Source organism: Humulus lupulus, chromosome 8, assembly GCF_963169125.1.
Source record: "Humulus lupulus chromosome 8, drHumLupu1.1, whole genome shotgun sequence".
Classification (NCBI taxonomy): Eukaryota; Viridiplantae; Streptophyta; class Magnoliopsida; order Rosales; family Cannabaceae; genus Humulus; species Humulus lupulus.
Window position 1 is genome coordinate 43732897 of NC_084800.1, and position 72089 is coordinate 43804985.

General features: G+C 39.4%; 1 protein-coding gene and 1 non-coding gene across 5 annotated transcripts; one reads left to right on the forward strand and one right to left on the reverse strand.

Moving 5' to 3' along the window:
• Positions 1-28840: 28840 nt before the first annotated feature.
• Positions 28841-33526, reverse strand: LOC133797002 (VIN3-like protein 1). 4 transcript variants are annotated; one of them, XM_062234742.1, is made up of 6 exons: positions 33350-33496; positions 32653-32681; positions 32233-32300; positions 31078-31717; positions 30608-30918; positions 28841-30515 (listed from the first exon to the last, which is right to left on the reverse strand). In XM_062234742.1, exons 3-6 carry the CDS (start codon positions 32261-32263, stop codon positions 29326-29328), a joined length of 2172 nt encoding a protein of 723 aa, XP_062090726.1. In that variant the 5' UTR covers positions 32264-32300; positions 32653-32681; positions 33350-33496; the 3' UTR covers positions 28841-29325. The 4 variants fall into 4 exon arrangements, with proteins under 4 accessions (XP_062090726.1, XP_062090725.1, XP_062090727.1 ...); XM_062234741.1 differs by lacking the exon at positions 32653-32681 and having other exon boundaries at positions 33350-33506; XM_062234743.1 differs by lacking the exon at positions 33350-33496 and having other exon boundaries at positions 32653-32698.
• Positions 33527-52092: 18566 nt separating this feature from the next.
• Positions 52093-52199, forward strand: LOC133798930 (small nucleolar RNA R71). The gene has a single exon (XR_009876146.1). It is a non-coding gene; the product is annotated as a small nucleolar RNA R71 (small nucleolar RNA).
• The last annotated feature ends 19890 nt before the right edge of the window (positions 52200-72089 follow it).

The window sequence follows — 72089 nt, forward strand, 5'->3', positions numbered from 1 at the left end:
CATGAAGACGCACTACCTTTTTCACATAGAGATCTGATTACTAAACAACTGAATTATTCATCCTTGCTGACAAAAATAAACTCACTTGAAACACTGGTCCATAATGACCCAATGCCAACTCATGCTGACCCACTATCCTGGGCAATCCCACCGCGAAACCCATCGCGATGCTTTCTTATTTCCATTATAAAATACTCAAAGGCTGCAATGGCCTTCCTGATTTCTGATACTCTGTCTTGACCTGGTAACAGATTAAGAACTTTACCATGCATTCCATTATGCCCCTCTCCATCTCAGGCCACCACTATGAAGCTTTCATATCCTGTCACATTCCCATGATGCCTGGATGAAGAAATTAAAAGAGTAGCATGACATTCATCCAGAATCTCCCAATTAATCTTAGTGTCCATCGGATCCCAAGTCCGATCCTTATACCATAATAAATTCATACCTGACACTGCAAAACCCTTAGCTAATCCAGCTAAGACTTTCCACTCAATCTTTCTTATCTGTGGTTCACTTAATTATCTTTCCTTTTTATTTTCTCTGAGATAGTAATATCAAGCATAAAATTGGCCACCCGGCCCACCAAAAACTCTACTCTAGTTCTGGTCAAATCCTCTAACCAACCTGATGCATAAGCAATCACTTCTTCTATCACTGAGGTGTCATAACCACCTACTAACTGATTCTGATCTGCAAGAAGACTCATAACTATTTCCCAAGGCACCTGTAATATTCTTACCACCTAAGGAAACTTGTAATGCCCCGGATTCCCTAATATGGTTTAATGGCTGGATTAGTAGGCCGAGAGGGTCGTAACTGTTTAATTATGCCATTAAATGAATTCATGCATGTTTATGAGAATTATATTATAATATGATGTTAAATGTATGCATATGGGTCCACATTTGTTTACAGGGGTGTTTTGGTAATTTGGCCCGTTGAGGGGATAATTGTAAATATTTGTTTGCATGTCAATGATATATTGTGAGGCCACATTATAATGTGGATTGGATTGAGTTATTCGGCATGAGACGATCTTTAAGTATAATTTATCGGTTTGGTCATAACAGGTTTAAGCTCGGGGCTCGGGGTGAGTCTCGGGGAGTTCTTAACGATTAGAGCGTTACCGTGAATTATAGGGTAACGGGATATGAATTATTGGTGTTTGAGAATATTGAGATTAGTGGGAATTGGGAAGCGTTAATTATGATTAACGGGATAAGTAGAAAGTACCAATTTTACCCTTGGAATGATTTTAGAAACCTTAAGTGACCTAGGGGTATTTAGGTCATTTGGGTTTGGATTTATATGACTTTAGATGGCTGTAGAAAAAAATAGAGCAAAACAGGTTTTTACTTCTCCTTCCTGTACATCATTCTCCACCATTTCTCCTTTGGAGTTTTTGAGCTCAAAGTGAGGTTTCAAGCTAGGAAATCAAGGGCCTGGGTTTGTAGACTTGGTTCAGCCATTGAAGGAGGTTTAATCTCGGATTTGAGGTGAGTTTTAGCCATTGGTTTCTGGTTTTACTCTGTTTTCTTTTAGTTTTTCAGCCTATGGTTTTGTTGATGATAGTTTGGATTTATGGAGGTTTTGATTGATGTTTAGCTTGGGTTTTGATGAGGGTGAGTTGTAGATGAAGTTTAGGGGTTGAATTGAGTGTTTGGAGGAGGTTTGGAGCTGGTTTGAAGGTTTGGTTCCAAAGGAAAATGTTGGGGAAGTCGAGCTGGTGCGTGTTGGATTTTTGGCTGATCTGGGTAATGAACCGCGGCATGGCTGTGGTGTGCCGCAGCCCATGGTGTTTGACAGAGAGGGCCGCCTCTGTTTGAGGGGCGCGGCGCGGCGCAGCTGGGGAGGGCCGTGGCCCTTAGTGGATTTTTGGCCAGAATTGTGTTTTTAGCTTGGGGATTCAAGCCTTAGGCCTCGGGGTCGAACCTATTACCCGGTTGAGTAGTGTTTGATGTCTTGGAGGCTAGGTTTTGGTTTGGGAACCCTTTGTTATCGTTTTCATTGATGAATCCTATATTTTGTTTATGACCAGGTAACCGTCAAGGAATTAAAAGATTGATTGTTCTCAGGGATCGTTCCTATAATAACTTTCACTCGAACCAGAGGTAAGAAAACAGTGTATGGGTACAGTTGCACCCTGTATATGTATATGACATGCGTGGTTTGTTATTGAAGCATGTTGGTCGATATATGTGGACATGGATTGCATATTAAATGCTAGTGAATGTGGATTACTTGTGTATGGCACTGATTAGTCAGGGACACTGACCTAAAGGTCAGAAACGGCATAAGCACTCTAAACGCAGGGCCGAATAAAGATTAGATCTAATCAATATCAGCATTGAATGGCTCTATGGCATTAATGCTGGACCGACCCTAAGGTCGATGAACTTATAAGCGCTTGGATAGTCTAAGACTAGTACTCAGAGTCAGGGCATAGGGCCCCGGTGACTGTTGTCACATGGCTAGGGAACGATGTTCCGAGGTTATGACTCTATGGTCATGAGGAAGGTTATGTTGGTGACCATTCACCATACACCTATCTTGATCAAACTTGTGAAAGGATAACTTATTAGTTAAGCCCTGGTGACCCTATCGTCACATGGCTAAAGGGGGATGTACCCACTTTTGTGACTTTTGCTACTGTCACCTATCTGTTTTGGGCTGTTAGTCCTGGATGATTATTATGATCATTGTTGATATCATATCATGCTTTATTGTGTTTTCTTGCTGGGCCTTGGCTCATGGGTGCTATGTGGTGCAGGTAAAGGGAAAGAGAAGCTCACCCAACCATGAGTGGAGAGCTTAGGCGGTGTTGTGTACATATTTGGCCGCTTGACCACCACGGTCAGGGAGTTCTCAGAGGGACTAGGGGGTTTACCCTATTTTTGCCGCTTAGGTCGGCGGGGATTGTAAATTTGAAACAGTAGCGACCATTTTGTGTTATAAACAACTTGTAAACGTTTTGAATGGCTCATGAGCAGTTTATTTACTTAATGAGATGTATCATTTCCTTCTTACTGGTTTTACACCTTAAACTGATAATAACTCTTAGATCACATTTTTAACCAAAGGACTTGGGTAGCGAGTAAAATTTCCGGTTCACTGTTCACCGTAACTGTTCTGGGGTAGCCAGGGCATTACAAAACTTCTGCCCCTAAGGCGTTCCTTGACCTTGGCAATTTTCCTTCGAGAATAAACCACAAAACCATCGTCCAAGACGATCACAAATCTCATTCAAATAATCCTTTGAATGCTCTATCCATCTGACTCAACAAGATAACTCAACATTAATTACCCTTTCAAATAACTCAGCACTCCCAGTGCTCTTATCTGTTATAAAATAATCTTCTGATTAATCTTCTCCCTGGTACTAACCAGATTAAAAATCCATTTTTGAGAATTCTATCTCACTCAATATCTAAGCCTCGAGTTCTTACAACCCTGTTGAGCCATTCAATACAATGCCCTCAATTCGATTCCATCCCTGACACTAATCAAATCACCATTCTATCTCTTCATATAAAAGAAACCCTGACAAATCCCCTGAAACATATCCAGAAACTCACAGACTACCCAGTCTGTCCTGACCCCGCTAGCATAATCTAAGTGGTATCCACCACACTAGCTAAAAGTTCTATGCATCTCTCTACCATAAAACTTTAGCTCTCAATACAGATGTCATCAGCATACCAAATCCATGCACATTGCCAACTGCCACAAGGCTTTCCGCTCTCAAGCCCAATAGATGTTATTCTTTCCTTGCCATTTAAAATTGCCCCACACTTACTTAACTAATCCATATCCCATATTAAACCAAAGCCAGTCATAACCAGCTTTATCAAAACCACTGAGGAGTCCTTTTCATCATAACATAACTGTAATGCCCTGAAATCCCTAATACGGTTTAATGGCTGGATTAGTAGGCCGGGAGGGCCATAACTGTTTAATTATGTCATTAAATGATAATATGCATTTTTATGTCAATTATATTATAATTTGATGCTAAATACATGCATGTGGGTCCACATTTCATTTCAGGGGTGTTTTGGTAATTTGGCTCGTTGAGGGCATAATTGTATATTTGTATGCATGTCGGTGACATATTGTTGAGACCACATTATAATGTGGGTTTGTTCGAGCTATTCGGCATGAGACGGTCTTGGAATATTGATTAGCGGTCTAGTCATAACAGGTTTAAGTTCGGGGCTCGGGGTGATTTTAATTATTAGAGTGTTGCCAGGAATTTAAGGGTAACAGGATATGAATTATTGGTGTTTGAGAGTATCAAGAATAGCGAGAATTGGAGAGCGTTAATTATGATTAACGAGATAGGTGAGAAATGTCAAATTTTCCCTTGGGAGCCTTTAGAAACCCTTATTAGACCTAGGGGTATTTTGGTCTTTTCACCCCTAGGATAGATATAAGCCATTGAAGGCTGTAGAAAGAAGAGAAAAACTGAGTAATTTCAAAGCTTCTCCCATACCTATTTTTCCTTCCTGATTTCTTTGGATTTTTTAGCCTAACTTGGGGATTCAAGCTTGGGAAGTAAGTCTTGAGAGTTTGGGAATGTGTTCCACCATTCAAGAGCATCATAATCTGAGCTTGAGGTAAGTTTCTAGCCATTAAAATCCCTGGTTTCTCTGTTTTAGCTTTGGTTTTCAGTTGAGATTTCTAGGTTGGATGATTGGTTTTGTTGGGAGTTTTTGCTAGGGTTCTTGTGGTTGTGATGCTTGGGGTATGTGAGGATGGTTTTTGGGTTCATTTGGCACCAAAAATGAGGTTTGGAAGCATTGGAATTGAGTTGGAATTGAAGGAGTTGAAGGAAGAGATTTCAGGGGAGTTCCTGGCTAAGGGTAGGAGTTCTTGGCTGAGGGTAGTGCTACAGCGCCCATCAGAGGGCGCTATAGCGCTACACAAGGTTATTGATGGGCGATTTGGGGTTCTGAGTATAGCAATAGAGCGCTATTGAGCAGCGCTGTAGCGCTACTTTGTGCCTCCATAATCCCGTTTTGAGTGTTTTTAAGGGTTTTTGGCTCGGGGTTTCATTCCTTCAGGCCCGGGATCGAATTTACTCACAGTGTGGGCATGTTTCAAGGTCCTGAGAGTGGGGTTTAGGTTAAGACCCTTTCATTGTTGATTTTCATTAATGGAGGTTATAATTGGTTATGATTAGGTAACCGCTAAGGAATCAAAAGGTCGATCGTTCTCAGGAGTCGTTCTTGTTTTATGTCTTGCTTGAACCAGAGGTAAGAAAACTGCACCATTTGTATATGACATGCATGATTGTTGTTGAGGCATGTTGGTTGATAAATGTGGACATTGATTGCATATTAAATGCTTAGCAGAGCTTGCTTACTTGTGTATGGCACTGATTAATCAGGGACGGCACTGGTCGCATATTACTGACTTGAGAGTCAGAAACGGCATAAGCATCCTGAATGTAAGGTCGATTAAAGATTAGATCTAATCGATATCAGCGTTGAATGACCCTAAGGCATTAATGTTAGACCGACCCTAAGGTCGATGATACTTATAAGTGCTTGACTAGTCTAAGCTAGTTACTCAGAGCCAGAGCCTAAGGCCTAGGTGACAGCTTGTCACATGGCTAGGGAGCGGAATCCCACGGTTATGACTCTATGGTCATGCGATAGGTTATATTGGTGACTTGTTCATCGAGCACCTATCTTGATAAGCTAGTGAAAGGTTCACTTATTTGTTAAGCCCCGGTGACCCTATCGTCTCATGGCTAAAGGGACCTAAACCCACTTTAGTGGCTTTTCTAATTGTCACTCATGTGTTTTGGACTGAAACTCCTTAATGATTATTATGATCATTGTTGATATTATATTCATGATATATTGTGTTTTCTTGTTGGGCTTTTGCTCATGGGTGCTATGTGGTGCAGGTAAAGGGAAAGAAAAGCTCACCTAGCCTTGAGTGGAGAGCTTAGGTGGTGCTGTGTACATATGCGGCCGCTTGACCACCACGACCAAGAAGTTCTCAGAGGAACTAGGGGGTTTACCCTATTTTTGCCGCTTAGGTCGGAGGGTTGTAAATTTGAAACAGTAATGACCATTTTGAGTTGTAAATAACTTGTAAATGCTTTTTTATGGGCCCATGAACAGTTTTATGTATTTAATCAAATATATCCTTTCCTTTTCATTGGTTTTCCACCTTAGCCTGATAATGATACCTAGAAGCACGTTTTTAACCAAAGGACTCGGGTAGTGAGTTAAATTTCTGGTTCACTGTAACTGTTCTGGGGTAACCAGGGCGTTACAATAACCATGTGATTTGCATAACATCTTTATGCTTCTATATATGCAACAAACAAAGGAACAGCATGGCACCAAAACAAATAAGCATAACTTAGAAATCAGAACTAGAAAACTGACCTGCCACCCCTGAGGAACTAGTCTCAGTCTCAAACTCTGACTGCCTTGGAATAAACACTCAAGCTGGAGTCAAGATGTCCATCCCTGTGACAGTCATAATCCCGTGATCCGTAAGGGGAAAGACCGGGTAAGCAGTGCAATCCCACACCGCCTTGGGAAGGTCAAGTGTGATGATTCTAAGACTGTGTAGGTATGGGACTACACAGTTGAAGAGGGCTTAAATGGGTTGATGGTACTACCTATTATATTATTTTATAATATAATGTAAAATTATATTATATTATAATATAATGTTTTAGATTAAATAAATGTGACAAAGTGTGTCACATATTGTAACATATAATAGAGAGTTACAATATTTAGATATATGAGATATATCCAAATAATGTAACATATTTGGTGTTATAAATTTGTAACTTCCAAATATTACTTTTTATTGTGTAAAATTGTTGTTACACAATATTGAGATGAATTTCATAAAGCCATATGTGATATGGATGTTAGAGATATGATTTTAACCCCAATAATGTGTTTTGGGAGTTACAAAATCATTTGGGAGGGTTTGGAACCGTTTGGAAAAACAGCACAATTTTTTGTGCTGAAATTGGTCAGTGGCCGTGGCCACCAACATTCAGTGGCCGCGGCCTGTGGGACAGAGACCAGTGGCCGCGGCCACAGGCCAAAAAACTAACCAATTTTCAATTTTTTTCAATATTTGTTGAACGGCTCAAAAAACCCAAATAACTCCCAAATCTCTTTTTTAATTCCATATTAATCCAATTAAACATTGGTAACAGCCATGGGGGTTGTTGGAATTTGAAATTCAAATGCTGTCTCTAAACTCTATAAATAGGAGCCTATAGCTCACTTGTAAGACACAACATTTTCTATCCACTAAAACACTTGGCTAGAAACACCTTGAGGCTTGGTAATTCCAGAAAGCTTTTCCAATATCTGAGAGAGATCCCTTAGTGCTTGAGTTAGGGGGAAATAAGCTTTTGGACAAAGGTTTTAAACCTTGTTTAAGTTGGTGATCCCCAATCCTAGGTTGTGTAAGTGAGAGTTTGATTGTGTTTCTGTTCTTCTTTTTATTCTATTGCTTTTCTTCTTATTCTCTTGTTCTATTTACTTGTATATTTTGTTTAAGAGTTGTAATCTTTTCATTTGGTCTAAACACTTTATTTTACTTGTAATATTTTGCTTAGAGTTGTATTCTCACTATTCTCTTCTTCATCATCATCTTCTTCCTTTTCTTTGTTTATTTGTAATTTTCAGTTATAGAGTTGTAACCTTATTTAATCAATCTATTTTTTTTGTAATATTATTGCTTAGAGTTGTAATATTATTATCATTCCCATTGAAGCAAAACAATATTTTCCTAACATTCAAAAGCTTAGCTCTTTTTGTTTCAATGGAAGGGGAGACAATCAAGATCATGAACCAATACCTAGTGAGATTGGATAGGTTTGATGGATCCAATTTTACTAGGTGGCAAGACAAGGGAAGGTTTCTTTTAACCACTCTCAAAATTGCCTACATCCTTGAGTCTTCCTTGGTTCCTCTAGCCGAGCCATCCGACAAAGACACTCCCAAGGAGGTGGAGAAGAGAAGGAAAAGGGAGGAGGACAATCTTCTTTGCAGGGGTCATATCCTCAACACCTTATCCGATAGGCTTTATGACCTCTACACCGAGACCAAATCGGCTAAGGAGATTTGGGATGCATTTGAGAAAAAGTTCAAGGCGGAAGAGGAAGGTACCAAAATTTTTTGATATCTCAATACTTTGATTTCAAATTTTTTGGTGATAAACCTATTCTTCCTCAAATACATGAATTGCAAATTATTGTTAATAAATTGAAAGTGTTAAAGATTGAGCCTCCCGAGGTCTTTCAAGTTGGTGCTATTGTGGCTAAATTACCACCAACTTGGAAGAGCTATAGGAAAAGAATCCTTTATAAAAATGAGGATTATTCTCTGGAGGAGATCCAAAAGCATATTCGAATCAAAGATGAATCGATATGTAGAGATAAACTTGTGGAGGGGTCTAATGGAGAGACTTCCAAAGCAAATGCGGTGTCACAACCAAAACATCCCAAAAACAAAGGGAAAAAGGGTAATGAGAAACCTTTGGGAACAAAAACCAACCCAAACAAGTTTAAGGGCGAGAAAGGTCCTTGCTTTGTGTGTGGGAAAAAGGGTCACTATGCTAGAGAGTGTAGGCATAGAAAAGACCAACAATGACCTAAGGTGAATGCAACTCAAGAGGAAAACAAAGTTCCTACCCTTAGTGAGGTGAATGCGGTCCAAGGCAAGGTGAAAGGGTGGTGGTATGATACATGTGCCACCGTCCATGTCACCTATGACAAATCATTGTTCAAGACCTTTGAAGAGTCAAAGGGCAACCATGAGATACAAATGGGCAATGAGGGCAAATCCAAGGTACTTGGCAAAGGTACTATTGATGTCTACTTCACCTCCGACAAGAAATTTACATTAGTGAATGTGCTTTATGTTCCCGAAATGAGTAGAAACTTGGTAAATGGTGATTTGCTTGGAAAGCCCAGTATTAAAGCCGTTTTTGAGTCCAGTAAACTTATAATTACCAAATCAAATGTATTTTTGGGAAAGGGGTACTCTTGTGAGGTTATGGTTAAACTGTGCACCAATGATGTAACTTTCAATGTTATCAATAAAAATGTTGATTCTGCCTATATTGTTGAGTATGATTCCTTATTTTTGTGGCATCTTAGACTATCGCACATAGGTTTTTCTACCATGAAAAGAGTAGTAAAATGTGGTATGATTGCATGCAATATTAAAAACTATGGTAAATGTGAAACATGTGTTAAGGCGAAAATGATTAAGAAATCATTTCCTAGTGTAGAAAGATCATCTAATTTACTAGATTTAATCTATAGTGATCTTTGTGAATTAAATTGTGTTTTAACTAGAGGTGGTGAAATGTATTTTCTTACTTTTATAGATGATTTTAGTAGATATACCTATGTGTTTCTTTTAAAGCATAAAGATGAAACTTTTGATGCTTTTAAATTATATAAGTTAGAAGTTGAAAATCAACTAAATAAAAAGATTAAGGTGCTAAGAAGTGATAGAGGAGGAGAATACTTCTCTAATGAATTCAATACATTTTGTGAAGAAAATGGTATAATTCATGAGTGCACTGCACCTTATACTCCACAACACAATGGTGTTGCCGAAAGGAAAATAGGACTTATCTAGAGATGATAAATTCTATGTTGGTGTTTTATAAGTTGAACTTCAACTTATGGGGTGAAGCGCTTTTAACCGCTTGTCACATTCTTAATCGAATACCGATGAATAAAAATGAGATATCTCCATATGAGTTATGGAAAGGAAGAAAACCCAACATAGGGTACTTCAAAGTGTGGGGGTGTCTTGCATATTGCAAGAAAAACGAACCTAATAGAACAAAGTTAGGTTCAAGAGCCATAAAGTGTGCTTTTGTTGGTTATGCCAACAATAGTAAAGCTTATAGGCTATTAGACTTAGAGTCTAATATTATGATTGAATCTAGAGAAGTTAAATTCTTTGAGAATATGTTATGTGACAACAATTCTCAAGCTTCAACATCTCTAAAGGAGAATTTGTTATATGAGAACAATTCTCAAGCTTCTACATCCAAAGTTGATTCTCAAGAGGAGAATTCTCAAAATGATGTAAAGCAACCCTTTGAACCTAGAAGAAGTCAAAGGCTTAAAAATCATAAAAGTCTAGTAGTGGATGAGATAGATTCTCAACGAATTTCATTCTACATGGTAGAAGGAAATAGAGAGGAAGTTATTAGGAAAATTCCTATTGTACTTCTCGTTGAGGATGATCCTAAGACTTATAGAGAAGCTATGCAATCGAGAGATAGTGCATTTTGGAAAGAAGCCATCAATGATTAGATGGATTCCATTCTTTCCAATAACACTTGGGAATTGTTAGACCTCCCACCGGGGTCTAAGCCAATTGGGTGTAAGTGGGTATTTAGGAGAAAATACCACACTGACGGCACTATCCAAACCTTTAAAGCTAGATTAGTAGCTAAAGGGTGTAGGCAGAAAGAGGGTATCGATTATTTCGATACCTACGCTCCTGTTGCAAGAACAACTTCTATAAGAATTTTGTTCGCTTTAGCTTCTATACACAACTTGTATGTTCATCAAATGGATGTCAAAACAACATTCCTTAATGGTGACCTTAATGAGGAGGTCTATGTGGAACAACCCGAAGGGTTTGTCCTACCAAAATATGAAAATAAAGTTTGTAGACTTGTAAAATCCTTATATGGATTGAAACAAGCTCCTAAGCAATGGCATGAGAAATTTGATCGAGCCATCATGTCTAATGGATTTAGACATAACAATGGAGACAAGTGTTTGTATTCTAAAACTTGTAAGGGATATGTGATCATTGTTTGCTTATATGTGGATGACATGCTTATTCTAAGTAATAGCATGAAAGGGATAGAAGAAACGAAGAGGTTTCTATCATCAACCTTCAAGATGAAAGATCTTGGAGAAGTTGATACCATACTCGGTATCAAAGTGAAGAAACATAGTGGGGGTTTTGCATTAGGGCAAGCCCACTATGTTGAGAAAGTATTGAACAAATTTAACCATCTCAAGGTTAAAGATGCCAATACTCCACTCGATCATAGTGTAAAACTAGAGAAGAATGAAGGAAGAGCGGTGGCTCAATTGGAGTACGCTAGTGCTATAGGGAGTCTAATGTACGCTGCACAGTGTACTAGACCTGATATAGCATTTGCGGTAAGTAAACTTAGTAGGTTTACAAGTAATCCAAGTGTGGATCACTGTAAGGAAATTGGAAGAGTCCTAGGTTATCTCAAGAAAACCAAAGGACTAAGTCTTCACTACTCCAAATTTCCTTCGATATTAGAAGGATATACAGATGCAAGTTGGATATCCAATCTTGGGGACAACTTGTCCACAACTGGTTGGGTATTTACACTTGGTGGAGGTGCAATTTCTTGGGGTTCCAAGAAACAAACCTGTATATCTCATTCCACTATGGAAGCAGAGTTCATAGCTCTAGCTGCTACAGGCAAAGAGGCCGAATGGTTAAGGGATCTGTTGATAGAGATTCCCCTAATCAAAGATAATGTATCTACTATATCGATACATTGTGATAGCCAAGCGACATTGGATAGAGCATACAGCGGAGTGTATAATGGGAAGTCTAGACATATCAGTCTAAGACATGGATATGTGAGAGAATTGATTCAAAGAGGAGTCATCTCAATATCCTATGTGAGAACAAGTGAAAATCTGGCGGTTCCTTTCACTAAGCCACTAACGAGGGATTTAGTGGCTGCATCATCTCGAGGGATGGGACTTAAACTTCCTAAAGAGATTCACGATTGATGGTAACCTATCTTAACACTGGTTATTCAACTAGTGTTAGGTTCAATAGGTAATAACAAGTCAATCAAGTGAATATTAGTTGTACTCAAAACAAGTCTCATCTGAGATATTGAGTACTTGTGTGTTACCAAATGGAGGGTTAAAACCGAAAGGTCTTTTAATAGAGTTCAGTCTTGTAAAGACAAGTATATTTGGTAACAAAATATTGTAAGAATTCTACCTATATGGACCTAAGGGTGGTGCCACCTCCCATGAGAATTGGGGGTATTCTGAAGAACGTCCATGAATGGAAAGTGCACATGGCAATTAACGGTGCAAAGCGAGACATAGAGGTCTCAAGTGAACATCGCAAAGGTGTGTGTGTTATCACTGATTTGTCATCATGAAAAGATTGTTCAATGCCTAGTGCAACCTAATTTTCGACAAATTTTGTGATAATTACACTATAGTAAAGTTCAAGATGAAAAACACTTAACTTTATGCACTAATGCAATGACTCCTATAAGAGAGAGTTCTTATTTAATCAAGTGGGGGATATGTTATATTTCAAAATATAATGATTGATTAAATAAGTGTTACAATAGATAACTATTTAATCTTGTGAGGGAATGTTATATTATTTTATAATCTAATGTAAAATTATATTTTATTATAATATAATGTTTTAGAGTAAATAAATGTGACAAAGTGTGTCACATATTGTAACATATAATAGAGAGTTACAATATTTAGATATATGAGATATATCCAAATAATGTAACATATTTGGTGTTACAAATTTGTAACTTCCAAATATTACCCTTTATTGTGTAAAATTGTTGTTATGCAATATTGAGATGAATTTCATAAAGCCATATGTGATATGGCTGTTAGAGATATGATTTTAACCCCAATAATGTGTTTTGGGAGTTACAAAATCATTTGGGAGGGTTTGGAACTGTTTGGAAAAACAGCACAATTTTTTGTGTTGAAATTGGTCAGTGGCCGCGGCCACCAACATTCAGTGGCCGCGGCCTATGGGACAGAGACCAGTGGTCGCGGCCACCATTGTCTTTGGCCGTGGCCACAGGCCAAAAAACTAACCAATTTTCAGTTTTTTCAATATTTGTTGAACGGCTCAAAAAACCCAAATAACTCCCAAATCTCTTTTTTAATTCCATATTAATCCAATTAAACATTGGTAACAACCATGTGGGTGGGTGGAATTTGAAATTCAAAGAGTGTCTCTAAACTCTATAAATAGGAGCCTATAACTCACTTGTAAGACACAACATTTTCTATCCACTAGAGCACTTGGCTAGAAACACCTTGAGGCTTAATAATTCCAGAAAGCTTTTCCAATATCTGAGAGAGATCCCTTAGTGCTTGAGTTAGGGGGAAATAAGCTTTTGGACAAAGGTTTTAAACCTTGTTCAAGTTGGTGATCCCCAATCCTCTTCACTTAGGTTGTGTAAGTGAGAGTTTGATTGTGCTTCTATTCTTCTTTTTATTCTATTGCTTTTCTTCTTATTCTCTTGTTCTATTTACTTGTATATTTTGTTTAAGAGTTGTAATCTTTTCATTTGGTCTAAACACTTTATTTTACTTGTAATATTTTGCTTAGAGTTTTATTCTCATTATTCCCTTCTTCATCATCATCTTCTTCCTTTTCTTTGTTTATTTGTATTTTCAGTTATAGAGTTGTAACCTTATTTAATCAATCTATTTTATTTGTAATATTATTGCTTGGAGTTGTAATATTATAATCATTCCCATTGAAGCAAAACAATATTTTCCTAACACTACCTATATCAACAAGATGCATCTTTTTTTCGGTAGCCCATCACTTGAGAACTCCAAAGTTAAGCGTGCTTGACCTGGGATAATCTAGGGATGGGTGACCTCCTGGGAAGTTTTCCTAGGAAGCATGTGAGTGAGGACAAAGCACGCTGAAAAGACTCATGTTGGTTTGTAGGGCCAGTCGTCATTCCAGAAAGCAGCCATAGTGACGTGGGGCGTCATAATCCCCTTTTGCTCATCCTCTCTTAGCCTTGGGGAAATTCTTCATGATATGCCCAACCATATCACATGCAAAACATGTCTTTGCTTGGCATTCTCCCAGATGACGCCTCTTGCACCGAGTGCATGTTGGATAAGTCTTCCATCTTTTCTTCATGCTTGCTCCAATAAGTGGAGATACCACTATCTGAACTCTGTGCTCCCTAGCACTATTCTTCTCATTTCTTATGCTCTCAACAGCAAGAGCCTTCTCAACCACCTGAGCATAGGTAGAGACTTCATGCACTGGGGCAACCCTAATGCCCTGAGCTATTCCAAGATTCAATCCTTGAACAAACCCTTCCTTCCGAGCTACATCTGTGGGTACCATGTCTAAAGCGAATTTGGCCAACCCATCAAATCTGTTAACATACTCGGTTACTGATGCCTTTCCCTGAACGAGTTCACAAACTCATTCATCTTAGCAGTCTTACCTGTATCACAATAATATCTTTCATTGAACAGCTGCCTAAACTCTTTCCAGTCCATCACAGCTATGTCTCGTGTCTGGGATACTACTTCCCACCATGTCATGGCATCATCCCGCAGTACACATGTAGCACAGATCACCCTATCGTGACTCACCAGTCCCATACTATCAAGAATGGAACTGATCATACCCATCCATTGCTCAGCTCTAAATGGATCTAGACCTCCATCGAAAACTGGAGGGTAATACTCCTGGAATTTTCCACAGAGAAATTCCCATCTATTCTCAACCCTAGGCTGAGCCAAAGTTGATGCCACTCCTGGCATAATCAAGGAAGAAGTGTTTCCCGACAGGTTCCGCTGTTGCTTTAGACACCTAATATCTTCCTCGTGCCTCTGCAATCTTGATTGCAAATCTGTGAATACCTGCTGAAAATTCATAGGAGCAGATGAAGAACTGATACCCTGGCTGTAATTCCCAGCCTCTGTATAACCACCACCAGGCCTCACTATATGCCTTGGCTATAAACCTGCTGTTTGAATCTGTAGTCAATAACTTGACCCATTAATCATGATGAGCATATCAAGAGTTTTCCCCACGGGATCAATCTTACCACACCACAATCTCAAACCACTTGCAGTGCTAAAAACATGCCCACGACATTCATACATCAATCATAATCCCTGCTCTTCAAACATTCACACCATGCCTCCAACTCCAGTATGCGAATATTACAATTATTTATTCATGGAGCAGGTAATCATATGATCACATTCATATGTATATATATATTCACAGAGAATATAATCATTAGTCAAGAGCCAGGCTCTATCAGAATCTCATGCTCCCTAATACAATGTGCAGGTAAAGCATTTACATTCTATTTAAGTAGTTAAGCGCATAACTACAGAAATAGTTACCATTCCTTGAGTGAAGCTATCTTCATTGACGAGTGTACATGCCCAGCTTTTCTTTAGGAACCCATAAACCTTGACAGGCTTTGATACCAAATTGTAACGCCCTAAACTCCAGGGGTCGTTACGGTGTGCCTTGCAAACAGTATTAAACTCGCTAATCGAGTCATTTGACCAAAATCGGGTAACTAAGTATGAATAGCGGTTTATGGATTAAAAATTTTGGTTAAGATATAACGTTTCACTAAAACTTTTACTGTATACATTGGGATCCCAAAAATATAATTTTAAAGTCTATTACAAGAAAATATTTACAATCACCCGATCTAAGCGGCAAAACAGGGTTTAACCCTAGTTCCTCTCCTTCAAACCTCGACCGTGGCGGTCGAGCAGCAGCATATGTACACATTGTCACCTAAGCTCTCCAACTCAAGGATGGTCCAGCTTTCTTTTGCCTTTACTTGCACCACATAACACCCGTGAGCCGAAGCCCAGCAAGAAAACTCAATATGCTCATGAACAGTCATATCATGATATCAAATCATATCTGGCATGCCTAGCAAACATAGCTCTATTCAAGCATGCAAATAAACTCAGATAATACTGGGGAATCAAGGATAAGAAATCATGCCCTCCTAATTGGATGACTATTAAGTCAATCCTAATCAGATAAGTGATTTAACACTTGAGATTTTGGTAAACCATACTGAGTGACCGACAAGCAAGTCACTACGGGGCTCAGTACCCAAAGCCATGCAAATAATGATCAGAATGATCATACAAAGCTTATAGCCCTGAATAGAAGAGTGAATATCACTTTGAGGTTCTGTTAACCATACTGAGTGACTGATGGGTAGTCACTAGGTTAAACAAATGAGTGACTGATGGGTAGACACTAGCTTAAACAGATGAGTGACTGATGGGTAAGTCACACAAGCGCTTTTAGTTTTCATCGAACTTGAGGTCGGTCCAACATTAATGCTCTTGTTGAGTCATCTAATGCAGATGTCGATTAGATATAATCTTTGTTGGCTTGCGTTGAATACACTAAGGTCGTTCCTGACTTATGAGTCAGCACTATGTGACCAGTGCCCAGTACCACTGCCGAACTTGACTAATGAGTCACAACTTCACAATTGATACTGACACCTTTGTCAATTCTGACTAATTAGTCAGTGCCATGCACAAGTAAGCAATGCTACCAAGCATATGTCATATGTCGAATATTCAAACGTAGGGCATTCAGCATGCTTACTTAACAGTTGCTAGCACAATTATGATCATGCACAAACACAGAGACTCAAGCTCTGATCAGTCTCATAGTCAATATTCATGGCATGCTCTAATCATATGTTTCTCATGCATCACATGCATCACACTTAATCATCCAGCATACCTCAATAATAACCATATCCACATGAGCAAGATTGCTAAGCATTCAATATGCTATCAATATTCACATTTAAACATCCAACATGCATCAAGAATAACCATGCATGTCACATATGGGGTGCAGTTTTCTTACCTTTGGTCCAAGCACAGGTTACCAATAAACGAGCCATAAGCACGATCCCAATTCCAAGCCTTTAGTGATAACCTAGTCACAACCACAAATGGTGATCCAATGAGTTCAAGTTCTAAAACTAATCCCGGAACCAAGACCTAGCCTCTGAGACATCAAACCCCACCAATCCGGGTAGTAGGAATGATCCCAACAACTAAGGTTTGAGTTCCCAAGCTTATAACATCATTTCGGTCTTAAATACCCTCAAGCGTCGTGGCCCCAACTCCCTGAGCCGTGGCCCCCAGCCAAAACAGAACCAACAAGGGCAAGCGCTGCGGTGCCCTATACCCAAGGCCGCGGCCCCCAAAGTCTTCCACCTGCTTCTTCGAGCCCGGGCCGCGACGCCCAAGAACAGGGCTGCGGCCTAACCTCGGACCAGCCATTTTTCCCCGTTTCCAACCTTTTAAAACCTCCCAAAAAAATATCCAAACATCCCCAAACTCAAAAATCAAAGTTCCCCAAACATCCCCATGATCCAAAACCCATAAAACCCAAGCTTCAATTCAATCAAAAACTCATCAAAACACAAAGTCCAATTCAAGCTTAAAAACTTTAAAAACTTAAAACTTGAATTACCTCCAATTGAATTGTTTCCATCTAAACCCTTCGGCTAATAAGCTTCTAATCTTCCCTAGGATCGCTATGCCTCGATCCTCGCTTGAATCCGAGTCCTAGAACTCAAGTTACCTTCGAAAATGCGATCGAGAGACGAAAATGGTACTTTGAGGGAAAGAGAACGTACACAACGTTCTTTTTATTTCTTAAAAGGTTACTTCAAGCTTAAGTAGCCTCAACCAAATCCTAACACTCGGGGTCCCGAAAACACTCCCTGGTGCAAAATAGTCAAAACCTCCAAAATTTCCCCCTGATCTTACTAACTCCCAATTTATCACCAAATATTAATTCCCATTACCCAATAACCTGGTAATGCTCTAAATAACCCTTGACTCACTCCAAGTCAAGAATAAATCTCGTTGTGACTTTCCCACTATCTTATCTCCTAGGATCGTCTTGTGCTGAGTAACCCTAACATAACCAAACAATAATAAAGCACCACACACATATCACATATATGCCAAATATGCCCGAAATGGCCAAAAAATGAAAATCACCCAATTACTCATAAATGGGTTCACATGCATATTTAATACACCTAAGCATGCATATTATCATTTAATAACACAATAAATTAATTATGGCCCTCTCGGCCTCCTAATCAAGGTCTTAAACCTTATTAGGAAATTTGAGGCATTACAATACTTGTCGGCAGTTAACAGCCACAACAAACGGAGATCTTAGATTTGATAACTGAATCTTGGATTGGGAGGTTTCACCGCTGAAAAAAAAAGAACTGGGGGTTAAGTGTATAAAAATGTAAAGATAAATGGGTGTTGACCGCGTTTTTGGCCAACGACGTGAGAACGTCAAAAACGATAAAGCCTTCAAGAGAAATAAAACGACACAGACAGTTTTGAAAAGAAAGTAAATAACACACGTAATTTTTATAGTGGTTCAACCCCAATATGTTAGTAATAGCCTAATCCACTTAGAGTTGTGATTATAGATTTGTACTCAAGATCAGATAAACTTGAGTCAACTGAGTTTCTTCAGTACAGATTAAAAGAATACAAGAACCCTTCAACTACAAGCACTTTCTCTCTCTAGAAAATTCAGATCAGAAGTCCCAAGTCAAAAAAGTCGAATCTCCTTTCTGATGCCATAAGCCTTGTATTTATAGGCTTAGGATCGTACAGATGATATCCCCCCACCATCGGGATATTTTATTATTCCCATTATATTTAAATTACATTAATATTCAAAACGTAACAATATACTATAATCGTGGGATAAATGAGAGATTCCCGTGTATGCCAAGACCGATTCTTGTTGAAGTCGTTTCTGGGAATCTTGACATAGTCCCCCTCTATCTGGTCGACCCATATCTCCTTCAAGTTGGTCAAACACACCTTCACTGGGCAGACATGCACTTGACAGGGAAGACATGCAGTTAGCTGGCTAGACATGCACTTGACTGGTCGGACATGATCATGACCGATCGGCCAAGTTCTTGCCTGGTCGAACAAAGTCATGCCTGGGCAAACAAGGTCACTCCTAGGCAGACAAGGTCATGCCTGGGCAGACAAACACGTGACTGGTCGGACAAGGTCATGCCTGGTCGGTCATGACACTTCATTAGTCTACCAGGTCACTTTATCACAACTCTGAGGAGCCAATATATTTATTGACATGTGTCGTTTACGGACCATGTACTGCCACTTGTCACCTCTATCGCCACGTCATCAATCTCCAATTTTTGGGGATAACATTTGCCCCCCAAGTTTATTATACGATTTTCTCGTATGATAAACTTTTCTTCTAGCAAAATGTTCTCGAGGTCATCCAAAAGCTCCTATCCAGTTGATAACTTTCACGTAAACTCCCACGACTAAACTTGTCTTGTGATTTCTTCAAATTCTATTTTTTGATCTTGGTCTTGTTGTAGTATGTGTTTTGGATGAGAAATGGTGTTTGTGCTAGATGGAATTTAGGCTTTGTTTTTGGCTTAAGGTTTATGGTGAGGTTTGGGTATGGGACATGGGGTATGGCCGATTGGCCCTTGCTCTTTGTACTTTACATGTGCAGATATGTCTAAGGATGCTCGGATGCTTATCCTAGTTCGACCGGATGTGACCCAGGCTCGGATGCTTCGGCTAACTGCTCGGAGGACACGCCTACTCGGACGTGCATCATGCAATTGCCCCTCGAGACCAGCTACACCGATCGGACACAAGAGACGCACCCCTGCCCAGCCGCTCGGTCAAGCGCACCTGCTGCTCTCCTCGGTAGGCACAACATCCGCTTAGTGTCACGGGCTGACATTTTGACAGCGGAAATGCCCGTGCGGCACCTTGACTCCTCTGAGCCAAGGTCAGCCTTCCAAGCATTCGAATAACAATGGGCACATTTTTTGCGCGACCGTGTGCTTCTGCACACTTCCGTCTCTCGAACAACTCTTACCGAGTCATGCTCTTCAGCATCTATGAGTGCAATCATGCATCAAGGCTATCTAGCCAAGACACTCACACTGTCCATAGCTTCTCACTATGGCAAGGAAAATCCCAACACCGATGCCCACCCAGACATTCGCAAGTCAAGGTAGCATGTGTGGCTAAGAGCCAACACCAAGATGACGTGCCAACACCTCCCATCATGTCCCATTCGATACTATCTGATTAGCTCGCGTCACAGACCAAGGACTCCCATATGTCCATGGTCAAATCCTTAAGGCACCATACCATTGTGCATGTTGGCAGGCCCTCAAGACTGGCTGCCAAACTAGTAGCACACACTAGACCTCTGTCCTACTCAAGCATAGTGCACCCTCCAATGCTTGCATGCTAACAAGTCCCACGAATGGCTTCTCGTGCCATCTCGTGTCGAGATTCGTGGCCATGGCGCACCATGACATCTCTCGAAGGTTTGGGCAACGTTCCATGCAAGCGGCATCTCGGCAAGCTAAGGGAACCGTACCCTTAAACCTCTGGCAGCACACTTCACAACACTACCGGAGCGGCCCGGTAAGTCCATGAGTACTTCTACTCATGGAGACATATGAGTCCCCTCGTGGTCCTCATATGCCCGCCCTACTAGTCCTCCCAACTAGTAGTAGCTCACTCTACGCACCTGTGCCAGGGGGTGGTGGAGAGTTGACACCAGGTGCTCCCCCTACAAAGAGCCTTTTGAGCTTTTAGCCTTCTACCAGGATCATATATGATTTTTGCTTGGGAGACATATTTGGCTTCCAGCTCGCCAATTCTCCGAATCTCCCAAATCCAATCATACCATTGCGTTCATTGACCCTTCAATGCGGAACCTACCAATTCCCGTCCATTTCCGGGCAATATTGAAGATATTTACGAAAATGCCACTGCCGTACAAACTAGGCATCAACATGCTCACCAGCCTGCACCCTCGCGTGCGCATCTGACCGAGCGCCATCCTAGCTTGTAACATGCCATCAAGGCCGGCATGTTACACTCGGCCCCTCTACATGATGCTTGGACTCACGCGCATCAGCTCCTCGGTAGCAGCTGCCCAGACACAAACCCTCGAACCAGGCGTGAAGCTTGGCTCCTCGGACACCACACGACTCTTCGGACCCCAGACGCAGACTTCGGACCAAGCTGCTCGGACGCTGGCCATCCGCTCGGACAAGCATGGCACCCGATCGGCCAGCCCAAGGTGTCCGCTCAAACACCACACGGGCCACTCGGACTTCACCCTCTTTAAACACTTCAAGCACTTTTTAGGCACTTTTAGGCATTTTCTTGGGCACATGGCATAGCCATTTAATCCTATGCCTAAAACTTTCCCTACCAAAAACCATCAAGACACCTTGCTCGAATCTCCCATAATTATTTCGAGAGATTGATTTCTCTCAATCAATCTTGGTGAAAAATTGACTTCTCTTCTCAAGGACATTTTTTCACTATGTAGTATTTACTTTGCATGCATTTTTTTGATTCACTCCAGGGACTCAGCGATGTTAGTCACGCTCAACAATAGAGTTTCCTACTCGACCAGTGATACATGCTCAGCTGACCAGGGAAGTTGTATCCCTCCCGACCAGGAAAACGTTGCACCTGATCAGCTAAACTTTGTACCTTGCCAGTAGTTTACTCTTTTTTGTTGTGAAGACAATTGTTGCTTAGCAGCTTTGATATTTTTCTCGTACAACCGAGCTGTTGGCATTTATACTTTACTTTTCTTTGTTAACTTAAAACATTCTAAGTCTTTTTAGACTTAAAAAGTTTTAAGTTTTTTGTGAATAGTAAAGTCACTCTGATGTATGCCTTATATTTTCGCATGAGTACTTAGTTTTCTAACTTAGAAATTTTATACATTTCATAAGTCCATATACTTTCTCACACTCTTATTGCTCTAATATTTTATGAGCATGTTTATTCTCACACGAATATCTCTCCTGACTTGAAATTTTTTTTTAAAAATTCCAAGTTACTTAAGCTTTGTCAAATAAGTTAGCTTAAAGGCCTTTTTGGACTTCGAAAATTTACAAGTCAGCCTAAAAACAAATATACTAACTCGTGCTCTTATTGCTTGTGTTAAATTATGTACCAGTATACCCCATGTGCCCCCCCCCCCCCAGGTGATCGAGGGTTGAAAGATCCTTAGTCACTTGCTACCTGACCGAATCTGTTCAAGCAGTTAATTACTCGTGAAACACATAGAATATATGGAAAATATTCGAGCAGTTGAACACTGTCTGATTTTACTGACCAGTTGAACACTGCTCGGATAACTAATACACATGCATATTTGTAGCAAGAATCGACCACGCTGCGCGTAGTCTCTTTTATTACTCGTAAATTAAAAAGGGCAAAACATGTCTAATAACGAGTCTTAAACAACCAAAATTGTTCAAAAATAAAATGAGTGGTTAGCAAATAACCAGCTCATAAACCAAACTTAAATAACAAGTCTAACAACTCGAAATCAAGCTACCACTCTGAAAGTGGTATTTAGAAATAATATATCCTTCGATGCTCGCCACTCCAGTGGTTTCTGATCCTAGCACTCCCGCTCAGCATACTTCTCCTTTGCTTCGTTGCTTTCCTCAGCCAAGTGTGGACCTCCACATATAGTGTCTAAGGTAAAGTCCACAGGTCCGGGCTGCAAGGGTGGAGATCTTTGTCGTCTGAAAGCAGGATTGCTGCTGCCTCCTTCTCCTTGGGGTGTCTCTGCCCGATACTTCCTCAACTTGCTCGACTGTAGAAAGAAATTCTATCTCGTCCTTGAGGTGATTGCATTCATTTGTGTCATGACCATAATCTCCATGGAAATGACAAAACTTATTCATATCTCTCTTCCTCATCCCTTTCTTGATGGGTGGAGGTTTCTTGTAGGGAACCTCTTCATGACTAGCAAGATATATCTCCGCCCGACTGGTCGAGAGAGTGGTGTAGTTAGTGAATTGAGGCTCATACTTGGTTGGCCTTTCATTTGAATTCAACTTTGCTTTCTTTTCCTCATGGTGGTCAGACCCGTTATTTCCACGTTTCCTTCCACCAGAGTCACTTGATCCGCCCGGATTGTTTACGCCATTCTCCTCTTTCTCTATTGTATCATCCAATTTCATATACTTGTCCGCCCGGTCAAGAAATTGTTGAAGTGTTGAAATTTGATTTCTATGTATACTGTCCCACAAAGGGCTCCGATAAGTTATCCCAGCAGATATGGCAACCATATTCCCCTTGTCTCCTACAGCAGTTGCTCTATTGGCTTCTCTCATGAATCTCTGTATATAGTTCTTTAGAGACTCATGTTTTCCTTGTTTGATATCTACCAAGTGGTTGGCATAAACTGGTGGAGTCCGGGCAGAGCTGAATTGTCTACAAAACTCCTTTCTGAATGCTTCCCAAGAGGTAATGGAGTTTGGCTTAAACTTCCAATACCATTCCTGGGCAGTATCCGTCAAGGTAGTCAGGAAAACTCTACACCGATAATCGTCACTTACTCCGAGCAATTCCATCTGGTCCTCGAACTTCCCAATATGTCTGATGGGATCTGCCTTTTCTGTATATACTGACAAAACTGGTGCTTTGTACTTTGCTGGTGGCTGGGCTGCTCTAATTCGAGCACAGAACGGGCTGCCACTCCTGTAAGCCCAACACGATCTATAGACACGGCCTATGTCATACCATGCTTCGTGCCGATCTACTTTTAAGCACTTTTTTTTATTACTAAAATATGTGTGGATATAGTCTTGTCAATAATAGTAATCGTAATTAATAATTACCATTATCAGACACTCTAGTATCAATTTAAGTGAGTTGTTTTTGTTAAAATATACATTATATACTGTACTAGTAATACTATTGCAACTCTGTTATTCATTTAGTATTTTTTTTTTTTGGAAAGGAATTCATTCAGTAGTTGTTGGGAGTAAAAATAACAATAATGATGGAATTAGGGAGCAAAGGCCTGACGCCCAATTTAGAGGTCCAAACAGTGGATGTAATAGAAAAAATCCAAAGGTTCAGTTGTAGAGAAACCCATTTATAAAGAGTATACAAGCAGGCCCAAAGATTCGTGTTCGAAAACCTATTTCAAGTAAAAGCATGAAATGTTATTGATCGAAAGAAAAAAAAAAAAAAAGATGAAGCTCAGTTATATTAAAGCGGCGAACATGTATCAAAGAAGCTGAGATAAGAAGAATGATAGCAACGTCCACACTTCATAAAGAAGGACCAAAAAACAAACACATTTGCTACCCAACTTCATAAACATTAAAGCAAGGAAATACGTACCCTTGACCACCATACAATAAAGAAGAAATGAATAATACTAAGAACATCAGTGTCATGTTTACTAATCATAATGGGAATTATATATATATTGTATTCATTCTTATTTTATTTGTTTATTTTTATTTAATAATAATATTTTATAGAGTCAATAGAATATATATATTGTAATCATTCTTATAACAATGTGAATATTTCTCCCATTTTTTTTTAAGCAATCACATCATGAGTAATGAATTTTTATTTATTTATTTTTATTAAGATTTTAATCCTTATTAAAAAATTTGAGGCATTACAATTCTCGTCGGAAGTTAATAGCCACAACAAACGGAAATTTTAGATTTGATAACTGAATCTTGGATTGAGAGGTATTCACCACCGAAAAAAAAACTGAGGATCAAGTATATAAAAATGTAAAGATAAATGGATTTTGCCGCTAATTACTCTTTCTTTTATAATTTTTTTTAAGAAAAAATATATAAATAGTATAGTCAATTGTAATCAACTATACCATAGTCTAAGAATAGATTGAGAGATACAAATGTCACATTAAAGATAGCCAATACAAACAAACCAAACCGAATAAAATGTTGAAATTTCCTAAAATGAAGAACACAATAAGATCATTAACTAAAATTTAACGACATGATAGCAATCAAGTATGTTTACGAGGAACGAAAATTATGAGGCATAGAAAAAACCTTGTCTTTCTCTTGGCTTCAGTGATCTTGATTCCGATTACCATTTGTGAGATCGCAATGGCGGACCAAACAGCGGTTCATATCATATACACCGAACAGCCCCAAAACAAGGAGGAGCCCGAGGCTTATCACATTCAAATCCTAGCTGCTGTTCTTGGGAGTGAGGAGGCAGCGAAGAAGGCTATGATTTACAGTTACCACACCGCTGCAAGTGGATTCTCCGCTAAGCTTACACCAGACCAGGTCGCCCAGATTGCAAAACAACCAGGTGTTCTTCAGGTTGTTCCGAGCAGGAAAATGGAATTGCATTCAGGTAAAGGGATGTTACATTGAACAAAACAAAGAAGTTCATTCGTCTTCATACATTAGATGTATTGTCTATGTCTTCTTCGTCTTGGTTTATAATGAGGTTTCTATTACCTTTATTCTTTACCCTTCAATTTCTACGTTCAAACCCTTTTGGTTTGAAGCCATTAAATATATGTTCATGGTCGCAGATCTGGTTCTTTAGTCTTTACACAACTCTTTTTTTGATCGGAGGGTATTTAGTTTTTGAATTTTCATGATGGTTGTGTATGGTTAGCTTTATTGTGGGGGCTTTGGGTGATTTTATGGCATAATAATATTACTTGTTAAAGGAAAAACTCATAATTGCTTTGAAGAAAATGATAAAAAGTGGGAGATTTTAATGGTATTTTATTGTTTTCTCCTCTGCTGTGATATATCTTTCTCTCGTGTGCATAATCAATTTAGGTCGACTTTATTTTTATAGATTTCATATTTCTTCATTATTTTACCAAACAAATTTGGTGGGGTCATCTTTTGAATTGGCTGTTTGAATTTTTTTTGGTTGATCTAATTAATGTATATTTAGCAAACATGAGCCACCACCACTAATCAGATATCTCCTTCTGTTGTACTATTTTTTACACTTGCACCAATAAATTGTTAGGTTGATTTCATTCAGGCATCAGAGATGATAATGTTATATCTATTGCTATATTCTTATATGTAGTTATGATCATTTCAATGAAAAGTGTTATCGTTCTAATCTTCAAATTTTGGTTGCCATCTATACTTTTATTATGTTGCTTAACACTGTTGATACCAAATGGAGGGATGTAAACAGGCAGAGCGGAGTAGGGTAGGATCATTCTCGCTTAAACATGTTGGGGTCTAATGAATATCCATTTAATAAAATAAGGGTGTGTTGTATAATTATTAGGGTAGTAATTATATATTCTAGTAATTATACTGTTATTTAAAATATAAAGTATGTTTGGATGTAAAATTATAATTACTTATGAATTCTTAATGTTATATTTGGAAAAATAGTTAATAATTACGTAGTAAAAAAATATTTTATGATAAATACTATTTAAAATTGATAGTATTTAAGTAATTACACAATGCAATTACACCAAATTCTCATGAGGGTTATGAGAATTAGAGAGTGTAATTGAAACACTTCAATTACCTCTTAATTATCTCCAATTACATATTTAATGTATAATTACATGACATGCTAATTCAAATAATTACTCTGAATTACACTCAATTTCAATTACAAAGTAGCTTTCTAAACACACCCTAAAACTAATTCTCATAAAAATTGTAAAACAATTTTAAAAAATGATACTTTATTTAATATAAAAAAATTAAAATAAAATTATATCATTAAAAAATTGTATTTTTATATATAAATTATTATATTATATATATTTAATAATTTATATTATAAATTAAAATATAAATCCACCGTTAAGAACTAACCCACTGGGCGAGTACCATTCCCTGTGAATTAAAATGATAATCCTTACCAAAAGTAAGTTTAATTTCATCTCTAATCCCCTTATTTATAGCTTGTTATGTTAGAAAGAGCTGTAAATATTGGGCAGATTTTCTATAGTACGATACAAAATCGGTACGAGCCAACACGGCACGAAAAAATATGGGCTTGGTTTAGGCACGACACGAATTACAAATTGGCATGCCACAGTACGATACTAGATGGACCTAAGCACGACAATATACAAAACTTAATATTTTAACATTAATAATGATAATAAATTTTCATTTGTCAATTATATATAAATTAAAGGGATATTTGCGGTGAAAATACCAAATTATTCAATTTGTATCACTTAAGTACTCAAGTTATTTTTTTGCCAGTGAAAGTACTTTCCACTTATATTTGTTGCAATCGTCTGTTCTATGTGACATGTTGGCGAAAATATCAAATTAAATAAATATTTGCGGTAAAAATACATAATTTATGAAATAAATGCGGCAAAAGTACCTAAAGTATGAGATATTGATGGCAGAAGTACCCTGGTTATAAGGAAATTTGATGTTATGTGGTGGATTTAACGGCAAAATAAATAATTGTAACAAAATATGGACGGAACGTATTTTCGCCGTCAAAAAAATAACTTGGGTACTTGAGTACTACAAATATAATAATTTAGTTATTTTCGCTGCAAGTATCCCTAAATTAAAATATAATAAAAGTCTATTATTTTTCTCAATGTTTATAATTTTCTAATTAAAATAATTATATTAATTTATTTTAAGATTTGTGAGTTGAAAATTTGAACATTTATTAATAAGTATTTAAATTCGTGTCGTGTCGTGTCGGGCAAACTCATATTTCAAGTTGTAAGTCCAACACAGTCTATAAGCACGGCCTATGTCATACCATGCTTCGTGCCGATCTACTTTTAAGCACTTTTTTTTATTACTAAAATATATGTGTGGATATAGTCTTGTCAATAATAGTAATCGTAATTAATAATTACCATTATCAGACACTCTAGTATCAATTTAAGTGAGTTGTTTTTGTTAAAATATACATTATATACTGTACTAGTAGTACTATTGCAACTCTGTTATTCATTTAGTATTTTTTTTTTTTGGAAAGGAATTCATTCAGTAGTTGTTGGGAGTAAAAATAACAGTAATGATGGAATTAGGGAGCAAAGGCCTAACGCCCAATTTAGAGGTCCAAACAGTGGATGTAATAGAAAAAATCCAAAGGTTCAGTTGTAGAGAAACCCATTTATAAAGAGTATACAAGCAGGCCCAAAGATTCGTGTTCGAAAACCTATTTCAAGTAAAAGCATGAAATGTTATTGATCGAAAGAAAAAGAAAAAAAAAAAGATGAAGCTCAGTTATATTAAAGCGGCGAACATGTATCAAAGAAGCTGAGATAAGAAGAATGATAGCAACGTCCACACTTCATAAAGAAGGACCAAAAAACAAACACATTTGCTACCCCAACTTCATAAACATTAAAGCAAGGAAATACGTACCCTTGACCACCACACAATAAAGAAGAAATGAATAATACTAAGAACATCAATGTCTTTACTAATCATAATCGGAATTATATATATTGTAATTATTCTTATTTTATTTGTTTATTTTTATTTAGTATGAATTCAGGAGAAAACAATGTGAATATTTCTCCCATTATTTTAAGTAATCACATTAAGAGTAATGAATTTTTATTATTTAAAATTAAAAGACAAATATATCCTCACAAAATATTCTCTTTTAAAAATATACATTTTTTATAAAAATAATTTAGTCAAATTAAATCTTCCTAGATGTGTAAACAAAATAAAATATTTTTAATTCCCTTTCTAGTTAATTAGTAAACAACATAATAAAATAATAATTATGATTCTTTAATATTTTATTCCCATTTAATTCTCCCATTAATTTATTCCAATTACAATTACACTTTAGTAAGCTTGCCACAAGACCGGATGATAACGGGAAGCACAAGTCGACGACAAAAAATGCCACCACCATTCTGTTTAGAACTTTTGAATTTATTTAGAACAATATTTCATATTTTGAATTATAAATGTTGTACAAGTTATTATATTACTTTTTTACTTCAAATTCCAATTTTCTTTTTTAAATTAAGCCCTGTGCGTTGAAAGGATAAGAACAACACTGTACCCCAAGTATAGAAGTGAGTAGTGAGTACTCATAGCACTGCATTAGTGTTGAAATCAACAATAAAAAGTAAAAAGATGATTCCATGAAAGAATAGATCAATAAGAAGAAATATTTCATAAGACCACGTAAAATTCATGATCTACCCATGTACCCTTCTTTGAATTTAAGAAGGCAAATGATAAAATTATAGTCATAGTTTCCTCTATGATTGAAAATGCTACTGCTTCCTTGTAATTAGAACAATTAAGAAAAATGAGAAATGCTTCCTCTCTACAAGCAGAAGTAGATGTAGAATACCCTTTAATCCAAGCCTCCCTCCAGAGAAAAAACAGATATTTTGTCTCCTTGATCAGCTACCGATACCGAATCTTTTAGCCGGAACAAATCTTGCCCGTGATACTAATGAAACATTACAGACAGAGATTAAAAAAATATTTGCCTGTACAAAGATGGCGAAATTGATCATCAGATTAATGGTCGTTTATAATAAAAGAAGAGCATTTACTAAAAACGTGGCCGAGGAGCAAATAGCAATCCTCATCATCGGTATGACCCTCCTCACTTTAATGCCACAGCTTACTACAGAAACCGTTCTTTTGCCTCTTGCTGGAAATAATGTCTGAGAAGGAGTCTACCAGCTGGCCAGCCAAGCTACTGGGATCATCAATCATGGTTTGAATGAACGTATTCACCACTCTCCGCTCCTGCTCAGTTGATCTAAGGCTAAACCAAGTTAACAATTTCAATCTGAATTCCTGTGTTATATGACCTTCACATTCAAGCCACCGGATTATTTTCACACAGTACTCAAAGTTCTCATCCAAGGAACTAGATTCATTAGATATTCGGAATGGAGAACCATTAATCAGTGTGCTGTCACAATCATGTGCCTCCTCAATTGTGTTCACCAATGCTCTTTTTCGACAAAATTCAGTCCTTGAATCAACAGCTGGCACATCACCAGTCGGTCCATGTGTCCAGGTCTGGGAATCACCACTACCATGTGATCTTGCTAAACCGTTCTTTAATATGTCATGCGAAGCAGCATCATCTGCTTCAACAGTTAGCTGCAAGCTGCAACCATTGTCTTCATCTCTGGAAGACTCAAATGGTGGAGTTAATTCTTCATTCAGATCAGGGACAGAAACAACATTCAAGTCAAGCCCCCGTGAGACAGAAGGCAACCGTTCTTGTATGATTTCTGGCTTTACTACTTTGTTAGCTGCACAACACTTCTCTACATCTGCACTGCAAAACCCTTCTAGGTAGCCCTTCTCTTGAGCCCAAGCTAGATGTAGTATCTTTCCCAGGTCTCGAACCTTGAATTCAGAAGAACCAGCTGCCACTGCATTTTTAGATTCCCCCTTCCCACTAGGACTTCCCTCAGTGGAGGTATTCTCTTTCTTATCTATTTTCACAGCTGGTAAATTAGGATTCTTGTGAAGTATCTCAACGCTCTTGGTGAAACACTTTGCCTCAGAGTGACCCAAATCACCAGTTTCTGTATACGAAATGATCCGAAAAGTGTACTCTGTGCAAGGCTTCAAGTTGGATATTAAAATCCTTCTCTGAGTTCTTGGAAAGACACAATTGGGCTCCTTTGAATATCCGTCTTCTCTACAATTGTAATACCAGAGCTTGTAGCCCTTAATGTCATTTGATGATGCTTTAGACAGCTCAATTAAGATAATCACAACAGATGACGGTGTTACTTCTTCAAAAAGAAACTTGCAAGCAGAAGGAAGTGAATCCTCTGCAAAAAAAACAATAAACATACGTAATCACATTAACTTCAATTGACAAAAATAGAGCAAAAAGAAAAAAAAAATTGTAAGACGTTCCAACCTCTGTTATTTGGATTGAGACTAGAAGTGTTGGTCAGCCATTCATCTGCTTTCCCAATTGCAAGGGAGCAGAGCTTCTGCACGTCACCAGCAATAGAGAGTCTACTGACAATTCCACGTGCCATTTTAGAAGAAACACCATTCACCGGACCCACTTCTGTTTCCAATTTAGCCTTGGCTTCTTTGACTATATCATGCAGCTCTCGAAACCTTGAAGTCCCATCTAAGAGCCTGTAACTCAAGTATATTCTATAACAAAGTACATCAACACGACGTGCATCTTTTGCTACAAGTAGTTGCTTTTTCCAACACCTGCCAATATTAAAAACAAATCAAATTGATCTTCAGTACATTATTAAAACTGGATAGTCTTTCACGCATTACAGGTTCAAAGCTAAAAAGAAATAATTAACATATAAAAAGCATTATCAGGCCTATATTTAATCTTAAGATGCTTAAATTATTTCTCACCCAAGTATTCCAGACACTTTACCACAAGAAGCACAGCAATAACTACCATCTAGCTGCATCAACTGTCCGAGATCAACTACCCCAACCTTTTCACGTTGAAGGGCACACTCAATGTGGCAAGATAAACCGCAGGAGTCTCCCTGACCAGAGTCTGACGAGCAAACCAGCCAAAGACTAGGGTCCTTGTTGTCATCAAACAGGTGACAGATACAGCAAGAGCACCGCCTACAAAATGTGTCATCTATAGACAGGACAGCTCTACATGCAGAATTTTTACATATCCATGAGTGTGACAAACCAAATTCTGAAGATTGTTCAGGAGTTGGAGGGAGTCGCACTGGATTTTCTCCCTTTCTATTTTGCTTTCTAGAAGAAGGCTGATTGCTAGGACTAGAAGAAGCTTTTCTTGGGTCCACCTTCTTATTAGTCTTGCACGTCACCTTTGCTATCTCCATCGTCTTGTTTTTTGATGAAACTAAGTTTTTCTTGTCCTTATCAAAACAAGTCCTTAACAGTTCCTTCTTGGGACCAGATCTCAAAAATTCTTGAAGTAGCTCTGGACTTCTTGAAGCATCATCAGAATGACCATTCTTCTCAGGAGTGCTTTGCACACTGGAAGACAGGCTTTGAACACCAGAAACTGGAGAAAAAAAAAACACAAAACTGAACTGACAAATGTCTTTTCAAGAAATTGACTTAAAAAAGGCGGAGCTATTGAGAAATTTTCCAAAACTTACAAATCAAAAGAAAAAATGAAAACTAATATTTTCTTGAAATCAAAACAGCTCCAAAAGTGTAGTCTGTTAAATCAGGATTAAACAACATCGTGCTCTACTAAGCAATTAAAATTTGCAAAATGATATGATAAGCACCAATCTCTAATTAGGCAGTTAAAGATGTCAGTGTCACCGGAAAAAATGTGCTCAATAAAAATCAGAGCAATTAAGAGCTGAAGCTTCAAAGCATCCATCCATTAGAATTGAAATTGATGATAAATAAGAATGTGCTCAATAAGTATCACCTACTAGAATGTACAGTCAAACAATTTGTTTCTTATTTTCTACTAAAAGGTTTATCAAACACACAAAGCCAAATAATTGGCAGCTACAACCCACGCAAAGACACAAGCACACGTAGGAAACATAAAGGCCATACCTTTAGCAAGCAATTTATCTTCTAAATCCATTTAACAAACGTTAGTTATAACAATTCCGCAGTCCTCCCTGTGACAACATAATCACATTTCAGACTGGTAATTATCATAAAACAGAAAAAATATAGATGCAACAAAGTTGAGAATGACCATCACATCACATATGTTTTATTTTTTAATTTTTTTTTGGTTGCTAAACCTGGTTTAGTTGTAAAAAGATGATTAATTACATTAATATCTGGCTTTTCCATGGTACAATTTTTTGTATTTTTTTAATTGCCCGGGTCAAAGGAATGCTGAAAATTCCATCATATCTACCGCTATCGAGTAAAAATCTATGGTTCTTTCTCCTACGTCTTCTCTTAGCTAAATATTATTACATAAAACAAAGTAACTCAGATGAAAAAGTCAAGCTTCCAAACCTCATCCCCTGCTCTCTATTTCCTTCGACCTTCTCACCATAATGCAGTTGACCAATTTAACAATATGACCCACAAGAAGAAACTCAAAATTAAACTGAATACAAAATCAGGAATAAAAAAAATCACAAGAAAATAAAGAGACTACATGAAACAGAAGCAAATAACCATTTAAACCCACAAAAAAGTTGCTTTTTGTTTCCAAGAAGAAAGGAAAGAAAACAGATAGTACCATGCAAATCAACCACGACGAAAGACTCCAATATCTTTTTCTCCATCATATTAATAAGTACAAAAGAATAATATATGGAGAGATATTTAATACATAGTAACAAATATGATATAGCTATCACAAACTGAAACTCAAAGCGACATGAACAAGGGTTCTATAATTATATACACACCACTAATCTCTAGTAAATACATTGTGTGAATCAACCACAAGCAAATCAGAAACCATTTTGAAGGTCACAAACGTAAAATCTAAATATTGGGGTTCAAAATGCAGCAAACCAAACCAAGACTCTAAATTTAGGTCACCGTGGAGAAAGGGTTTAAGGAAACGAATACAAAAACCCAAAAAGACAAACAAAGAATATGAAAGCTCAAACGGATCTGCGCTAAAAAAAAGTTTCTAAAAATGCCAAAAAAAATCCAAATAAAAATAAAACAAAAAAGAAAACTAATCTGAGAAACTCACCGGTCAACAATGAGAACAAATCTAGGGTTTCGATGCGCCCCAAAATTCTCAGAATTAGAAACCAGAAAGTATGAAATCGCCAAGAGAGAGAAGGAGAGAGAAACCTCTCTCCGTTGTTTGTGTTAGTTGGTATGTGAAAGAGAGAGAAGAGAAGAAGAGCCTTATACGAGTGATTGATGTCTTAAGAGGAAGACTCGACCGTGTAAAACACGCTCTATAGATCGCGTGTCCAAGGACCTACGGTTTTTGAAAGTAGGGTTGGTTCTGCTGCGCAGAAAAGTACATGAGGCACTGCCTCGAATAGTTACTGGTACGTGCAATCGTAAGTGCTTCACACGCGCGTGAGAAATAAAATAAAGTCTATCTTTTCTGTCGCAAAAAATAAATAGAGTCTATTATTTTTACATAAGATACCATATTATTATTTCTCATTTATTTAAAATAAAATTATTAGTAGTATTGTTGGGAAAAAGAGAAAGAAAAAGCGCAAATAATAGTCCATGTCATTCAGCATTAGTTAGTGTACGAGTATTGAATCCGTCCCTTCCATTGATGAAATCCCCACCGTCCGATCAAACCCCAATAGTGAAAATCAACTACGATTCCAAACCGTTGACTGACATATAAACAACCCCAAATTCCCGAGTGCAATCAAAAAGCAACTAATTGTGTGATTAGAATAAATAAATAAATATAACAATCATGGATTTCACAGAAGATATCACAAGCATTTTTTACACGTGTCAACAGAATCTTAAAATCTTCAAAAATTAGTTCAAAAGAAAAAGAAAAGTTAATGAAATAGGCCTATACATACACAAAAGTTATTATACACATACTCGTCCATGCCATATGATTTTCAAATAATAATAATTAAAAAATTAATGTATTATTATGTCTCTTCTATGCATAAAAAATGTGTAGAAAATAATTTTTTTTGTTTTAATAGTTTTTTTTAACTTTAACATAATATAATTATATTTAACAAAATATTTTTATATTTAACCATAGATTATAAATATGATTTAAATTTAGATAAAATTAAATAAATAAATAATTAAATAAATTAAAATAAGATATATTTTTTAATATTTTACAATAATAATTATTTAAAAATAATAAAACTATATGTTTTATAATTTAAAATAAAATTAAATATAATGTTTTGTTGTCTCTGTCAAATTAAAAAATTAAAATAAACATAAACTTAAACAAAAATTGATTAATTAATTAAAATATAATATTTTTAAGATATTTTATGATAATTTAAATAATTAAATCATATTTATTAAAAATAATAAAGATATATATATTATTTTTTTTATTTTATAAATTTGTGTGATGTTTTATTTTTTATCAAATCGTCAAATTTACTATAAGACATTATAAGATACATCATTAATATAATTATTTTTTCAGTTAGTCATATTTTTGTGCTTCTTTTTTCTTTTGCAAATCAACCATATTATTATCCTCTTTTTTTTTAGGAATTTTCTTATCTCTATGTTAGCTACCAATTTGAGCACTCAATTTAACAAAGTACTCTTTCTGATTATTTTAAAATTAACAAATTTTAAAAAAATATATTTAAAATTCAATGAGAGGAATATCTAATTATTCATTTCAAATTATAGATATCAAAATTATAAATTTCGTTGTAATAGAGAGATGTTTTTGTTTTAAAAAAATGTATAATTTTTAACAAGAAAAATATCCCTTACAATATTGATAAGAGTGGAAATGGAATTTATAAATTTAATTTATTAATAAGTAAAAATAAAAGATTTTGTCAAAATAATAATAATAAGATTTATATAATTTTTACATATTAAATTTTAATTAAATACCGTATATAATTTTCAAAATTTCATTTAATTTATATTCCAAAGAAATCGTCCAGTGACTTGACCTCATTGGTGAGAGAGGTGCGTTTGTTTTGGGGCTATCGAATTGACTTGGTCTTCTTTGGTTTCGAATTACGAAAGAAACCATTTTCGGGTCGGCTCATGACCTGAGCGGGCAACAACAGCTACGATATTTCCCTTTTCTTAATGTCCTTTTTTAGGTGGCCAATGAAAGGACGAGGATTTGAAAAGTTTTTACTATTTGAGAAGACCAGCACTCGGCCCTGGAGCGTCATGCATTTCAATAATATAAATGTTAGGCTAATTTGCATCTAAAACCCCAATCTCATCTACATTTGGCAATTAAGTCCTCAACCTTATTTGTTTGGCAATTAAATCCCCAACCTAATTAACTTTTGGCATCCGTTAGTTTTAATCCACTTTCCGTTTTAAATTCTGGTAAATAACACATGCTACTGACTAAAAAAGGTATATGCCGTCAAATTGAGAATTCTAATTTGTTTGGTTTGCTGGAAATCTAAGTGCTTGGAGTAAAACGGAGTAAGCTTGCATTAATGGTGATAACAGTATATATCCTTTTCTTTTTGGAAAGTCTTATTTATATATATATATATATATATATTTATTATATCTATATCTCCCAAGAGATCTTGGTACTTACAGTGTACATATACTTTTTTTTTTGGTAAGTAATCTCCGGCTATGATAATGATATATATATATATATATATATATAAAAGCATGCATGCAAGTAAAATAAGCAACTGTTCGAGAATGCCAAATGGAGGGAAGGAGATTGAATTATTAAGTCACATGTATAAGCAGCACGGCAGTATACATGTTCAAAAACACTTTCTCTCTGTTTGGTCTTCCATGGATGTGATGATTCTTTTTTTTTTTTTTTGCTGTGAAATGCGAGATGCAACCAACCATGCACTTCTTAAGCTGTGAAGAAAAAAAAATTTAAATGTCATTAAATCTAATTTGACATCATATACCCTTTAGTCAGATGCACATGTGTTATTTAACAGATTTTAAAACGGAAAGTGGATGAAAACTAATTAACAAAATACCTTTGTTTATATATAGGCTGAAGATAACTTAAACCGAATGGTAACAAACTCTAAACTAACAAAACACAAGTGTAATGTTAATACTAATGTTGACTCGTTTTTTCGTCAACTCACACAGAGTGATAAATGAAGAGTTATTTTGTCTGTAATACCTCATAAAGGATCTTATGATGAACAATGAGCTAAAGAAAAAAAAATGCATTAATAAATGAATGCGACAAAGATTTATTGTGGTTCGATCAAAAAGATGATCTACATCCACTTTAGTCAGTATTATTTATGAACTTTGAACCCTCAAGAGCAAGCTGACTTTTGATCTTGCTCTTAGGGCAGTTACGTACAAAGAAGGAGAGTAGAAGCTCTCTCCGAAAAAAGAACAGGCACTGACTTGTTCTTCTCTTAATTGTTCGACCCCTTGTTATAGTGCGGGTTGCACTATTTATAGCCACGGAGATAGGAAAAGCTGATGGTGGCACCTTGTTTCCCAATCAAACTAAATTTTGTTACACTTGGCTGAAGACAGGTTTATGTCTCACCAAAAATGGTAATCCGACGTGTCATGTTTATTTAATAGCTAAAGGTGCACACTGGTGCGAAATGAGGCTCGGATGAAGAGGGCCATTGGCGAGCAGCGAGGGGCCTCGGTGACCGGCGACCAGCGAGAGCTCAAGGATCAGCTATGGCCGATGACGACTTTAGCAGATCCTTGTGGTGCATGTTTGTTTGACTTGTGCATCTAGGGCGATCGGCTAGGCCTTTTCTTCTTACGATTGAAGCTAGCGTGGCCATTTGGCTTCACGCGATGGGAGAAGTAGGTCGGTGTTGTCGAGTCCTGCCTCTTCTTGAGTATTTGGGGGAGTAGCAAGGGCCACTCCTTACGAGGGCTGGTAGTGACCATGGTACCACGACACTTTGTCTTGATACGTCATCACTTCGCGGGCCGCCACATGGAAGTGAAAATTTTGGGTACAATAACTAACAGATGCCAAAAGCTAAAAAGGCTAAGGATTTAACTACCAAACAAATAAGGTTGGGGACTTAATTGCCAAATATAGTTGAGGTTAGGGTTTTAGATGCAAATAAGCCTAAATGTTATTATGGCAGGCAACAGGTTCTCTTCTAAGCATAACATTGCTACAAGGCACCTTAGAATCCAAACACCCTAAGACATAACATATGTTGTAATTTAATAATAAGTTTTACCTATTTAAATTTAAATTAAAATATGTTGGATTCGATATTTATCCTTAAAGTATTGAACTTCTAAGATACTTTTTAGTATTCCTCTTCTGAGATCCATCATATTTTAGTTAGAGTATTGCTATAAGTCATCCTAAAGTGTCTAACATCCTAGGATATGACAAATTATTGTTGATGCAATTTAATATTGAGTTAGATTTAATTGAAATATCTAGGATGATGTTGACTTGCACCTTTGGGATCTTTAGCATTTCTCCTTTTTGTTATTGTCACTCCTACAAATATAAGTTTTATTTGCGTTTTTTTTTAACCTTAAAAAAAAAGCGCAAAGAAAATATTTGAATGAGTCTAAAATATCACATTTAATACTCGCGCACTATTTTATTGCGTGTTTAATAAAAACACAGTGTAAAGTTAACATAACTGCAGAGAAAATGACTCATTTTCTCCGCGGTTTTTTTTTATTATTTTTCTCTGCGGTCGTATACATTGCGGTTCTTAGTACTCTCAAAAATCAGTACATTAAAGAAAAAAATCACAGAGAAAATTATTTTTTGTAATAGTGTGTATTTAGTATTCTTATTAGAATAATGATATGTGTACTAAAACATTACATCAAATGATGTGATAGTTTCACTAAACTAATTAAATTTATTTCACTCATAACCTACTGTTTTAAAATACAGTACCACATCAGTTTGTGTCATTATTTTCATATTATTATTAGTATATACTAGCACACACATCGCAATTACCAAAGGCTTTTTTAGGTCCACGAATGATATGATCAGATGGGACCCGTAAATAATATTTCATATCGATTGAATGGTATGAATCAAAAACTAATATTGTGTGAAATGAAATTGATGTGAGTTTTTTTTATTCACACTCCAACAAGCATGATTCTCGTTTTGATCAATCTTTATTCAACTACACATGTTAATGTGTTTCACAACATTATTACATATCAATATAATCATACTTTTCCTCTTGTTTTTGGATATATATAGTACTGTCCTTGAAAACACTACATTATCACCAAAAGATGAATCTAATAATTGAGCGGGTCTAATTAGGCAATGCATGCATGCATAAGGTTTCTAATTTTACTTCATTAACTAATTAAATTATGCTATTTAGTGATTTAATATGTTATCCCTCTTATTTTTTAACAGCGTACATGACGTTATTATAATATAAGTTGAGATCCCCATACTCAATATGAGTCACATATCTAAACTGAATAAAGTTTGTGACTTGATATAAGATAAGATTCAAAAAATTTGTGTTATAATAATGACATTTGAAGTACATAAAATGAAACATGATAAAGAGGCAAACGTACGTTAAGTCTTTATCGCTATCATTCTATACCTACTACTCTAGATCCCTACACTCCATGTTCTTGATTAATTATATTTGGTTGATATATAAAGTTTCGTACAAAAATGATTTGGATTATGGGGTTACTTTGAAAACGCTTCAATTAAAAACCACTTCTTCATTTCAATTAAATTCCCTAAGAAAAATAAATAGAAACTCTACTTTAATTTTATCAGATGAATTTACAAACAAGTCCTCCTTCGATAGCTCTCTGGTCGGAATCGATCCATAATATACCTCTTTCTAGTTGGAGTAGTACGTAACACAACATCATGCTCTTCTCTCTCTGTACTTTTTTTCTTCTTCTCTCTCTTTCTCATGTCTAAATTTCATTTTTTGTAGTAGTGTATTATTTTAGTTCACTATTCTTCATATATAATTATAATATTATTAAGTTATTATTATATTCCTAATAGTGTTTGTTTCGAGTAGTTGAGTGATATTGGAAAGTATAGAGGAGCTTAGGATGAAGGTAATTGTAACGATTCAAATTTCCTAATAAGACTTAAGGTCTTGATTAAGGGGTCGGGGCCAGGATGACAAATCTTGGTATTATATAATTATGTGATATTTATATGTATCATTATGTGATTATGTGAATAATATTATAATGTGACTTGATATGCATGTTTAGGTGTATTAAATATGCATGGGGGCCTATTTCAATTTAATTGGGCAATTTTCATATTTTGGTCATTTCGGGTATATTTGGCATATATGTGGCATGTGTGTGGTGTTTCATTATTATTTGGTTATGCTATGGTTACTCAGCACGAGACGATCCTATGAGGCAAGCTAGTGGGAAAGTCATAACAGGATTCATACTTGACTCGGAATGAGTCAAAGGGTATTTAGTACACTACTGAGATATTGGGTAATGTGAATTAATATTTGATGATAAATTGGGAGTTAGTGAGACCATGGGAAAATTCTGGGAATTTTGACTATTTTACCCCCGATGGCGTTTTCGGGACCCCGAGCATTAGGATTTGCTTGAGGCTACTTAAGATTGAAGTAATTTGTCAGAAACATAAAAAAAAAACGTTCAGAATGTTCTCTCTTCTCCTTTTTTGTCACCTGATCGCACTTTCGAAGGAAACTTGAGTTTTAGGACTCGGATTCAAGTGAGGATCGAGGCATAGCGATTCTAGGGAAGATTAGAAGCATATTAGCCAAAGGATTTAGCGAGAAACGACATAATCAGAGGTAATCCAAGTTTTAAGTTCTTAATTTTTAAAGTTTTTAAGCTTTGATTGGATTTTATGTTTTGATGAGTTTTTGGCTGAATTGAAGCTTGGGTTTTATTGGTTTTGGGAGATTATGATGTTTGGGAACTTTAATTTTGAGATTAGGATATGTTGGGGTCAGATTTGGAGCTTTGAAGCTCAAACAACACGAAGAGAGAAGCCCAGAAATTCGAAGTTCTGGTTTGGGCACTGTAGCGCTAGGTGCTCTGTTTTGGGGGTTTCGATTCTACTTGTAGCGCACATAGATAGCGCTGTAGCGCTACACAGTCTTCAGAATGGGGTTTTTTTGGTACTTTTTGGGGTTTTAATCTGAGGGATCAAGGGATGATTTCACCACCCTGTTTGGTGGGATTGGAGGTTCCGAGAGCGCGAGATTGGTCCCGAGATTTGGGTTTTGGAACTTGAACTCATTGAAACACCATTTATAGTTGTGACAAGGTTATTGTTAGGGCTTAGAAACAGAATCGTGCTCGAGGGTCGTTCATTAGTAACCTGTGTGTGGACTAAAGGTAAGAAAACTGCTGTAACGCCCTGGATAGCCAAGACCGCTACACTGTGTACTTGTAAAGTGCAAAACTTTCTAATCAAGTCATTAATTTAAAAAAAAAAAAAAACGTGTCATTAGTTTAAGTGTCCTAAGGTTAAAAGACATTTTGGTCTCAAAAGATACAATTCATAAATTAATAGACAGTTACAGAAGGGATCCCCAAAAGATCAATGTTTAAAAGCTGGTTTGCAAAACTCAACAATTAAAAGTATTCATTAGCCATACTAAGGCAAAATACAAGGTTCTGGTCCTCTTGTCCCTGTAACCTCCTCAACCGTGGCGGCTGAGCAGCCTGCCATGTACATTCACCCTGCAGAGCTCTCCAGTCAGGGCTGATCGATCTTGCCTTTGCCTTTACCTGCACCACGCAGCACCCATGAGCCAAGGCCCAGCAAGAAAACAACATACACAACATATACAGCAATCTCAAACAGACATCCTAGAAAGTACGTTCAATTATTCAATCCATAGCATATAAGCATACTTCAAGGTACAAGCAACCTCAACTACACTTAGATTATTCAACAATCTCATCTATAGCCAGGTATAATATTCAATTACACAAATATTAGGGCCGACACCTTAGGCCTCACTGATTAATGGTGAAAAATACACATTTATTTATTTTAATAGTCAAAATAAATTAAGTTTTAATTAATATTTTCATGGAATTAATATGATTTATTTTATAAATGAAAATATTTGATTATTATTTAATTTATTATTATTTTGTAGGAATTAAAAATGTATTTTGGCATTTGAAAACAAAGAAAAAAAGAAAGCAAGAAGGAAAGAATTAGAATTGAAAATATAGTGAAAATTGTGGCATTTTTTAATAAACTTGGCCCAAATCAGCCTAGGCCCGCCTGGCCTCTTTCTTCACCTTCAGCGCCATGTGACGCCTTGTCCTCGCGCCACGTGTCCCAGCAACCAAGCTCCAACGTGACCATCCAAAGCCAACCTTCAGCCTTTTTCCTTGGGAAAATTACAAATTCTGAAGGAAACACATGACCAGCTTTCTCCATCCCAACAAGCCCAGGAACTGGCCCGAAGCACCCAACTCAACCCTCTCCCAGCCAGCGCCACGTAACGCGATCCCATTGGTTGGGAGTGGGTCAAAACCCTCATCTGCCACAGCCACCTTTCAGCCTATGTTTTGTGCACATTGGGCCTTGCAAAATTGCAATTTTGAGCTCTAAAGCTCATCTTTTTTTGGTGTTTTAGAAAAATGGTATTTTGACCATACACCAAAATAACTAGATTAATATTTATAATAAGATTTGATTTTTCAAAATCATATTTTATTATTAATATTTCAGATTTATTTTGTAAACCTCATTTTGTTGTTTAATTTCTTTTTAGTCTTTTTCTCCCTCTATAAATAGGGACACTTTCTTCACATTCTGTATGTAATTTTTAGATAGCAAAACTCTACCAAATTTTAGTCTCATTTCTCATATTTTCTCTCTAGAATTTCATGAGAATGTCTAGCATAATAGGCTAACCTTCTTAGGAAGGTTAGGATGATCCTATATGCACTATGACTTTGTTTGGTATTTTTTATTCACCATGTGCTTAAAATTTATATATTTTAGTGATTTATTTTCTTTCATCTCTACTTCTTCATCTTGTTATCTATATTTATGTTTACTAATAGTATATAGATTTTGTCATGCACTTTCTATGTATTATCAAATTAGTGAAAATAATATAGATAATATCTTTATCATTTTCTCCATCTCACTCATATGTATGTTGTTGCGAAATTTATAGCTATGCAAGTGCACACAGTCGCAATTCGTAATAAAAATGGTAAAAACCGAATATCGTCCTCAAGGACTGATTTATCAATTACCAATCAATTAATCCTTTAATTCTATTTGATGAAACAATTATCAGGAATTTTAAACTAAGAAAAATACTAACGAAGCGCAAAGAAGAATTAAACAAATTAACAAAGAAAATACAATTAGGACAATTATGATCCTCTATTTTTCCACCCTGTTATTTCCTAATGCAAGCATCTATATCTCCTTCTCTCTATTCAAAAATAAGTTGCAAAAACAATTCATAATCTGGTCAAGACTTATGAAATTCAATCTAAATGACAACTTCCTATATTTCTATGGTAAGTTGAATCATGTAGAGGGCATTAGCCACGCAACTCAGAAAATAAGCAAATAACCTAGATACTTTCGTTCTAAATTAAATTTGCATCCAAACAATCAAAGCATATCAAATTTCACTTTTCAGATTTCAATTTGATTCATAAAATAGCAATTAGAGGTGATCAATCAATAATCGCACAATTAACATAGATTGCAAGGAATTGAAAGAGATGAAGAAGAATATCAACTTTGCATTAAACCATAACAAGGGTTTCCAAAAGATTCACATAAAAGCCCTAAAAGAAAATTTAGCCTATGATATTCATTCTAGCAATAAGATAATTCAATTACAAACATGAAAATTGACAGAAAAAGATGATGAAAACTCAGGGACGAATCCTCCAATATGGTGTTCTTACTCCAGTCGTCGTCGTCTCCTATTAGCCTCTCTCAGTCGCCTATATGACTCCCAAAAAACCCTACTGAAAATTCCCTCTCGAAAAGACTGAATTGCCCATCAAAAATAACCAATTATGCCAGAAATCGCGACCCCAGCTATAGCGCTAACATTGTAGCGCTGTAGCGCTAAACTCAGAAACAAAACAGGGAAAAAACTAGGCACCAGCGCTGTAGCGCTCTTTTGGTAGCGCTATAGCGCTAAAGTCAGGAACTATCTTCCTGAAAACTGCTTCCCAGCGCTGTAGCGCTGATGTTGTAGCGCTGTAGCGCTTAAGTCAGTGCTGAAGCTCTTCAAGAATTCTTCCTAGCGCTACGGCGCTCCCAAGGTAGCGTTGTAGCGCTACTTACAGAAACACCCAAAAGTCACTAATCCGTCTCGATTTCATTCCATTTTCGCTCCTTTTCAATATTTGCAACACTTAACATCAATTACCCTGAAACAAGAACAAACGAGCATAAATCCGAAATAAAACAATCCTAACTAAAGAAAAATAACCTAAAAACTAGAACCATAAACGAGCCTAAAACTCGTTTATCAAACTCCCCCAAACTAAATCTTTACTCGCCCTCAAGTAAATCCTAACTTAAACTAACAAAACGAAACAAACACAAAACGAACACATTAAACCATCATTACTATCTATACTACTTTGCCAAAACTCATGAACTCTCAATTGCAATAACAATAACCAGAATTTCAGCTCAATTGCCTTAAAGTCCGATTTGTAAAGTTCAATTAGGGAAATCACAAATATATCATGAAAATTACTGCAACAATTGGACTCTATCATATATGCTCAACTCCTTTCAGACAATTCCACAAACCAAATTTTCAATACGCTTTGCATCACTTGACCTTCTTCACTAATGTCAATAACATGTGTTTTGAAATCAAGAGGACTTTCACAGGTTATAGCTTGGCTTAGGCAGGGGTAGATAAAATTGTCATTTAAGCTCAGTCGTTACCATAAGCATAAAACCTTAAAACCAACCAAATTTTTTTTTTTTTTTTACCACACCAAAAATCGCCCTTTTATACAATTAGAGAGAGAGATGACAACACTTTTCATTATTTTTCTTCTTTTCTTTTTCTAGACTTATCACTTTTTTTTTTTTCAAATCACACTCCACCAAACTTATTATTTTCTATACATATATATGATCAAGGAGTGTGACAAAGTGATAATATATATATATATATATTTTTCAAAGACTTCTCTCTCTTTTTTTTTTCGTTTTTGTACAATCATACTGTATTCCCATCATACCAACTTCTTACTATTTTTTTTTTCCTTCTTCTTTCCCACAGATTATATGCTTATGATAACAAAAGGAAAGGAAAACAAAAATAAAGAAGTTAAGAAATTCAGGCTCAAAAAGTATGATCAAGAACAAAAAACAAAGTTTAAGGTTCAAAAAGGGTGACTAAGGATAATAATCAAGGTTGGCTTGAAAGGCACAATCGATCCAATAAAATTGCCTAAATCACTTTTCTAAACACATGTCATCAAGGATTTCGCCTCAAAGGCCAAACAATGCAAGTTCTATCAAATTCAAATTGCCATACCACCAACCCTAGTCCAACATATATAATAAACTCCAAAATGTTGCATTTTCAAAACATATTAAAAATTTCCCAAAAAACCTTTAAATTAAACGCTAAACCAATTGAACCAAGCACACAGTTGAATTCAATTTCCTTTTCATGAACAAAAACAAAGCAGCAACAGACACGAATGATGGTTTAACGATAACACTACAACTCAAAAACAAATAAAAACAGAAAAATAAAAACAGCATAAGCCCCCCCCCCCCCCCCCCAAACTAAAGATGCACATTGTCCCAAATGTGATAAAAAATAAAAACAGAGGAAGAGAACTTACCTGACCAGCCACATCAGTATGGCGGTGGTGATGGATGGAACGAAGGGCCTTCGAAAGGCTGAGATTGCGGAGGTTCAGGTGCAGGAAAACCAGCAAAAGACGGTGGTGGAGGCGGAGGGTAAAACGGAGAGTACGGTGGATAAGGTGGAGGTGGAGCAAAATACGTGCGATCTGAATCATCTAGCGACCAGCGGTTCACCAAATTGTTTAGTTGAGCCACATGACTCACTTCATAATCATAACGCTGGCCTAAATACTGATTCACCATATGCTGCTGCTGAACCACATATTGATTCTGTTGGATTAGATAATCCAACTTCTCATTAACTTGCTGCAAGCTTGAATTGCTATCGCTACCCACTAAAGCTGGTTCATCGTCCTCCTCCACAACAGCTTCCATACGGCGCTTTCCCTTTTTTCTTGCTTGTGGCACATATAAATAAGGCTCGGGATAGTCATTCATCAGATTAATGGATAATGGTTGCTGCAGCGAATGATAGATATCAGTAACGAACTCTGGGACACCAGCCTTACAGCATAACATTGTGATGACTGATCCATGGGCCAAACCACCAGTAGTGTGCCCTTTTTCAATGAAATTGATGTTGGCCTTAATCCAAATACCCGGATTAACACTCATCCCCTGCATCAATGCGTACATTAATAAGGCTCGATCCTTAGTCATATCAGATACATGACTAACAGGCATGAATCGAGCACAAACAAGGAACGCCCAAAATCTCGCCTCCCTGTTAAGCTGGCATGATGCTATACTTTTAGGGAGGCTGCCAGATAAATTCCAAGGGGCGCCTTCAAAACACAGTTTATCAGCCACGGCCGCAAAATCTATAGAGCCGCCCAAGAATTGGGCATATTCCTCCTCCTCTTGTTTGATATGCGGGACCTTGAACACCCTATTAATCGCTTCAGCAGTGAAGGGCACACGTTTCCCTCGAACAAAGACTGTGTCATTGTGTTTATCTCGTAGGTTGGCATAAAACTCATACACCAACGACACATTAGCCTGAGCCAGCCTTGTTACAAAATCTCCCCATTTCCTATTCATGAGGTTCACCCGAACCCGTTCAAAGATCGGATGAGCAAACAGTTCAGACTGAAATTCTACTTCTCTCTCGGAGATCAAAGGTTTCCTGACAAATTTCTCATACCGCTCCTGAGCCTGGAAATTGATAAATCGAGTCTCATCATACTCATGCTCAGAACTTTCTTCCCTGGATTGAGACGCAGAAGCTTGCCCCTTCCCCTTGTTTCTACCCGCTCTTTGCTTGGGTGCCATTATCTCTATGATCACCAAACCACAAGACAAAATTTTTACAGCACCTCCCCTCTTTATGGACCTTTTTCCTCTTTACAAACAGTAGCAATATTCAACCTTTCAAGCAAATCAACTAGAATCCCCAAACCCAAACCACAGAAAGGATTTACCCTCTTCAATCAAACAAGGCCAGCCAATCCCAAATATCACAGCAACACAAATCGTAAGAGAGTAGGAAAGAAAAACACTTACCAAACCTTGGCAATAAATTCCCTTACACTTGAATGTGAATACCCCCTTCAGAATTTCCTCTTTTTGCAAGAATTTGGATCAATGAAATTCTAGGGTTTCAAAATAGATTTGGGGCAAAATTGAAAGAGATTGGAATGGAAGGGAAGAAAAAAGAGAAAATAAGATGAAGAATGAAGGAAAAATGAAAGGTGTGTGGGGAAATTTCTGGGAAAAAGGCTGTAATGGCAAGGCTATGGAGGGGTGGAGAGGATAGGAAGAAAGAAATAAAGATGAAGAAAAAGAAAGAAGAAGAAATGAGGGAAAAAAAATCGCACCTTTCTGATTATTAAGTGGTTCACTGGGCCGAGCGCTATAGCGCTATAGGAGTAGCGCTATAGCGCTCATACGCGATTTGGGAGTGGGCCTCTGGAACCAGCACTATAGCGCTGGTTTAACAGCGCTGTAGCGCTTGTTGAACCTCGAATCTCCTGTTCCTTTCTGAGAAGAGCGCTATAGCGCTGTAGCGCTATAGCTCCTGAAATCACCACTTCTTTTTTTTTTTTTTTTTTTTTTTTTTTTTCACGATTTTCACGGTTCAAAAATACATAAAAAATAAAAATAAAAACTAAATACAAAATCCCATCATTGTTCAAAACCAAATAAAATAAAATTCACAATTGAGAACTGCCTTCTCAAAGCGCTGTCTTTAACGTCATTTAGCCGGACGCTGGATCCCTCTTCAAAGAGGCTTCAGAAGAAGGACAGACTTTGCTTGATCGAAAGTACCACCCAAGTAAGGTTTCAATCTCTGGCCATTGACTTTAAATAAAGCACCTGAATTGCCCCGAACTTCTACAGAGCCATATGGAAAAGCTTGAACTACAGTGAAGGGCCCTGACCATCTTGACTTCAATTTGCCAGGAAATAGTCGAAGTCTTGAATTGAACAGAAGTACCTGCTGCCCTGGTTGGAACTCCCTTCTGATTAAGTTCTTGTCATGCCAAGCCTTTGTTCTTTCTTTATAAATCTTGGCATTCTCATAAGCCTCATTTCTGAACTCGTCAAGTTCATTCAGTTGCAACAGCCTTCGTTCACTAGCAGCATTCCAATCAAAATTCAACTTTTTCATAGCCCAGAATGCCTTGTGCTCCAATTCAACTGGTAGATGACACGCTTTACCAAACACCAACCTGTAAGGAGACATACCTATCGGTGTTTTGAATGCAGTTCTGTATGCCCAAATCGCATCATCTAACTTTTTCGACCAATTCTTCCTCGAACTGTCAACGGTCTTCTCCAGGATGCTCTTGATTTCTCTATTCGAAACTTCAGCTTGCCCATTTGATTGAGGATGGTAAGGCAAAGCTTTTCGGTGATAAACTCCATAACGAGCTAACAATGCATCCAGTTGCTTATTCACAAAGTGTTTCCCTTCATCACTAATCAGAGCTCGGGGAGTACCAAATCTAGTAAAAATATGTTTCTGCAGAAAATTAAGGACAGTTTTTCCGTCATTGGATCTAGTTGCTGCAGCCTCCACCCATTTAGATACATAATCCACTGCCAATAGAATGTATTCATTGTTGTAAGATGGTGGAAAAGGCCCCATGAAATCGATGCCCCATACGTCAAACAGTTCTACCTCAAGAATCCCTTGTAGAGGCATTTCGTTTCTCCTCGAGATATTGCCCGTTCTCTGACATCTATCACAAGCCTTGACAAACACATTGGCATCCTTGAATAATGAAGGCCAATAGAAACCGCTTTGTAATACCTTAGCCGCCGTTCTTGATGCTCCAAAATGCCCTCCGCATTGTTGAGTATGACAGTGATTAAGAATGGATTGCATCTCTTCTTCAGGAACGCACCTTCTGATAATCTGATCAACACAGTGCCTATAGAGAATAGGTTCCTCCCAATAGTAGTGTTTCACCTCAGAAAAGAATTTCTTTAATTGCTGCCTTGACATTTCAGAAGGCACAATCTTGGCAACTAAGAAGTTCACTATATCTGCAAACCAAGGGATAGCTAAGGTTTCACTTACCCCAAACAACTGCTCGTCAGGAAAATGATCATTGATTTGCACTGCTTTCTTATTTTCAGTCTCCTCCGCCTCAAGTCTAGAGAGATGATCAGCTACCACATTCTCGCTGCCCTTTTTGTCACGAATCTCCATGTCAAATTCTTGAAGCAACAGAATCCATCTAATCAGGCGGGGCTTGGCATCTTTCTTTGACATCAAATATTTAATGGCAGAGTGATCAGTGTAGACAATCACCTTGTTGCCAATCAGATATGGTCTAAATTTGTCGCAAGCAAACACAATAGCTAGCAACTCTTTTTCTGTGGTGGCATAATTAAGCTGAGCATCATTTAGAGTCCGACTAGCATAGTAAATAGACCTAAATACCTTGTCAATCCGCTGTCCCAGAACTGCCCCCACTGCGTAATCACTGGCATCACACATCAACTCAAAAGGCAATTCCCATCTCGGAGCTATCACAATTGGAGCAGAAATAAGCTTTTCTTTCAAGAAATTGAACGCCCTCAAACATTCGTCATTAAAATCAAAGACAACTCCATTCATAAGCAGATTCGAAAGAGGCTTAGACACCTTTGAGAAATCCTTGATGAATCTTCGATAGAACCCAGCGTGACCAAGGAAACTTCTAACTCCTTTTACTGAAACTGGTGGAGGCAGCCTTTCAATGGTAGAAATTTTCGCTCTATCTACCTCAATTCCCTCACTTGAAATTTTATGGCCAAGAACGATCCCCTCTTTTACCATAAAATGGCATTTCTCCCAATTCAACACCAGATTAGCCATCTCACAACGACGAAGCACGTTCTTTAAATTACCCAAACAGAGGTCGAATGATGAGCCAAAAACAGAGAAGTCATCCATGAAAATCTCAATACACCGGTCTACCATGTCTGAAAATATGGCCATCATGCACCGTTGAAATGTTGCAGGGGCATTGCATAGTCCAAATGGCATTCTCCTAAAAGAAAATGTGCCATAAGGACATGTGAAGGTTGTTTTCTCTTGATCCTCTGGTGCAATAGCGATCTGATGATACCCAGAATACCCATCCAAGAAACAGTAGTAGCTATGGCCTGCCAATCTGTCAAGCATCTGATCAAGAAAAGGCAAAGGAAAATGATCCTTCCTTGTTGCCTTATTGAGCTTGCGGTAGTCTATACAAATCCGCCACCCCGTTACAGTCCTTGTTGGAATGAGTTCATTGTTCTCATTTTTCACCACAGTCATTCCACCCTTCTTAGGTACCACTTGCACAGGGCTCACCCATGCACTATCAGAAATTGGGTAGATCACCCCAACATCCAACCATTTAAGAATCTGATCCAATACTACATCCTTCATGGCTGGATTGAGTCTTCTCTGGGCCTCTATGGATGGCTTGCTATTCTCCTCCAATAAAATTTTATGCATCACTGTCGCTGGGCTTATTCCTCTAATATCTGCCAATGTCCACCCAATGGCCAATTTATGCTCCCTTAGAACCCTCAACAGTTTCTCCAATTCTACCTTTGACAAGTCAGCTGACACAATGACCGGTAAAGTTTCATTCTCTCCCAAATAAGCATATTGCAAGTGATCTGGGAGGACCTTTAATTCCAACGGTGGTGGCTGCTGAATGGAGGTTAGCGGTTTATCAGTCGCATCCGCTAATTCTTGGAACTTTTTCCAATATGGTAAGAAAGAGTTGATCCAGTTTACACATTCTCTGATCTCAGCATCCTCATCATCATCGCCCTCATCACCCAATAATACTGCCTCTAAGGCATCACTGCTCATCCTTCTCTTGGAGACTGCCTTTTCTATCATATCCACACTAAAGCAACTGTCACTAGCCACCGGATACTTCATAGACTTGAAGACATTAAAGACCACCTCATCTCCTTGAACTCTCAGCTTAAGCTCTCCTTTTTGAACATCAATAAGAGCTTGGCCTGTGGCTAAAAATGGTCTACCAAGAATAATAGGAACATCTGTGTCCTCCTCCATGTCCAGAACAATAAAGTCAGCGGGAAATATGAACTTATCCACTTTCACAAGAACATCCTCAATAATACCTCGTGGATGTGTTAACGATCGGTCTGCGAGCTGTAAAGTGACAGTTGTTGGTTTTGCCTCCCCCAAACCAAGTCTTTTAAACACAGATAAGGGCATCAAATTGATACTTGCCCCCAGATCACATAAGGCGTGCTTGCATTCAAACTTGCCAATGGTGCAAGGTATGGTGAAACTCCCCGGATCTCTCAGCTTTTGGGGTAACTTCCTTTGTAAAATAGCGTTGCACTCTTCAGTGAGTGCTACAGTCTCATAGTCCTCCATTCTCCTTTTCTTTGACAGAATCTCCTTCATAAACTTAACATAACTGGGCATCTGCTCCAAGGCCTCCGCAAAAGGAATGTTTATGTGCAGCTTTTTAAACACCTCAAGAAACTTAGAAAACTGTTTATCAAGGGTAGTCTTTCTAAGCCTCTGAGGGTATGGAACTCTAACTGGCTGCTCAATGACAACTGGGGGACTCTGTTCTGACTTCTGATGGTCTTCAGTAACCCTTTCTGAATCAGACTGTGCACCCATCTCTTTTTTCTGAACCACTACCTGTGGAGGTCTAGGCTGCTCTGTTTGCTTCCCACTCCGCAAAGTGATTGCTTGAACTTGCTCCTTGGGGTTGACTTCAGTATTACTTGGCAAGTTTCCCTGGGGTCTGTTATTGAGCATATTTGCCAACTGCCTAACCTGTGTCTCAAGGTTTCGAATGGAGGATCTTGTCTCAGTCATAAATTGAGTCTGAGTGTTAGTAAGAGTCAACAGGGCAGCTTGCAGTTCATTAGGTCTCTCAGGTTGAGGCATTGATTGTTGAGGCCTAGGCTGCATTGATGACGAAGCTTGATTCATAGGTGGCTGAGGCATGTTATTCTGAAATTGACCCTGAAACTGAGGTTGTTGGCCTTGATTATTCTTCCACGAAAAATTGGGATGATTTCGCCACCCAGGATTGTAGTTGTTGGAGAATGGATTATTGAGTGGCCTCTGAAAATTTCCCACCGCCTAAACTTGAGCATGATCCATGGGGGTGTTATTCATACAGATAGGGCACTGATCGACAGAATGAGCACCACCACACATTTCACATCTCACTGCCATCTGAACCGCATTAGCAGACACACTACTCTGTTGCAACTGCTTGGTCAAAGAGGCTACTTGCGCTGTTAAGGCAGTGATTGCATCTAGCTCATGCACCCCAGCTACCTTTCTGACTCCTGATGATCTTTCCTCAGACCACTGATGGTTGTTTGTAGCCATGTCCTCCAGCAGTTCATAAGCACCAGCTGCGCTCTTGCTCATAAAAGTGCCACCCGCTGCAGCATCAATAATGGTTCTGGTTGTCGGACATAAACCATTGTAGAAATTCTGTACTAGCATCCACTGTTCTATGCCATGATGAGGACATCTTCTCAGGAGTTCCTTAAACCGTTCCCAAGCTTCATACAGTGACTCTCCGTCATTCTGGCAAAAGTTATTTATCTCTCCCCTCAATTTAGCAGCCTTTGACGGAGGGAAAAATTTGGATAAAAATTTCTGAGCCAGATCTTGCCAAGTGACAATGGAGTTTGGCTGCAGAGAATTCAGCCAACTTTTAGCTCTGTCCCTTAGAGAAAATGGGAAGAGCCTAAGCTTGATTGCGCCATCACTCACCCCATTATATTTGAAGGTTCCACACAATTCCAGGAAGTTGGACAAATGGGTGTGAGGATCTTCAGAGGGCAACCCATTGAATTGCACAGAGGACTGCACCATTTGTAAAATAGCAGGCTTGATTTCGAAGTTGTTGGCCTCTACAGCTGGTGGGCGTATACTATTTTGTACTCCCGTCAGAGTGGGTAGCACATAATCTCTCAGACTCCTCTCAGCGTTGGTCTGAGCCTGAACCCCTTGGACAACTCCTGGATTTAAACCATTCCTGCCATCCCCATCATTCTGTGCCATCTTCACAGAATTCTGGGTCTCTCTCTAAGTCTTTCTGATTTGATTGCAAGACTTTTCGATCTCGGGATTCAGAGGAACAAGTGTGGCTTTTCCTTTTCTGCCACGCATATACCAAAATTCACCTGAGATAGAAAAATTTAGCAACTAAACAGATTAGAAGCAAATAAATTAAAATCAAATTAGAATAAAAATTAATTAAACTGATATTGATAATTTTCAGTCCCCGGCAACGGCGCCAAAAACTTTTTGCGAAATTTATAGCTATGCAAGTGCACACAGTCGCAATTCGTAATAAAAATGGTAAAAACAGAATATCGTCCTCAAGGACTGATTTATCAATTACCAATCAATTAATCCTTTAATTCTATTTGATGAAACAATTATCAGGAATTTTAAACTAAGAAAAATACTAACGAAGCGCAAAGAAGAATTAAACAAATTAACAAAGAAAATACAATTAGGACAATTATGATCCTCTATTTTTCCACCCTGTTATTTCCTAATGCAAGCATCTATATCTCCTTCTCTCTATTCAAAAATAAGTTGCAAAAACAATTCATAATCTGGTCAAGACTTATGAAATTCAATCTAAATGACAACTTCCTATATTTCTATGGTAAGTTGAATCATGTAGAGGGCATTAGCCACGCAACTCAGAAAATAAGCAAATAACCTAGATACTTTCGTTCTAAATTAAATTTGCATCCAAACAATCAAAGCATATCAAATTTCACTTTTCAGATTTCAATTTGATTCATAAAATAGCAATTAGAGGTGATCAATCAATAATCGCACAATTAACATAGATTGCAAGGAATTGAAAGAGATGAAGAAGAATATCAACTTTGCATTAAACCATAACAAGGGTTTCCAAAAGATTCACATAAAAGCCCTAAAAGAAAATTTAGCCTATGATATTCATTCTAGCAATAAGATAATTCAATTACAAACATGAAAATTGACAGAAAAAGATGATGAAAACTCAGGGACGAATCCTCCAATATGGTGTTCTTACTCCAGCCGTCGTCGTCTCCTATTAGCCTCTCTCAGTCGCCTATATGACTCCCAAAAAACCCTACTGAAAATTCCCTCTCGAAAAGACTGAATTGCCCATCAAAAATAACCAATTATGCCAGAAATCGCGACCCCAGCTATAGCGCTAACATTGTAGCGCTGTAGCGCTAAACTCAGAAACAAAACAAGGAAAAAACTAGGCACCAGCGCTGTAGCGCTCTTTTGGTAGCGCTATAGCGCTAAAGTCAGGAACTATCTTCCTGAAAACTGCTTCCCAGCGCTGTAGCGCTGATGTTGTAGCGCTGTAGCGCTTAAGTCAGTGCTGAAGCTCTTCAAGAATTCTTCCTAGCGCTACGGCGCTCCCAAGGTAGCGCTGTAGCGCTACTTACAGAAACACCCAAAAGTCACTAATCCGTCTCGATTTCATTCCATTTTCGCTCCTTTTCAATATTTGCAACACTTAACATCAATTACCCTGAAACAAGAACAAACGAGCATAAATCCGAAATAAAACAATCCTAACTAAAGAAAAATAACCTAAAAACTAGAACCATAAACGAGCCTAAAACTCGTTTATCATATGTACTTTTGCTAAAATCTATATAGAATTAGTCATGCTCTTTCTATGTATTTTATAAATAGTAAAAGTAATATTTGTGTTAGGTTTTATGTCCAATCTTTTATTGCATTATTGCCAATGGTATAATGTCATTTTTAGATTTCTCATAAGATTTATGTCATCTTTCCATTGTAAAGAATAATAATCACTTGAATACATTTTTGTAAAACATATTTGTGCTTCAATGTTAAATCTTCCAAATGAATAGTTGGGATGTGAACTTCTCATTTGTGTAACTTTTGTGAATAAAAGATCCAAATAAATAAGTATGCATATTGGTGACTCTTGATCCTTCCTACTTGTTACCTATTGTTACATCACACTTCATCATATCTTCATTTCTAATCTTTAAATTTCAAAAACAACAAAAATATCACTTGTTCTATTTGCCTCATATTATTTATCTCTAACATTTATTTATTGATTAACTTTATTTATTTACCACCTTGTGGATCGACCGCCCCATTATACTACAACCACCACTTAGTGGTTGTCACATTTTGGACGTTAAACACGCACCCTCTGTTTAACCCACTGACTCCAACCCGCTTAAACCGAGCTCAATACATAATAAGCTGTCATCAGATACCAGTGTCCGAGTCGTGCCAATTGCACAAGTTAACCGTGGCACGCTTAGGCCATTGGTTTACAATTTACATGGCATAATACCATTCTTTTAATCATTTATATTAGGGAGCCCTTAGTCCCGTTCAAATATTCAACAGAGTGTAGTTTTCTTACCATTAATCTTCACGGTTTTGGATTACGAGCAACACCCATCAAGCACGATCCGTTCCTGAGCCTAAGCCTTTATCACCTAGTCACAACCAAAGCATAGGATCTCATTAAAACTCAAGTTAAGGTTTCCGGTCACAAAACTAACTTCCAGAAAAACAAATCCCACCAAGCACGGTGGTGGAATGGTTCCCGAGCTTCCTAGGCTTGATCTAAGTCCTTAAAAACCCCAAAAGATCAAGTGGGCAACCAAGGGCTGCGACCCTTGAGGCTTAGCCACAGCCCTAGCCTCAAAATAGAACCAAGGTCACCCTGGCAAAGACACGCGCCGCGGCCCTTGCATGGGCGCCACAGCGCTCACCCCTGGCCGAGCCTCCTTGGCTCATTTTCAACCTAGGGCCGCAACGCTCTAGAACAGAGTCGCGGCCCTTCCCTTCGTGCCCAGAAAACTCACCATTTTAGAGCACAAAACCTCAACCAAAACCACCCCTAAGCTCCCTACTTCAACACCCAACATTTCCACAACTTATTACATAACTTATGCCACACATTTCAACATAAATTTAACCCAACACACTCTAAAATCTTCTTTTAAATCTCTGAAACCCAAGGACATAAACACCCAAAACTAACCAGTCAAGAACTCAAACTCTAATCACCAATTCATGAAACAAAGCTTACCTTCTTGATAGAACCTGTTATACCCAGATTTCGAGCCATGTTAAATGTGACCTCGAAAGCTGGATTCGCAGCAAATAAACTCGTAAAGTTTGAAGTATGCTCCAGGACTAAATATCGAGCCTACAAGGCTGAGACGACCTCGAATGTGGTGACCTCGAAATATTCACGATCTCGAAGGATAGCTTCCGGGACGCATCTATCAAAGAAGACCTCGAATCAAGGGTGCCGAGCTTAGCACACGTGCGACCTCGGGAGATGTCATTAGCTCGAAAGCTGATGAGAAACCTGGGAGATTAAGACCTTGGAGATATATGATAATGACTTTAATATCTATAAGTGTTGCTTATAAGGAGCGTGTTCTGTATTTATTATTGTAAATCCCATAAAATCATGGGATATTATTCGATTAGTTATACGCCCCCTGGTCTTCAGGGGACGTTTCCTTTTATATCGGATTGCAGACATTAAAAGCCATTTAATTTATTTACACAAAAAGAGTAACTACCCAAAATATGTGGGATAGTATTCTGCAACCTTCTCTATAAATAGAGAGGTCATGCACCATTGTAATGGACCGAAATTCTGAAGCTTGAGAGAAAACTCTGAAGAATTCATGCTTAAGAATTTACAGAGTTTAATAACAGAGACTCGTGGAATAGGCAAATTTAACTGCTGAACCACGTAAAAAATCGTGTGTTATATTGATCTATTTTAATTAGCCATTACTAGTTATTGCTTACGTGCTCTTCTTTCACTGTTGACGAAAAACGGCGTCAACAGTTTGGTGCTTTCATTGAGAGCCTGAAGCATTCATTCCTGAAAAGTCATGGCCACCAATAATCAGAACACGCCTGAAGAAAATTACCCAAGACGTCCTGGAAAACAACCAATGGAGAACCCGGACGTTGAGGAGAGAAGTGGGTCTTCTGATTCCCGGGGACCACCTCCTCCACCAAGGGATGAGGTTATGTATTACAATCTTGAGCGGTATGTTCCTATCGTAGAACTTGAAAACCGGCAATTGAAGCAGCTGTTAGCAGAGGTCAACAAATGGAATGAGGAGTTGACAAGGATAGCCGCAGAGGCGCAGGTGGCTCAGCCCCCGCCTCCGCGCGAAAACCAAGTCCCTCCTCCAAGGGACGTGCATGTTCCTCCCCGTAGACCTCATGGACGTCCATGAAAAGACGCTGCCATAAGGAGGCCGACTCAACCTCCGACACCAGCAGAGCCATCCGCTCCACCTAGGCCCCAGAGGAGTACTCGGGCTCGGGCCCCGGCTAACCCGCCTGTGGAAGTGCCTGCAGGAACTGAGAATAACCGAACCCCTGCAGAGGCTCGGACTCAGATACCTGGGAGCGCACCAAATGCGACCGACCCATCTCGGGAAAATTCTGGACCCTCTAGGCTGCGACATGGGGGGCAGCCACCGTCGCCTATACGGTTCCCTCCATCACCCATAAGATATCCTTCACCCCCCGCAGGAACGCTCAACCCGTTCGAGATCAGGGCAAAGGGCGTACGGGGGGAAGACAAGGAAATGAGGAGGCTTTCCAGGAGCGGAGAGGCGCCCCATCTAAGAAAATTCAAACGTCTCGGTCTCGCACGGCGGAGACGAGGCGACGTGGGAAGAATTCATCATGAAATAACCAAGCAATGAGTTTAACCAGTGATGATTCCGGAGATTCCAGGTCGGTCAGTAAGCATGATCGAGGTCGTAAGAATACTGGAAGCCGCAAAAATCGTCCTGACCTGCGAGATCACCTGAATCAAAGTCGGGGTAATGGTGACCAAACAAATCCGGACTTGAGGAATCGCTTGAATAGGCGTAGAGATCCCTTGCAAAGGCGCGAGCCCGAGATTGTGATCGATGACAACCGATTCCAGAAAGTGCCTCTTGCGGACCCAGTCCAAGAAAGAATTGACCAGCTTGAAAAGGCTTTTAAGCTTTTGAAAAATGAGCAAAGGAATGATCGATATGAAGATTCAGACGAGGAGCTCGAACCATTTGCTCCTCATATTTCCAATACTCCTTATCCTCAAGGGTTTCGGATCCCTCACATCCCAACGTTTGAAGGAAAAACCGACCCGTGCAGTCACCTGAGCACGTTCAACACCATCATGAGAGCCAGTAATGTGGGTTACGAGCTCAGGTGCATGTTGTTTCCAGCATCACTGACAGAACCTGCCAAAAGTTGGTTCAAAAAATACAAGAGACACTCGATAAATTCCTAGGAGCAGTTGTCGAAAGACTTTAAGAAATAGTTCAGAGCAATGATGGGAGTCAGACCAGAGGCATCAACCTTAACTAACGTTCGGCAACAGCCAGGCGAAACACTAAAAAGCTACTTAACAAGGTTTAATCTGGAAGTCGCCCGAGCTCGGGATGTTGATGACAGTGGACACCTAATGGCTGTCCGAGTAGGCGTAATGCCGGGAAGTGCCCTTTGGGAAGACATGCAGAGGAAACCAGTGAGGTCCATAACCGAGTTTAACAGACGAGCGCAGAGGTTTGTCAATGTAGAGGAAGCGAGGTCGACACTTAATGCGACTTCCCAACCCGAAACTACAACGATAAACATCAACTCTGCCTCAACCTCGGCAGACCCAGCAGCTCCAAAACCTGCCACGGAGAACCCCTCCAAGAGGAAAAAGAACGAAGGAAGTAACCCCGAAGCCGATGGAGGAAAGAAAAAGAAAGGGGAGAGATATTTCTCCATATATAGAGTGTACACCGAGCTCAATGAGTCTCGGGAGAACATATACCTGGCTAATGAGAACCAGGTCCCCTTTAGGCGTCCGGACCCGATGAGAAATCAAAAGTCCAAGAGGGACTCCAATAAGTATTGCTGATTTCACAGAGACATCGGGCATACAACCGATGAATGTCGACAACTGAAGGACGAGATCGAAGGATTGATCTCGAGAGGATACTTCCGCCAATATGTCAAAAACCAGAGTACTAGTCAGGCGGCCACAAGCCAGAGAGTTGCCGCACCTCCGATGACACAAAATAATAATTCTCGAGCTCGTGAAGAAGACAGGCCCCCACCGATAGATGGAGAGGATGTAATAACCATCTTGGGAGGGCCTCATCTCACAGGAGTGAGTAGGAACGCCCAAAAGAGATATGTTAACGAGCTGAAGACTGGGGACGGGTCTCCTTATGAACCCGAACCTAGAGCCCCCAAAATCCAGAGGATTGAAATACAACCAATAACCTTCACCGAGGAAGACGCATCCCATGTCCAGTTTCCTCACCACGATCCGATGATCATTACTCTTCAACTGGCCAACAAAAGGGTCCACCGAGTTCTCATAGATAATGGGAGCTCAGTCAACATTCTTTACAAAGCAACCCTCGAGAAGATGGGACTCTCCCTTTGCGACCTGAAAGCGTGTGCAACTACTTTGTACGGCTTTTCAGGAGAAGGAACCGCCTGCATGGGATCCATCGAGCTCCCCGTGACCTTGGGGGACTACCCAGTCTCAGCAACCAAGATGATGGAGTTCGTGGTAGTAGACTTGCCATCAGCCTACAATGTGCTGCTCGGGAAACCTGCCCTGGTCGGGCTGGGGGCAGTTTCATCAGTAAGGCATCTGGCCCTTAAGTTCCCAACCCCTAGCGGGGTCGGGACGTTGAAAGGAGACCAATTGGCAGGGAGGGAATGCTACAGCATCTCCTTGAGAGGAAATAAACAAACAAGCGCACAAGCACTCGTCATCATACAAAACAAAGACGGAATGGTCTTAGAGATTGACGAGGAGATTGATCCAAGGATTGAGGAGAAAGTTGACCTCGAACCTTTAGAGGAGCTCGAAGAAATTCAGCTCGAGGAAGCTGATCCTTCGAAGAAGGTGAAGGTCGAAAAACACCTCCAAGACGAGACAAAATAACAATTAATATGTTTTTTAAAGGAAAACCAGGATGTCTTCGCGTGGTCACACTCAGACATGGTGGGGATAAGCCCGAATGTAGCAAGCCATGCACTGAACATAGACAAAAGCTTCCCCCGAAGCAACAAAAGCAAAGACAGCTGGACGAAAACAGAAAGAAAGCACTTAAAGAGGAGGTTGACAGGCAAACCGATTCATTAGGGATGCCTTTTACCCTGACTGGGTAGCCAATCCGGTTTTGGTCCCAAAGCCCAATGGGACGTGGCGAACCTGTATTGATTACTCAGACCTCAACAAAGCTTGCCCAAAAGACTGTTTTCCGTTACCAAGGATTGACCAGCTCGTGGATTCCACGGCGGGGCATGGCCTGATGTCGTTCATGGATGCTTATTCTGGATATAACCAGATTCCTATGCATGCCCCCGACCAAGAACATACGAGCTTCATCACGGATAAAGGGCTATACTGCTATAATGTCATGCCATTCGAGCTCAAGAATGCTGAAGCCACATACCAGCAGCTCGTAAACATGATGTTTTCATAACAAATAGGGAACAACATGGAGGTTTATGTTGATGACATGCTTGTCAAGTCTCAACTCAACAAGAACCATGTTGATGACCTCGAAGAGTGCTTCGACGTGCTCAGAAAGTATAACATGAAGCTAAATCCTCAGAAGTGCACTTTTGGGGTGTCTTCAGGAAAATTTCTGGACTTTATTGTAAACTCTCGTGGAATCGAGGCTAACCCCAACAAGATCAAGGCCCTGATTGACACACCCTCACCTCGGAGGCACAAAGATGTCCAAAGTTTGACTGGCAGGATGGTAGCCCTAAGCAGATTCGTCTCGAAATCTACGAACCGTGGTCTTCCATTTTTCAACTTATTAAGAGGAGGTAAGAAATTTGAATGGACGGAGGAATGCGAGCTGGCTTTTCAGGAGCTCAAAAAGCACCTTGCAGAACCACCCATCCTGTCAAAACCTGAAACGGAAGAAATACTGTACCTATACCTTTCAACCACCGAACACGCGATAAGCGCGGTGCTCGTTCGAGAAGAAGAGAAGGTGCAAAGACCCATTTACTACATCAGTAAAAGGTTACTGGGGGCAGAGTCAAGATACCCATTGATGGAGAAACTCGCGTTCAGTTTAATTCATTCATCTCGTAAACTCCGCCCCTACTTTCAGGCACATCCCATCCATGTGTTGACTGATCAACCGCTTAGGCAAGTCTTGTCTAAACCTGAAGCTTCAGGTCGTCTTCTTAAATGGGCTGTTGAGCTCGGACAGTTCGAGATCACCTACCACCCAAGAACGACCATTAAGGCACAAGCATTGGCGGACTTTATAGTGGAATGTACTGGAATAGCAGACGACGAAGTAATAACCACGGCCCACGAGATGTGGAAACTTTACGTCGACGGCTCATCAAATGAAAATGGAGTGGGGGCAGGTGTCATTTTGGTTACCCCCGCAGGGAGCAGATTTCATTCTGCCTTAAGATTTGGCTTTAAAGTGTCGAATAATGAGGCTGAATACGAGGCTTTACTCGCAGGACTTCGTATAGCAAAGGAGCTCAAAGCTAAAGCTATACATTGCTACAGTGACTCCCAGCTCATGGTTAATCAAATCCTAGGAGAATACCAGGCTCGTGGTACAAGAATGGCAGCTTATCTGGAGAAGGCAAAATCTGCATTGGAGTATTTCGAGTTTTACGCAATCGAACAGGTTCCCCGAGAACGAAACTCAAATGCAGATGCCTTAGCTCGACTCGCCACATCCACCGAAAATGAAGAGTTGAATTTTGTACCCATAGAACACCTATCAGCACCTAGCATTAACGAGCCAGAAGAGGAAGATGTGTGTATGATCGAAACAGAGCCGACCTGGATGACCCCAGTCGTTGATTATCTCGAAAATGGAGTCCTCCCAAAAGATCGGAACCAGGCTCGAAAGTTGATGTATCAACTTCCCCGTTACACCATTTTGGACGGAAAGTTATACAGAAGGGGATATTCCATGCCGTTACTTAGGTGCGTAACCCCTCCCGAAGCTAAGAAGATCATTGAAGAAAATCATGAAGGATTTTGTGGAGACCACACCGGGGGGAATAGCCTGTCCAAGAAGATCATACGCCAAGGATACTTCTGGCCAACCATCAAAGCAGATTCTTTCGAGTACGTGAAGAAGTGCGACAAATGCCAGAGATTCGCCACGATTCCCCGAGCTCCACCATCCGAGCTGACCATGTTGACTTCCCCATGGCCTTTCGCGGTATGGGGCATCGACCTTATAGGCTCTCTCCCGACTGGTAAGGGCGGAGTAAAATATGCCGTGGTCGCCGTGGATTACTTCACAAAGTGGACGGAGGCTGAACCACTGGCAAACATAACTTCGAAAAAGATCCTTGATTTCGTAGTAAAAGGCATCGTGTGCCGGTATGGAGTGCTGAGGAATATCGTATCCGACAATGGAACCCAATTCGATTGCGACTTGTTCACCAACTTTTGTGAAAAGAACGGCATAATAAAGAGTTTTTCATCAGTGGCCCACCCTCAAGCGAATGGCCAGGTCGAAGCTGTGAACAAAACTCTCAAAAGTTATTTAAAGAAAAAGTTGGAGGAAGCAAAGGGACGGTGGCCCGAAGAATTGCCCCGAGTCCTTTGGGGATAAAGGACCACAACTCGAACATCGACAGGGCATACCCCGTTCTCTCTAGCATACGGTTGCGAGGCAATGTTGCCCATCGAGGTGGAAATCCCAACGATTCGAACTCAGATTTACGATCAAAGTTCAAACCACACTCAGCTCGAGGAAACCTTAGACTTGATTGAAGAAAAGAGAGAAGAGGCTCAGCTGAGAAACGCTGCTTACCAGCAATGAACTACCAGTGTAACGCCCTGGCTACCCCAGAACAGTTACGGTGAACGGTGGACCGGAAATTTGACTCACTACCTGAGTCCTTTGGTCAAAAACGTGCTCTAAGTGTAATTAACAGGTTAAGGTATAAAACCAATAAAAAGGAAATGGAGATTTTATTACAAACTGCTCTGCAGAGCTAAACAAAATGTTTACAAGCTGTTCTCAATACAAAGTGGTCACTACTGTTGTAAAGTTACAATCCCGCCGACCTAAGCGGCAAAAATAGGGTAAACCCCCTAGTTCCTCTGAGAACACCTTGACCGTGGTGGTCAAGCGGCTGCATATGTACACACCACCACATCAACTCTCCACTCAAGGCTAGGTGAGCTTCTCTTTCCCTTTACCTGCACCACATAGCACCCATGAGCCAAGACCCAGCAAGAAAACATAACACTTTATATAAAAATTATCAAATGATTATCATTATAATCACACTGAGCATAAAGCTTCCAAACAAAGGAGTAAACACCATATGAGGTCCTGATAAACCACACTAAGTGACTGACAAGCAAGTCACTAATTCAAATGGAAGAGTGGCTGATAGGTAAGCCACTAGCCTTCAACAGGTTCTGGTAACCGTACTGAGTGACTGCCATGCATGTCACTAAATCAGGTGGGAGAGTGGCTGCTAAGTAAGCCACTAGCCTCCAAGCGCTTATTTCATTCATCGACCCTCGGGGTCGGTCTGGCATTAATGCTCTCTGAGCCATTCAATGCTGATAATTGATTTGATCAAATCTTGTTGGCTTGCGTGACACACGCTAAGTCGTCCTGACTAATAAGTCAGCTCAACATGATCAGTGCCCAGTACCACCACCAAACCTGACTAATAAGTCACAGCTTCACAGTTGATACTAGCACCCTTGCCAAACCTGACTAATAAGTCAGTACCATGCACAAATGAGCAACATATGCTAAGCATTCTATATTCAGTCCATGTCCATATTCTCACAATCAACATGCTTCATGAATGTCCACGCATGTCCTAATCGGGGTGCAGTTTTCTTACCTCCGGTTCGAGCAAGAACAAATAAAAGAGTGACCCTGAGAACGATCGACCTTTTGGTCCTTTAGCGGTTACCTGGTCATAACCAAATTATGGGATTCCATCAATAAAATGAATAATAAAAGGTTCCCAAACCAAAATCTAACCTCCGAGACCTCAAATACTACTCAACCGGGTAATAGGTTCAATCCCGAGGCCTTAGGCTTGAATCCCCGTGCTAAAAACTCTACTTTGGCCAAAAATGCCTTAAGGGCCGCGGCCCTCCTTGGCCATGCCGCAGCCCGCCCCTCAGACAGAGGCGCCTAAACCCATCAGCCCCCAAGGGCCGCGGCTCACCCCTGCCATGCCGCGGCGCAAGCTTCATTTCAGCCAAAACCCCTGTTTTTCCTCCCTTACGTTTTCCCTTGAAACCAACCCTTCAAACCCAATTTAAACACCACCCAAACCTCTCTCAAACACCCATTTAAACCTCCAAACATCACCCATAACTATCCCTCATCCATAACCCAAGTAAAACATCCCAAGAACTCCCCTTGATTCCAACTTTCCATACCAAAATCTAAAGCTGAAAACTATGAACGAAAACGGAGCAAAACCAGTAAAACAATGGATAAAACTCACCTCAAATTCGAAACCAAACCCTCTTCAATGACTGAGCTATGTCTACAACCTCAACCTCCAAGTTCCCTAGCTTAATTCCACACCTTGAGCTCAAAACTCCAAAGAGGAAGAAGAGAGAAATGAACTTACGGGAAGGAGAAGAAGCAAAACTCTGTTTTGGTTATGCTTTCTCTACAGCCATCTAAACCATATATATCCAAATCCCAAATGACCATTATACCCCTAGGTCTTTAAAAGTCTCTAAAGCCAACTCAAGGGCAATTTTGGTACTTTCCACCTACACCGTTAATCATAATTAACGCTTCCCAATTCCCGCTACTCTCAATATTCTCAAACTCCAATATTTCACATCCCGTTACCCTTTAATGCCCGGTAACACTCTAATCATTAAAACACCCCGAAACTCACCCCGAGCCCCGAGCTTAAGCCCATTATGACCAAACCGATAATTAACATTCCTTGATTATCTCATGCCAAATGGCTCGAACAAACCCACATCATAATGTGGTCTCAAATTATATCACCAACATGCGAATAAATAATCAATTTACCCTCAACGGGCCAAATTACCATCACACCCCTGTGGATAGAAATATGGACTCACATGCATGCATTTCACATCATATCATAATATAATCAGTATATACATGCATTTTATCAATTAATAACATAATTAAGCAAGTATGGCCCTCCCGGCCTACTGTTCACGCCGTTAAATACATCGGAGAATGCGGGGCATTACAACCAGGTATTTCAACAAGAGGGTTCGAGATCGAAAGTTCGGAATGGGAGATCTGGTGTTGAGACGCGTATTCTTGGCAACGCGAGATCCAGCAGCTGGGGTGCTCGGGCCGAATTGGGAAGGACCATACCAGATAGAGTCAATCATCCGTCCCGGTGTGTACAAACTTGCGAGATTGGACGAGAGCCTGGTACCACGAGCATGGAATGGCGAACACCTTAGACCTTACTATCAGTAGTGTAGGAAAAGTATTGCCTATAACCATGAGTTTCTATTTGTATTAGTTTGTTTGCTTTTTGATTTCCATCAAATAAAGGTTTATTTCATTCAGTATACTATCTCTTTTTATTTTTTATTTTTCCAATCTCTCTTAATTTAATAACCTATGGTCACACTCATAGGATATTAAGGGGGCATCATTGGTATATATACCATCAGCTTAAAAAATAAAAAATAAACAAAGTATTTGGATATAACCAGATACACGAGCTTAGATAGTTCGGACGTAACCGAATTATCAAAAACATGAAGTATTTGGATATAACCAGATACGCGAGTTTAGATAGTTCGGACGTAACCGAATTATCAAAAACATGAAGTATTTGGATATAACCAGATACGTGAGCTTAGATAGTACGGACGTAATCGAATTATCAAAAACATGAAGTATTTGGATATAACCAGATACGCGAGCTTAGATAGTTCGGACGTAACCGAATTATCAAAACATGAAGTATTTGGATATAACCAGATACGCGAGCTTAGATAGTTCGGACGTAACCGAATTATCAAAAACATGAAGTATTTGGATATAACCTGATACGCGAGCTTAGATAGTTTGGACATAACCGAATTATCAAAAACATGAAGTATTTGGAAATAACCAGATACACGAGCTTAGATAGTTCGAACATAACCGAATTATAAAAAACAGAAAACGTTTGGATTTAACCAGATGTGCAAACTTAATAGCTTTGGAACAAACCAGCCAAAAAACTAATCGACGATAAGTAGGAACCTAAACCTACTTCGAGATAAGTCGAGATCGAGGCTGGAATATCTTAAAGAAAAATAGTTTTAAACTCTTAACCTTGGAATAAAAACCAAGGACGAGGAAAAGTAACTAAGCAAAAAAAAAAGATATAACCAAACCATTCACGTTACATACCATATAAGTACTTTCGAGTTCATGGTTAAAGTAACATCCAACTTTGATGAATAACGAGGTCGGAATCGGATAATTTGAACAAACTATGCATGAATGCATCAAGTTTCGAGCCTAAATCCACAATATGTTTGTATGAATAAATAAACATAAATGATTCATCCATATAAAATGTGCAAAATATTTCGAGCCAAGAAATGTAATGCATATAAAAGTCAATGTTAAAAGAAATTGTATCAGCCCCATGGGCATAAATTGAAATAGTTACAAAAATAAGGGGACACAGCCCCAATAAGTGATTTCCCCGAGATCAGATTTAAGAAGGAGGAGTCTCCTTGGCCTTCTCAGCATCAGTAACACAGGACCCCCCAGGACGAATAGCGTGACTATCCTTCAGAGCAGCCTCTCGAGCAGCTTCACTTGCCTCGAGACGGGCATTCCACCGCTCAACGTACTTGGCCTCGAGAGGACCCAAGAAGCTGGTGTCGAGGTCGACATTATCAACCCAAATTTTGTACATGGCTTGATCAACCGCCTTCTCCTTCTGCTCTTTGAACTCGTTCTGGAGGCGGGCCTTCTCGCCTTCCATGATTTCAAAGGTAGCAGCCTTCTCCTCTTCGAGCTTAGCGTTAACCTTCTCCAGCTCGGCAAGGCGAATCTTCGCCTGTTCAAGCTCGGCCTCCGTCTTCTCTAGCTCCGCGAGACGGGTCTTCGCTTTCTCAAGTTCGAACTTCGAGTCCTTGAGTTCGCCAGCCATCTTAAGCTAGAGATCCTTCAATTTTTGGGCCAGAGACATGCTCGTGTGCACCTCATTGGTCAGCTTATAGTTAAGCTGCGCTGAAACGACAAGGGCCTGAAATACAAAGATCGAATTAGTTCGCGAGCTGAGACACAAACATTTAAAGGAGAGTTGCAAAGGCTACCGTGGCAGTGAGTTCGATACTCTTATCATAAAGAGTATTGCAGTCCGAGGCTTTGTGCACAAGGTCCCAATGGTCGGTGCCAAAGCCTGAAAAGCTCTGACCCACTCGAGAGAGGACATCCGAGCTGAGCACAGCCCCTCGGGTCCCAGCGACGCCATCAAGCACGAACTCCTCAATATGAGGTCGGGCCATCGGCAGCTGAACCTTGGAGACAGAATGTTTCTTCGGGGGCCGACCGACTGTTATTTAGGTATCGGTCGGAGGAAGCGAGATGGGCGCGGTTGAGCCAGACGCATCAACCTGGACAATCGGTCCCTCGGTTGTGCCCGCAGTAGTCTGGGCCGTTGGGGTTTTCTCGTGGCGTCTGGGGATCTTGGGTGGACGATCGGACCTCCGCGGGATTCTCGGACGTTTACTCTTCTGAGCTCCGGATCCTGTAATGCCCCAAATTTCCTAATAAGGTTTAGGACCTTGATTAGGAGGCCGGGAGGGCCATAATTGATTTATTATAGTATTTGATGATTATATGCATGTTTACGTGAATTATATTATTATATGATGGTGAATGCATGCATATGGGCTCATATGTTAATTATGAGGGTAATTTGGTAATTTGGCCACTGTGGGCGTAATTGTATATTTTGGGTGCATGGTTGTGATTAATTAATATAACCACATTATAAGGTGGATTGGTTCAAGCTAATCGACATGAGACGATCATGAGATGTAAGTGTTCGGTCTAGTCATAACGGGTTTAAGTTCGGGGCTCGGGGTGAATTTAATGATTAGAGCATTACCGGGAATTAAAGGGTAATGGGATATGATTTATTGGTAATTGGGAATATTGAGAATGGCGGGAATTGGAGAGCGTTAATTATAATTAACGAGATAGGCGGGAAATGACGATTTTACCCTTGGAAGCCTTTAAAGGGGTTTATTTGGCCTAGGGGCAATATGGTCTTTTGACCTTAAGGATTTATATCAGCCTTGGGAGTTTTAGAAGGCTGTTGAAATATAATAAAACAGAGCCATCCTCATCCTCTCTTCCTTTCTCTCCCGTACAAGCTTCTCCCTTCACTTTTCTTTGATTTTTGAGAGCCCAAATTGAGGAATTGAGCCAGGAGATCAAAGGTGGGAGCTAGGGAACTTGATTCAGACATTTAAGGGGATTCAAAATCGTTTTTAAGGTGAGTTCTAGCCATTGAATTCAGGTTATGCTCTATTTTCCTTTTGGTTTTCAGCTTGTGATTTTTGATGTAGAAAGAGGGAATCAAGGGGAGTTTTTGTGTATGTTTGGTTGGGTTTTGATGAGGGGGAGTTATGGGTGATGTTTAGAGGTTTAATTGAGTGTTTGGAGAAGGTTTGGAACTAGTTTGAAGGCTTGGTTCTAAGGGAATATGCAGGGGAGGTCGAGCTGGTGCGTTGCTGATTTTTGGCTGATCTGGGTAATGAGCCGCGGCCTGGCTTTTGTGTGCCGTGGCCTAAGGTGTCTTTTGAGGCAGAAATGCCTCTGTCAGGGGGATGAGCCGCGGCATGGCTGTGGTGAGCCGCGGCCCATCAGGGCAGATTTGACCAAAATTGTGTTTTTAGCCTAGGGATGCTTACCAAAGGCCTCGGGATTGAACCTATTACCCGGTTAAGTGGGGATTGATGTCCCGGAGGCTAGATATTGGTTTGGGAACTTATGTTGATCATTTTTATTGATGATACCTTATATTTGGTTATGACTAGGTGACCGCTAAAGGACTAAAGGTTGATCGTTCTCAAGGGTCGTTCTTTTAATCGTTCTAGCTCGACTTTGAGGTAAGAAAACTGCACCCTGTGTATATGTGACATGCATGGCTATTATTGATGCATGTTGGTTGATTATTGAATATGACATGCATGGCTATTATGATGCATGTTGGTTGATTATTGAGTATGACATGCATGGCTATCCTTGATGCATGTTGGTTGATTATTAAGCGTGACATGCATGGCTGTTATTGATGCATGTTGGGTTGCTGGATATATTGCATATGATGCATGAGAAACATGTGATTAGGACATGCTTTGTATACTGAGTATGATATCGTCCAGAGCTTGAGCCTCTGTGTTTATGCATGGTCCTAATTGTACTAATACCTGTTAGTAAGCATGATGAATACCTTGTTTATGGATATGGAACATGTGATATATGACTGGCGGCATGGCTTACTTGTGTATGACACTGACTAGTCAGGGACCGAATCTAAAGTCGAGAATCACGCATTGAATGGCTCTATGGCATTAATGCTAGACCGACCCTAAGGTTGATGAATCATGCATTGAATGGCCCCATGGCATTAATGCTGGACCGACTCTAAAGTCGAGAATCGTGCATTGAGTGGCTCTAAGGCACTAATGCCAGACCGACCCTAAGGTCGACGATCACGTATTGAATAGCTCCATGGCATTAATGCGGGACCGACCCTAAGGTCAAAGAACTTATAAGTGCTTGCCTGGTCTATAACCAGATGTTTATAGCCAAGGTATATGACCCCGGTGACTGTTTGTCACATGGCTAGGGGACGCTGTCCATAGCACGACTCTAGAGTCGGGAGGAAGGTTATGTTGGTGACCATTCACCGTGCACCTGTCCTGATCAGACTTATGAAAGAATCACTTATCAGTTAAGCCCTGGTGACCCTATCGTCACATGGCTAGAGGGAGCGATGCTCATTATTGTGACTTTTGGCTATTGTCACCTATATGCTTGGACTGATAGTCCTGAACGGTTATTATGATCGTTGTTGATATTATATCATGCTTTATTGTGTTTTCTTGCTGGGCTATGGCTCACGGGTGCTACGTGGCGCAGGTAAAGGCAAGAGGAAGCTGGACCATCCTTGAGTTGGAGAGCTTAGGTGATGACGTGTACATATGCAGCTGCTCGTCCGCCACGGCCGAGGTTTAAAGTGGAACTAGGGTTGAACCCTGTTTTGCCGCTTAGAACGGCCTGTTGTAAACATTTTCTGTAATAAACTCTGAAATTATATTTTCGGGATCCCAATGTATATATTAAATGTTCTAGTGAAACGTTACATCTTAACCAAAGTTTTTAATCCCTAAACCGCTAATCATACTTAATTCACGATTTTGGCCAAATGACTCGATTAGCGAGTTTAGCACTGTTTACAAGGCACACCGTAACGGTCCCTGGAGTTTGGGGCGTTACAGATCCCTCATCGCTAAAAAGCACAGCGTCGAGATCGGGATCCATGGCACCTGCACAGTTCCAATCAGAGTTAGACATAATGATAATAAGCTTGGAAAATTAAAAAAAAAAACCAAGTGAAGAAAAGACCTAACTGGAACTTTTCCCCGAGTTAGAGCTCGGGGACCATGAAATTCCCTCATCTTCAGAAGAAGCAGGGGGAGTACCTTCCCTATAGGTGGGCGATAACCTCGAAAGGTCCCTATAATCGTTGGTCCCGTATTGGACAGCTATCCCGTTCCACACCTCGTTTGAAGTATACATGGTATCATACTTCCCGAGCCCACTATCAAACCTATGGACACAGTCGTCTACCCAACTCCATATGTAGAAGTGGAATCTATCATGTGGGCATGAGACTAACCTATTGGGCTTATGCCTTAGTAAGGTGGGGGACCACATTCTCGAAGTATGGAGGGCTTTACCTTCATCCGAGTCTGAGCTCGAGGCTTCATCATTAGCCTCGTTCCCCGACGGCAGACTCCTTGTGCGAACTGGAAGTGGGGACCTCACCTCTCTCCTCGGAGGGAGGACGCTTGTTGGCAGTGGCACCTGCTCCCAGTGTTCATACTTTTTATTGGACCAGTCAGAGGTAGACTGGCCCTCCCCCAAAAGTCCGCATTTTCAGAGTTTATCCTCATGTAAAAGGTACAGGAGAGACCTCCTACCATGAGGGAGTTGGAGCAGGGTCTCCTTATGTCCCTTCATTGTCTCGTCAGGAGTGGGACGCTGAAAATTGGCTGAAAAGCAAAACACATTCCAACTAAATACGGATCTAAGAGCTAAAATCTTGAGCACAGAGAAAAAGATAACGGGAATACTTACGAATCCGCCTGAACGAGTAGTGTCGAGACGGGGACAGACCGTCTGTCCAGAAGAAGGCCTTTTTGAAATCAAGCGGTTGATTGGGAAGATCTTCAAAGACCTTCTTCTCTTTGTGATAGCTCGAAAGATAATAAAAGCCATCTCCTCCCCGAGCTCGGGAGGGGTTGCTTTTCAAACAAAAGAGATATAAAATCTCTTGGGGCGAAGGCCCTTCCCACGACAGCTCGTGGTATAGCGACCTCAGGGCAGACAACACCCTGTAAGAATTGGCGGAGCCAACCCAACGAAATCCGTGAAGTCCTTGAAAAAAGACTTCAAAGGCAACAGTGCCCCCGCCCTCATGTGTTCCTGGCTCCATGCCGCGTATTTCAGCCTGGCGTCGCGGCCCCCAGAGGCAAAACAGCTTCGTTCGTGGTCGGCCGGAGCTCAACACTTCAAAGAACCTGACAAGATGAGGCCATGGAGGGCCAGAATGTCAGTTATCTAACTTGTCGAGGTAACCGAGTTCCAATAGTGCTCGGCCTCGAAGATTTCTTTCCTCGGCTGCGAGGAAGAAGGCTCCCCCATCAATGAAAATTGAAGTTCTCCTCGACTGTATGCGACAGTGACCTTTAGTGCAGGGTCGAGGGGAATCGGCCTAGGCCCTGAATTGGATTCTGAATAAAGGGCCTCCCGAATAGTTCTCCTCTTCCCTCTATGACCTCGTCTATTTGGCGGCGATAATGAGCTCGAATATCCTCCTGCTCGCGCGCAAGCTCGTACTCCCATATCCGACGTTGATTCCGGGCGAACAGCGATTCTGGGCTCAAGGTTTTTGGCTCGTAAGGGATTGCCAGCAACGACCCCCACCGTCTTTTCAGATTTTGTGACATCTAACGAGAAAGAAAAAATGGTGAGGGCCATGCATGCAAGAATTACGAGCTCGATAGAGCGAGCTCGGAGTCTAGGAATAAGACGAGCTCGATACTAAGACCCTTACCAAAGAGTCAGGACGTGCGTCCCACGAGAAAGGGAGGAGAATGGATAATTTTTTGAAAATCCCGAAAAATCAGGGGGAAAA

What these genes read in the sequence shown, in the direction of transcription:
- LOC133797002 (XM_062234741.1), bottom strand. Translation starts at nt 32,263, where the DNA reads ATGGATTTAGAAGATAAATTGCTTGCTAAAG. An exon ending in AAAGTGTCTGGAATACTTGG is followed by an intron (nt 30,919 to 31,077) that starts GTGAGAAATAAT and finishes TAATATTGGCAG; the next exon opens with GTGTTGGAAAAAGCAACTAC. An exon ending in TCTCAATCCAAATAACAGAG is followed by an intron (nt 30,516 to 30,607) that starts GTTGGAACGTCT and finishes TTTTTTTTGCAG; the next exon opens with AGGATTCACTTCCTTCTGCT.